Source organism: Petromyzon marinus, chromosome 2 (assembly GCF_048934315.1).
Source record: "Petromyzon marinus isolate PM22_M1 ecotype Great Lakes invasive population chromosome 2, UKy_Petmar_22M1.pri1.0, whole genome shotgun sequence".
NCBI classification, from domain to species: Eukaryota; Metazoa; Chordata; class Hyperoartia; order Petromyzontiformes; family Petromyzontidae; genus Petromyzon; species Petromyzon marinus.
In genome coordinates, this window is record NC_133668.1 from 18,653,594 (window position 1) to 18,714,541 (window position 60,948).

General features: G+C 48.9%; 1 protein-coding gene and 1 long non-coding RNA gene across 4 annotated transcripts; one reads left to right on the plus strand and one right to left on the minus strand.

The window, feature by feature from the left end:
• Positions 1-18,357: 18,357 nt before the first annotated feature.
• On the plus strand, positions 18,358-53,584 carry LOC116945633 (homeobox protein engrailed-2-like). 2 transcript variants are annotated; one of them, XM_032960137.2, is made up of 2 exons: positions 18,358-29,897; positions 53,005-53,584. In XM_032960137.2, exons 1-2 carry the CDS (start codon positions 29,369-29,371, stop codon positions 53,334-53,336), a joined length of 861 nt encoding a protein of 286 aa, XP_032816028.1. In that variant the 5' UTR covers positions 18,358-29,368; the 3' UTR covers positions 53,337-53,584. The 2 variants fall into 2 exon arrangements, with proteins under 2 accessions (XP_032816028.1, XP_032816037.1); XM_032960146.2 differs by having other exon boundaries at positions 18,359-29,891.
• Positions 34,688-40,983, minus strand: LOC142929578 (uncharacterized). 2 transcript variants are annotated; one of them, XR_012945729.1, is made up of 3 exons: positions 40,135-40,983; positions 38,336-39,007; positions 34,688-35,615 (listed from the first exon to the last, which is right to left on the minus strand). It is a non-coding gene; the product is annotated as an uncharacterized LOC142929578 (long non-coding RNA). The 2 variants fall into 2 exon arrangements; XR_012945730.1 differs by having other exon boundaries at positions 38,700-39,007; positions 40,135-40,978.
• Positions 53,585-60,948: the final 7,364 nt, after the last annotated feature.

Here is a 60,948-nt window from a genome sequence, read left to right on the forward strand (position 1 = left end):
CGCAGAGGGGTCGCGTGAGTTCGGAGACGCGTCGACTCTGGCTGAAGAGGGCTCTATCAGGGTGAGCGCTTCTCGCTTTGTTGCACGAGATTGTAGTTATGATATCGCAGCTTCATTCTAATTAGTATAATTACCACGGCGCAAGGCAGTTCGCCACTCAATTTACTCCGCATCTCCGCAAATTATCATCCCGGGAGTGAGGCTCAGATTGTGATTTAATTGGAAAAGGCGCTCCTTGGATGGCGCGTTGAACACACGCAGAGAAAGCCGCTCCTACGATATTGGATGCTACGTGCCGTTGCGTAACGTTCCTTTGCGAGCATCTATCTGGCAAGGCAACTACCGTACGCAACCGCCTTTGTATCCCCGGTGTTTACATTCACGGAGCATTTTCCACTCGCTTTGTATCCAACCATAATTGTAATGTACAGGCCAGTAACGACAGATAATTTGGTCAAATTCGATTAAATAAAATGTATTAACAAATGTGACGCGAAATAATAGATTATTTTATTTACTGAATCGTCACAATTAATCGGGCCACTGTGGGGGGTGGGGGGGGGGGGTGTAATCCTGTAACGCCGATACTAATACTGTACAGGCAAACGGAATTGTGTACACGAGTTGTACCGAGACTGTAGCGGGGTCAACGCCAGCGCTTCCAATCCTCTAGTACAACGCCACAGTCGGGAGACGACTCGGCCCATCACCACGCAGAGGTCGATAAAATAAATACCACTCTGTGATACGTCAACATCGGCGTCCTGTGGGTAGAATGTCCTCTGCCATGAGCATGTGGAATTTCCACCATGCTTAGACAAACTCTTTCAATTGACCTAATGTTTATCCCCCGAGCTGAATATCATAACGCTGTCTGTCTGGGTCGACATGTATGTACTGTATGTTGAACTTCCATAATAGAGTTTTTTTTGGGCTTTCCTTTGTCTCCTGTGATAGCGAATTTGCACATGTAAGATTTTGAAACAAAAGCAATAGCTTCAAGCACACTAAAACCATCTGCTTGGTTTACATATGTGGATGACACATTGGTGGTCTGGCCACACGGCAAAGATACAATTAATGCATTTATAAATAATCTCAACTCGCAAAACCCATATATCCAGTTCACCATGGAAGTGGAAGCTGACATAACTCTACAATTTTTGGATATTCTGCTCGTAAGGGGTCGAAACGGTAAAATAGCGTACAGTGTTTACCAAGAGAAAACGCATACTGACGCCTATCTGAATGCAGAGTCACACCATCATCCTGCACAGAAATCTGCTCTTATCAAGACGCTCATTCATCGAGCTAAGAAAGTGTCAGATGGTGACAGTCTGAGAACTGAAATTAAACATGTTAAAGAAGCGCTGCAAATGAACGGTTACAATGATGCACAAATCAACAGGGCATTGAATGCCAAAACCAAATCAAATAACATGAGCATTGAAACTGCCCAAGTAATTAAAACGATCAAAATACCGTACATTGTGGGAGTAACTGATAAACTAGCCAGATGTTTCGAAACACAAAACATCCGAGTCAGATTTAGCACGGTATTAATAATACATGAATTAATATCTGGTACAAAAGATGTATTACCGAAGCTATCAACAGAAGGTGTGTACAGGATTAACTGCACGTGTGGCAAATGTTATGTTGGGAACACAAGACAAATGATCAGCACGAGACTAAAAGAATATCAGAGAAATATTAAATAATCCCAAATACAACTGTCAGCAGTAGCAGAACACGCGTGCCAACAAGGACACTATAAATTATTTTGATAATGTTGAAGTTCTGTGCAAAACTAGCTACTGCTGGCCAAGACTAATTAGAGAATATATCGAGATTGAAAGAAATACACTTTTTTTAACCGTTCGGATAGCTACCGCCTTAGTGCTGCGTGGTAGCGAATTATCAAATAATATATTGTTTAAATGCATGCCTATACAAGCCACCATACTTCAATAGGGATTACCGTTGGTAGGGCTATTTTAATACACACAACGATCAGGAAGGACAAGATCAAAGGGCTCACATAATGCACGTACATAATGTACGTTGCCTCAGTAATCCCCCCCCCCCACTTTGTGCAAGAGCGCAGCTGCGTGATCACCGCATCTACGCCAATATGAGGAACGAAACAGTAAGACTTCTCCACAAATCTGGCTGTCGCCTGATGAAGCTAGTTGTAATTCCTGGCGAAACGTCGTACTCAGATTGGAAATGTTGTGGCTTGGCTCTTCAACACACCGGTGTGCTGTACAAGTGACGAATTGGCCACGTTTTGTTAACGTGACAACCCTTACTAATCTAGATTTGAGACCAAGGTACTCTGCAAACCTTCGGGCTACTATCAAAGGTTTGTTCATGAAGCCATCCAGATTTATAAACATAACTTCAACCGAGAAGATGGATACAGATTGAGCAATCATTGGAAGGATGTTATTAACCAGGTCAACCCTTAACTGCTTTATGGTGTTGCCTTCATATCCGCATCTCCAGTTTCTTCAGCCTCCCACTCCCAGCCCCGCCCACTCCCCCCCCCCCACCCGGCATTGTGCCTGTTCGTCCTCCAAACGCTCTCGCAGCGCTCCACTTCCCCTACCCCACACCCCCCTCCCCTCTCTATCTCTCCTCCCTTGCTCCTCCCCCTCTCTTACCTATAAAGCCTCTTGTCACGGCAATCCCTTTTGCCCACTTCAGCAATTGTATCTTGCTGTGGTTGTCCCACCTGACGACGGACGCTTGTGTTGCGCCCGAAACGTCGTGATTTAATTTAATTTATTTTATACCTACGTGACACTTTACCGAAAGGACCACAGAGTATGGAACCCTTACAAGTTGGCTGTGTGGGATGGTGGCGGGTTTTAACGACACATTTAAACATGTACGCGATCTAACCCCCAAAAAACCTCTCATGGATGATATTGGTCGCGAAAGCCTACGTGTTAAACTAAGTTGAACTTCTCTTGCACCGTACGGAGGTGCAGGGGAAGGAAAACAACAAACTAAACACAAAGCAGTTCAACAAATGTTCCCACGTACGTCACACCACACCGAGTATGGCTGCGCCGACTCGCCATGTGCCGGTCTACCGGCGACTGGGGAAATGCACCGCGGGGAGCTCTAATCCCCGGTTTGGATCCCGGCAGCCTACGACTGGTGGCTGTGGCTGGGCCACGCGCGTAACGCTCCACAGCAAAGACCGGAGCGGTGTCAATGCATCCCCCCGGTCGAGCAATGAACCAACGCGCGCGCGGCGCCAAGAGGAAACTCTGTTACCGATTACGACTACCGAGTGAAAATAAATGTTCCGTGGATGTAGCTAGCGGGTCACCGAAATAAGCCATTAACGACGCTGACGGCGTCTTTCGGAGAGCTGGCCGGCATGCTTCTACTACTACTACTACACACGTGCGCAAATAGCCGGCGTGCTCCGTGCAGAAATAACACTTGTACATGTCAGCGTTTGAATCGGACGCTAATTGCTACAGCTTTCACTGCGACATACTACACACGCGCACACGTGTGTATGTGTAGTGCTACGTGTGTGTGTGTGCAGTGCTGTGTGAGTGTATTCTATGAGGGTTGCCACGCTACAATACTCGGCGACCAGAGTTCAATTCCCGCTCATGGCCAACGCTAGTGACGATTATCTGAACTGGTTCCTGGACCTTCCCGACGCCGACTCGGCCTCATTAGTACCTCGTGCGACGTGTAATCATCGCCACTAGGGAGAGAAAGGTGGCTGGGCGTGGTGCTACTGGTCACCCATTCCCTCGTGTCCCGTACCGGCCTTCATAGGTGCTCGCGAACAGCACTTGCCCCGAATGTCTTAAGGCTATCAGGGGGAACTCTTTGACGTTTGTGAGGAGTGGTGGCCGTAGTAATTAGGGCCTGCGTTTACGAACGCGGCGACCAGAATTGCATTCCCGCGGCAACGGATAACATCACAGTGGGCGAGCGGTAATGAGAACAGGCTCCGGGCCTCCACCGAAGTCGACTTGTCCATACGCGATTACCTCGTGTGTTGTTTAAATAGCAGGACTGAGGAGACAAAGACGGCCGGGCGATGTGCTTTCCAGCACGTGAGTCTGAAGGCTATATGGAATGGTGACCGTAGTGGTTTGCGCATTGTGCTACAATCCCATGGACCTGAGTTCAAAGCCCGGCCATGCACAACATCAATGACACATGTAGTTTGTCGATCTGAACCCATTTTGGTAGGTTCGGATTTTGTATTTACAATTGAAAAGTCGAATAGCACATTTTTTTATTTATCGTTAAACGAGCGCTCCGTTTTTATATTTTGTTTTCGGAATGTGCTTGCAAACCCAAAAATTACTTCTGTTATATATTTTAGGAACGTTTTATTGAACTCACATTACGCTTTTATAGGACTTCATTCAAGCAAATGTCATGAATGGCATACACGTGTCAAATGGCAGATGCCCTACCTTTGACGACACCAAACAAGGTGGGACCGCGCGCGCACAAAGAGAACACCCGAGATCATTGCGTGGCGATGCAGGTGGACGACGGTGCTTCCCTGGCCACGGTGGAGCCCAGATCTGGCACCACTGGCGGAGCCAGTGGGGGGGGGGGGGGTGGCACGTGCCCCCCCAATGGTCCGATCGAAATCCCCAATTTCGATCGGATCATTGGGGTTTATTAGTAATAAATCGGTATTTTGCGACCCCCACTGCCACTGTGTGGCATATTATTACGTGCCAGGGACTCTATGCGATGATAGGACAATAGTCTGAGTCCATAATTGGCAATAAGTAACGGCAAAAGCAGTTACAAGTGACTCAGAATTGTGCGCAGTTGCGTATACAGCAGGACACGACTTCCCTGAAGACATTCACCTTCAGCGAGCGCGATGCCGATCACACAACGCGGTTCGAATTCGACCCTCGATCGATGGCTGCGCCATCGCCGCACACAAGTCGAATAAAAAGCAAGGGACAAGTCCTTACTTACTAACAACTCCTTACTTACTAACAACTCCTTACTTACTAACAACTCCTTACTTACTAACAACTCCTTACTTACTAACAACTCCTTACTTACAAACAACGCCTATCATTTTTCATTGCTGGAGGGGTTGCCCCCCCTACCTGAAAATCCTGGCTCCGCCATTGTCTGGCACTCTTTGTTCAGCTCATTGAATGATGCCCTACCTGGGTAATATTTTACGAAATTACACCCGTTGTACAAAATTATTGTTTTTGTTTGTAAATTGTTACATTACGATGATGCATCCTCTTGCCATTTAAGTCGTGCTTTCCCAGATTACACGTTGTCGCATATGCATTGGAGAGGATAAGAGACTTCACGTGGTGACTATGAGCCAAATCCATTTTGAATGACATTCTCAACAATGAACATGTAAATCGCTGTATCGGTAGCATGAAACAAATTATTGTTAACTAAAAATTGGAGGCAAGACTTTTGGGATAACCTTCGTATACTGCATGTATATATATACACATTGAAAAAATATTTGAACGCGAAAACTAATTTAAATAACTTGAAAAGAGCAAATGTCGCCATTTATTTGGCATCGAATATCTATTTTAAATAATGCTATTTTATAAAATAAATAATGGTGCTTATCAATAACAACGTCTAATTGATCACCGATGGATATGCATCGTAATGAATAATAAGGCAAAGGACCACCAGTGGGAGCATAATCATTTATTTGTTTAAAAAAATTACACGTTTTTAAAACTATGATAACGTTTTTTTTGTAATCCTACTAACCGAATTCATTACAACCCCACCGTAACCACGCCACAGTTTTAAACTTTTGGCAGCTTTCAACAGGGGGAGCGAATGAACTAATCTTGAAGAAAAATCTGAAACGGACAATTCTGACAAATCATGCTCGAAGTGCAAATAAACAAACCTCGCTGCACGGTCCCAAAGTAAATGAACACACGTGGCTGGAATGTGTCCGGCACGATGCGTCTGTTTACATGGAGCTGCTTTTGGGGGTTTAGTTCTACTCCCCCCCCCACTTCCGGTTAGCACGATTGGATTTGTACGGTGCGAAATAAGTTCTACATACAGTACGTGCAAATGGTATTGCAGCTTCACTTCTTGCATTGTAAAATGCAGTTTCTCAGATTGAAATTCTGCTTGGTAAATATCATTTGTACGTGTTCCCCTGTATTGCTACGGTATAACTTTTGTTATTGTATAACATCTGTACTGTGAAATGTGAGCATTTTTTTTGTTTGTTCTGATGCTTTAGTTCTCGCAAGTTTTTTTTCTCTCAGCTCTTAACTAGAAACCAACCATCCATCAGGTCTCCCTTGCAAAATCTACATTTACACCTCACCAGGCTTTCCCTTGAGCGCAGATTAGGTTTGCCATATTTTTTTCCATTGACCAAACCCAAGCGTACATCTCAGTCAGCATAGGTCTAAAAAAAAATCCACTGTATTATAATAATAACAATAACAGTTCCACGTGCGCACATTGTCACCAGATTTCGGTACAAGCCAATTCCTGCCGTAAGAACACACGTATGCCAATTCCCCCGACTATCCTGTGTTAGGGTTGCCACCTGTCCTGGGATTGACCCGAGTTTGACCCGGAAAGGTGGCAACCACAACACAAATGCGCAACCATCAATTTCGACTGTGGGAAAAGGCGATGAATACGATCGTCAATGTAGGTAGGCAAAGAGTGCAATGCGCTGCCAGGTCGGCATTCTCAGAAGGACGTTGCGATGACTCTTGCGTGACCACGTAAGGGCGGTCTGAGAAGAGCACATGATGATGGATCGATCCCTCGGCACCAAACTTGCTCGCCATCAGCTTAGAAACTTCTGGCCGCCTTCAGTGTTGATCCAGAAAATGGTAACATCCAATTTAGCGTCTGGAGATGAAACCAAGATCCACCACAGGGACACGGAGAACAAACTGGGGTCTACTCCGTGGAGAATGCAAGCCCCTCCTCACCTGTTGCCCAAATACAATTCTAACCAGCTGTTAGGAAGTGCAATCGTGACCACTGTGTTAGGCTTTAATAAAGCATCCGCTTCTTTGGTTCTTTCCGTAAAGTCACGTAGATAGAAAATAAAATAAAAATAAAATAAAAATAAGATAAAAATAAAATAAAAATAAAATAAAAATATTTTAAAAAAACTTACGACGTTTCCACCATCAGGCGGAGAGAAACGAGCATCAAAAGGCTGCAAGCTGCATCCAAACGATATCCAGGCTCAAAGTCAAAAATGAAAGCCTCCGCTGTTGGAATTCATGCCCGACAAAGTCACTGTCATTGGCGAGTTTTGTGTGGCGTTTGACCCGCACCTGGAGTCGGGTTGAGGGACAAATGTGGCGAGGGGAACGCGGCTGCTTCCTGTGGTTGATGTTGCAGAGGAATGGTTTTGTTCACTTGCCGAGGCGTGTTTTTGCATGATGCGTGCACGCCCCCCCCTCCCTCCCCTCACCTCCCCTCTGGGTGAAATCCGCTGCCGGATGAGGGCCTCGCCACGACGTGCCGGGGGAGATCGTGGAGGGTTTTGTTTCTTCCTTCCTCGCCACGCTCGTCAGTGCGTGAAGAGGGGGGGGGGGGGGGCATGGGTTTTTTCCCATACTGCCCTCTGCCGACAACGTAGCCTTGCGGCTGCAGCCTTTTGATGCTCGTTCTACGCATGGTGGTCGCTCATCCAAACGCTATCCGGGCTCAAAAAAACCTGCTTAGCTTCGGAGTTGGGGCGCATTCTGCGTTGTTTGGTCATGGCGTTGGGTCGCTCTTCACACATTATGTATACACTTGATTGGATTGTGTGTGCGTGTGTGTGTAACGAGGGGAGCGGTAGTGTAGTGGTTGGCGCAGTGCGCTACGAACCCAGCGAGCCGACCTAAAATTCCCTCCTCGCGGCCAACATGACCGTATTTTCCCCGCATATAACGGGAATGATTGCACCGGTCCTGGGCATCCCTTAGGTCGACTCGGCCTTAAATTCGTACTGTACCTGGTGTGGGGTACAACATATCGGCATTGGTGAGACAAAGGCGGCCGGGGGTGGCGCTGGCCATCCACTCCTTCGTGTGTCGTGCCGGCCTTCACAGGTGCTCTCTAACAGCACTTACTCCCGACGTTTTGTCAAAGGCTATACGGGGGCGCCTTTGTGTTCCTTTTGTGTAACGAGATAGGAGTTTCCTACACTGAACCAGGCATTGCACACAGTGCTGCTGGTGCACAAAATGCCCTGGGGTTCACAGACTGATGGGCGTTGTCTCCTTTTGTAAAAGAAGCGGCGAATTGCAAAGCGTCAGACCGAAACGTGACCGACCACGGATATTGTAACGAGCTGCGAGCCCATTGAGACTCGGGGCCTCCATCGCGAGGGGAGACCTGGGGCTGGTGGCTACGGACGGTGCGAAATAAGTTCTACGTAGGTTTACAAGATAATTATAATTGTACGCAGGAAAGAAAGAAACACGTGAGTTTTCTCCAGGAATGCATTAGAGTTGTCAACGCTGTGGCCTTAAAATGAGGTAACAAATAATAATAGGCCAGAGAGAATGCGTGGATGAGGAATTTTCGCAAGAACAGAACCTTTCCACGAGCGTGGTTGATGCGTGCCAGTGATCCGGGCGAGGGTTGGTGGGTCACGTACAGATTTGTGAACCTTCTAAAAACACCCACCGGGTTGTAAAGTGTCCAGGACATGAGAGGACCGCAAGTATAATATAGGTTTTTGTGGGTTAGATCGCGTAAATTTAAATGTGTCGTTAAACCCGCCACCGCCAGACACAGCCAATTAGTAAGGTTTGTCACGTAAACAAAACATGCAAATTCGTTACCGGTGTGCTGTACTAGTGTGAAAAGCAAATCCACAACATTTACAATCTTAGTACGACCTTTCGCCAGTAGCTACAACTAGCTTCATCAGGCGACAGACAGATTTGTGGATAAATCCTCCTAAAAGTAGTTCCCTGAGCCAGTCTGTGCGGACCTTTTTTTTTTGCGTGTGCGTGTTTTTTGCTAGGTTTCTTCCTGACACTCCAGGTTTCCTTGAACTCGAAAGAAAACCACTCCTCTCTCGAAAGGCGACTGTCTGAACATCACAGTGCATGAGGGCAATCCTGAATCTTGAGACTCGGTCATAAACAAAACTATTATTGAGAATAGGTTTTCCCCATTTTTTTCTGGCAACAAAACAGGTGTTAAGATGTTAAGACACCAAACTGAAACCTTTTACAAGGAATCGTGTCTGCATTAACCACAATACTTGTAGTCAGAATGCAAATGTAAAAAAACATACTCTGATAATATATGCATTGTCTTTGAAACTAATTGGTCCACACCAGAGACAGCTTTCTTTGAGCCTAGTCTCAAAACGGTGTTAGACCAGAGGACGCTAAAAGGCGTACAGCACAAAGACAATGCCACTGTCAGAGTAATGAGAGCTCGGGGTGAGCAGCTACATCATGGGACCTTCTTTGCCAGTACCAAAATATAAGAATAGGTTTTCCCCTTTTTTTCTGGCAACAAAACAAGTGTTAAGATGTTAAAACACCAAACTGAAACCTTTTACAAGGAATCGTGTCTGCATTAACCACAATACTTGTAGTCAGAATGCAAATTAAAAAAAACTCTGATAATATATGCATTGTCTTTGAAACTGATTATTATTGTTTTCTTTAGACCTTAAGCTATTTACCCTGATGGCTATCGAGTGAACATTGCGTGTGTTTAGGTTGGATAAATTGTTCTCATGGCTCTGCGCCTGTGCTGAAGGTGGCGCAATTGGCACCACTTCTGTCCTGCAGCTGCACGAAGATTACCCGCGTGGCCTGATAGGACACTGCGGGAGCAAGTTCTGTTAGCGAGCACCTCTTAAGGCAGGTGGACAGGTAGGCCAGGCGGTGTGGTGTGTCTAGCACCACGCTCCCCCCCCCACCTCCCCCACTGATAATATTCACAGCACAGCACCGAGCAATTCCTGGAAATTCCACATTACTGATCACGGGGAACCAGTCCGTCCAGACCGACAATTATGGTCGACGTCCCACAAACGTGGTGCTCATTGTATCTATCCTAACGAGGTATGATAGGGGGGTGGGGGGGGGAGCAGAGTCGTAGCCCGAGCAGAAATTCACCGGTAGCGTTTGCGATAGTGGGCGTGGGGACACATCGCAACCACAGTTCCGCCCGACCTCACTGCGGGATTACGACGATGACGCTCTGAGATGTAATCGTTGCGTTGCAACTCCTTTGTGTCAATCCACTGCTGGATGGACGCCCCCGCACGCCAACCGTCGCTCACGGAGATTGTTTGATCGAACTTCGCCCACGGCGGTCGGTGCAATGCGAGACGCAAGATCTGCTGGAGAACCCGGGAACGGTTCGGATCTCGCTCGCCACTGATGATGTTATCCGCTAGCCAGGCGCTGAGCACTCTTGTCACGGGGTTTCAAAGCGCAGTGCGCGAACCACTGACGCCACCGCTCCTGGACCAACTTACGAGATTGCTATTCATCGTGAGCTCTTCATTGTTGATCCCTCTGGGTACGATCGCGGAAGAAAAATGCGTGTCGTAAACCCTCCTCCACCCGACGCAGCCAATGAATAAAGTTGTCGGTGATTTTAAACGCGCGTTTAAAATGTTACCATTACAGCTTCGTCAGCACCGCCGGTGTTGCGTTGGAGAGAAAATTGTGAAATGTTGGAATGCGCTCGATTTATCACTCGTGTTATTGGTGGCGAAAGCGCTGTGTTTTTTTTTTATGTTTCTTAATTCGCTATAAACGCGGATCTGCCAGACACCGTTTTGAAGTTGGAACAACCCGGGATGCCTGCGCGCTTTGTCCGTTTTGCGTAGAAGCGATATGACCAATACTGTGTGAGGTGTAATGCAATCGCGCACCATATACCTGTGGCGGCGTGGTTCGCGTGTAATTTATAGGGATGAAGAAACTTGAAACCCACCTACACGGGAATCGAACCCATTGACCTTTTTGGTTCGTGAGTCACTGGTACGCGTCTGTGTCCAGTAACTGACATATAGTTCACACTACTCTTTGCACACCAGGCACACACACATGCACAAACACGCGCACATACATCCAGCAAGTAACACACACAAATGTACAAACACGCGCACATACATCCAGCAAGTAACACACACACATGTACAAACACGCGCACATACATCCAGCAAGTAACACACACACACATGTACAAACACGCGCACATACATCCAGCAAGTAATACACACATGTACAAACACGCGCACATACATCCAGCAAGTAACACACACACACACATGTACAAACACGCGCACATACATCCAGCAAGTAACACACACACACACATGTACAAACACGCGCACATACATACAGCAAGTAACACACACACACACACATGTACAAACACGCGCACATACATACAGCAAGTAATACACACACATACACTTACGTACAGACATGTACATACACACAATCATATATACAAAGACAGCCCCCCCCGCGCCCCCCGTATAGCCTATAAGAGACTTGGGACAAGTGCTGTTAGCGAGCGCCTAATTGAGGTTGGAACCGCACACGAGGGAGTGGGTGGCCAGCACCACGCCCGGCCGCCTTTGTCTCCCTAGTGGCCATGTGTACACACCGCACCAGGTGAGCGAGACACGAACTTTGATTGCCAGTTTCGCAGCGCAGCACATTAACCGCTGCACCACCACTCCGCACATGTACACATATACAGTACACGCATTTTGTAATCGTACATTGATACATAGCGCTAAGAGGGGTTTTACAAAACGCTATACATTAAACGTACAACTACAATCACAGAGCCATTAATTCACGTTTTAGCGAGGTGATCTTTTGTTAGGATTGTTGCAGACATGTAATACCCGATAATGTGGGCGTTCCTTTATCATAACCACAATTCATATCAATAGTTTCCCTACATACAGATTTCGTGTAATAAGTAATCATTGGCTTGTAGACCAGTGTCCATACATACAACCCTTGGATCTTTAACAGGAGTAAAAAGACCAAGATCCACTGTATAGCATTTAGTGGATTGTTAGGGCACGTGCTGTGAGCGAGAGCCTAATAAAAGCCGGCTTGGCATACGAGGTGGGTCGCCAGCAACACGACTGGCCATCCGTGATGATAGTTGCACACAGCACCGGGTACCCATTTAATGACGAATCTACCTAGGGGAAGCCCAGTTCAGGTTCGATTGTTCGCCAGAGTTGGCCGTGAGCGGGAAGTCGAAATGGAGTTGCTGGCTTCGTAGCGCCGCGTGCTAACCATTGCGCTATCGCTCCCCGCAAGTACCTCGCGCACACAAATATACATACAGCCATATAAACACCAAAACCGGCCCTGTAATTCCAGTAGAAATTGAGAGGACTGCTAATTTGTATTAGTACAATATTTACCACTGCGTCCGAAATGCATTTGTTCGCAAGACGCAATGACATGGATATATAAACTGTCCCGGTCTTTATTGTGATTGAATAATGTACAAAAATGCTTTTCTTTATTTTATTAAATAGTCATAATGAATGTTTGAACATTTGTACTCTAAAAACACAACACGGTTTTCAACAACAAAAAAACAGGAACTGCAAATCCACTTTTGCATATCCATACCAATTGCAATTAAATGAGTAGCGTTTCGATTATAAGCCTTCAATTTGTGGTGTGGTGACACGCACCCCTGCCATAGGAATGTGGAATTTCTACCAGGACTGTATATCAAGGAGATGAGTAATTACCCATCTTATGCGAATGGCACTATGGTCAATTGGAAGGAATGACCTCAATAAATGGGCGCTACGGTAGCGAGATATTAACTACCTCGCTTGGTATACAGGAGGTCGTGGGTTCGATCCCGACCCTGACGCCTATTAATTTGAGTTTCTTCTCCCCGTTGTAGCGTGTATTTTTCTCCGGGTCTTCTGGTTTTTCCCTCCATTGAGCAAAAATTGCGCTTCGAGTATTCGGCTGCTATGTATGTGTATATCTTACGTATAAATTCGCACTTGATAAGCCACTTCGTTGAGCTATCATTTTGTGGTCGGGTCGCTTCTGACAAAAAAAATAGCTATGTAGCTCAGTGGGCCTTACCTGATGAATACAAAAAGTGTTATTGTTTTAATAATAAATGTATAAGCATTCGCAAACCCGCAGGTGTAGGCGTACAGACTGAGCTACAAACCCTGCCCACCTTGCGTTGGATTCCACTGTGTAACAAAAAAATAATTTAAAAAAATGTTCCTGGGTAGTAAGTGTTATTTCCTAACTGCTTATGCCTCAAAAGTAACAGAAAATGGCTATCATTCCCCATGAACTTTGCTTTTGTGACCAGGACAGTGATATTTCGAAATGTACCTATTTTCAATGATAAAACGTGGTGCGCATGTGTGTCTTTCCTTCACATAAAGTCCTGGTCACAAAAGCCAAGTTTGTGGGGAATAATAGACATTTTGTATACTTTCGAGGCATAAGCAATTCAATAATAACACTTACTACCCAGGAACAAAAATCGTGTTCCACAGTGAAGTCTCGGCCACCTCCTAAAAATCGATACCAAGCTGCGCCGTCACCGCCGCATCGCCCCGAGTCGACGTCGTCGCCTCGTTGTCACGAGTGCCCGGCGCGGTGCGTGAACATCCAACACACGGAGGCAGGCACATTAGTGGCAGATGCAGTGCCCGATTATCTTAGTCGCAAAAGTAGCTACTACTACATGTAGTAGCTACTACATGCAGTAGCTACTACATGCAGTAGTAGCTACGGGCCCCGCACTTTCAAGGGGCCACCGCGCCAAATGCTTCCAAGCTATCAATTCTGCACTTGCTCTATTACTATAGTACTATAGCGCCTTCACCTTTTATTGAACGACTGGGTGTATAAGGTCATCGATTTGTCGCATTATCTGTCTGTATAGCAAATGAAGAAATACAATTATTTTACTATGGAAGTAACAAAAATTGTGTTTTAATATATATTTTTTTAAAATGTAGGGCCCCTTTTATAACATATGCTACAGGCCCCGCACCAGCTTCATCCGGCACTGGGCAGGAGGTGCTGGCCACAGCCACCAACCTCGTGCGCCGCTTCCGGGCCCGAACAACGAGATTCTGGCAGACGTCACTCGCCCCAGCACGTGATGGATTGCACACCACGCATAACTGGACAAACGTTGTCCAGCGGTTACGAGTCGATAGATATATGTATTCATTACATATTCATATTACGCCGGGGCGCACACACACACACAGGCTGTTACCAGTGTACGAGATGGTCTTAGTCGCTGCAGGCAACATTAATCGTTGATACTTTGCATGGTCACGACACAATGGTCTTTTATCGCGAATGACATCACGGAAACTTTAACGTGCAACAAATGATAGACCTGGAATGTTATAATAACGCCATTCGTCGTTTTCCACGAAACCTAATTCAGTCCCAAGACGTTTTTTTTCAGAAGGGTGATGCCCTGACATGTGTGACCAGTGCACATATATATAGTATAGAATGTTCCGCTACGTGTGGGTGGAAATCCGGAGATTCCCCGTCATTAAACCCGGGCGTACGAGGGCGTGGTTGTCCATCTCGGCCACCGCGTAGCCACGTTATTTGTGAATTATCAAACTGCTAGCCATGTATTACATCTGGTTACCTGATAACTACACCTGTGTATCTAGATATGTAATAGATCGTCACGCGTGTTTATTGCAAAGAACCAGCACGAACAAAAATGTAGTCGCCCGCGTGAACTTTTTTTTTAACGATATTTAATTAACATGAGCGACTGATGCTGATACTGATTAATAGATTGGCTTACGCGTGGTACAGAAACCGTTCGCTTGATTCGCGTTTCTGCGTTGCGCCCGTTTGACGAGCTCTCGCTTGCTCGGCCGATTTTTTCGTGTTGTTTTTAGTTTTAAGGGAGTTTCATCGGAACCGCGTGAACTGGATCCTCGGAAGCGTCGACTCATATTTCGCCCCCTTCTTGAGCGTCAACGCGACCTGGCCTCTGAGTCACGACTTTGGCGAAAGAGGGAGACTTTTTCGTGGCTGTGGGGGTTTCTCGGTGCCTCGGAAGTTACCCCCAAAGTGTAAGTCTGTCCTGGAGTAAATAGCAGCCGTCGTCATCAGCAGTAGGCATGTCACCAATCGGTCGCCATACATAGTTCACGGCCCAGCGAAGTAACAACTCATCGCGCTCCTGCAAACGATCTTATTCCACCGCTCCGTCTCCGCGGTAATTCCCACTTGGGTGTCTCCGCTCTTTGGCTTCCACTCTGACGTTAGTCTTGACCACGGGTCCTCGTTATATCTCGCTACGTGTCCCGTCCATGCCCACTTATATACAGTATATATGTTGTCTCTCACCTGCGTATGCCCCCTTCTCCGTGTGTGACTCTTCCGCCGCTGATTGTAATTCCCAACACGAATCTCGGAATATCCCCATACTTATTCGCCTGCTATGGCATAATGATCACAAGCATGAAACATTGACTCAAACCATGAAACAACAAACACTAACGAGTGAGCAAAAGATGCATCAGCCTCCTTAAATCGAGCGTGCATTGCAAGCGCACAACTCCGTGTACGGCCCAGAAATAGCGGTGAAAATTCCGTATTCCTCGGTCCTCCCGAACGTAATTAAACATGGGAAATGTGGTTATGCATCATCACGTAAGCTATTGTAACGCCGATAGGCTGTCTATGGGACGACGGTGTTATGAATGGTCATCTTACCACGGCAGATGTGACCTGCGTTTACGAGGACAATGCTCTCTCTTGATGAGAATTCAGAGTCGAAAGAGGGACAGACTTTGCCCGTTCGACCAAATGCTGCTGAAACAAGAATACTGCTTCCGAAGGCCGATAAGTCAATGCTATTTTATTGAACTCTTACGCGCGGAGACTGACACGTGTCTATTAATCATACGTGGCACATGCAAATGTTGCTCGGACGATTCAATTTATATACTTATATTTTATTAATTTATCCATAGAGACTTGCTTACTTATTTTCTTGCTCTTGAATCGTGGTTTTTGTATTGTTTTATTGTTTGTAACTCACTGATTCCCCCCCTCTCTCCCCCCGCCCCTCCTGGACATCTGTGAAAAATAACTTTACAACGGTTATGATTTTGAACTTGACAGCATGATGATGATTCAGCCAGCATCCACATCAATGCTTTATCCACTGCTGAATGAAGGCGACCCCACGCCGCGGTGGGGCGATGCCATGACAATCCGTATCGCTCTCTCTCTCTGCACACGTGCTGATCTCGTCGCTCCGTCTCCGCGGTGGTTGGCACCACTCCCCCTCTCCTTTGGATGTTTCTCCGTCATCAGTCTCGACTATCGGCCACGATCCTTTTTTTTGCGACGGTGTTTTTTTTGTTGTTGCCGTCGAAGCCCAACGTTCTAGAGAGCAAAACGCCACCCTGGAGACGCCAAACGAGCGTAACTCGGCGTGCGAACGTGCCCTTGCGTGCGAACGATTCGGCTGTGTGCGTGCGCACCGAGAAATTGCAAGTCGAGTCGACGACTCTTCCCGCGTCGTTCATCTTCACCAGCGACCTTGAGCCGGCCGTGGAGAAAATCGATATCCCTATGGCGGGGATAAGTCCCTCTAACGAGAGGACCATTGTTTGATTGACTCTCCACGAAGAGTTGCATAGAGGTATTCCTTCGACTACCAGGGAGCGATGATAGGGCCGGGATTTGATCTCGTAACCTTCCGATTGCGATCTTACCTCATTGTCACAAGGCCCACACGACACCCTAGTGCAATAATGTATTGTATAGCGTAAACATACCGGCGTCACGTGTGTGTGAGACAAGCGGATGTATTTCTACTTGTCTAGAAGGCATCACGTGTGTGTGAGACAAGCGGATGTATTTCTACTTGTCTAGAAGGCGTCACGTGTGTGTGAGACAAGCGGATGTATTTCTACTTGTCTAGAAGGCGTCACGTGTGTGTGAGACAAGCGGATGTATTTCTACTCATCTAGAAGGCATCACGTGTGTGTGAGACAAGCGGATGTATTTCTACTTGTCTAGAAGGCATCACGTGTGTGTGAGACAAGCGGATGTATTTCTACTTGTCTAGAAGGCGTCACGTGTGTGTGAGACTAGCGGATGTATTTCTATTTGTCTAGAAGGCGTCACGTGTGTGTGAGACTAGCGGATGTATTTCTACTTGTCTAGAAGGCGTCACGTGTGTGTGAGACAAGCGGATGTGTTTCTACTTGTCTAGAAGGCGTCACGTGTGTGTGAGACAAGCGGATGTGTTTCTACTTGTCTAGAAGGCGTCACGTGTGTGTGAGACTAGCGAGATGTGTTTCTACTTGTCTAGAAGGCGTCACGTGTGTGTGTGAGACTAGCGGATGTGTTTCTACTTGTCTAGAAGGCGTCACGTGTGTGTGAGACTAGCGGATGTATTTCTACTTGTCTAGAAGGCGTCACGTGTGTGTGTGAGACTAGCGGATGTGTTTCTACTTGTCTAGAAGGCGTCACGTGTGTGTGAGACTAGCGGATGTATTTCTACTTGTCTAGAAGGCGTCACGTGTGTGTGAGACAAGCGGATGTATTTCTACTTGTCTAGAAGGCGTCACGTGTGTGTGAGACAAGCGGATGTATTTCTACTCGTCTAGAAGGCGTCACGTGTGTGTGAGACTAGCGGATGTGTTTCTACTTGTCTAGAAGGCGTCACGTGTGTGTGAGACTAGCGGATGTATTTCTACTCGTCTAGAAGGCGTCACGTGTGTGTGAGACTAGCGGATGTATTTCTACTTGTCTAGAAGGCGTCACGTGTGTGTGAGACAAGCGGATGTATTTCTACTCGTCTAGAAGGCGTCACGTGTGTGTGAGACTAGTGGATGTGTTTCTACTTGTCTAGAAGGCGTCACGTGTGTGTGAGACTAGTGGATGTATTTCTACTTGTCTAGAAGGCGTCACGTGTGTGTGAGAGTAGCGGATGTATTTCTACTTGTCTTGAAGGCGTCACGTGTGTGTGAGACTAGCGGATGTATTTCTACTTGTCTAGAAGGCGTCACGTGTGTGTGAGACTAGCGGATGTGTTTCTACTTGTCTAGAAGGCGTCACGTGTGTGTGAGACTAGCGGATGTATTTCTACTTGTCTAGAAGGCGTCACGTGTGTGTGAGACTAGCGGATGTATTTCTACTTGTCTAGAAGGCGTCACGTGTGTGTGAGACAAGCGGATGTATTTCTACTTGTCTAGAAGGCGTCACGTGTGTGTGAGACTAGCGGATGTATTTCTACTTGTCTAGAAGGCGTCACGTGTGTGTGAGACTAGCGGATGTATTTCTACTTGTCTAGAAGGCGTCACGTGTGTGTGAGACTAGCGGATGTGTTTCTACTTGTCTAGAAGGCGTCACGTGTGTGTGAGACAAGCGGATGTATTTCTACTTGTCTAGAAGGCGTCACGTGTGTGTGAGACTAGCGGATGTGTTTCTAATTGTCTAGAATGCATGGCGCCGGTGACACAGTGGTTCGCGCACCGCTCTCGTAACCCGACGAATATAGTTCGATTCCCGGTCACGGCTAACATCAGTGGCACGTGCTACATGTGTGTGTGTCTCTCTGAACCTGTCGTGAACGATTCCCTCTTCTTTCATGCACCCGCATTGACCAGCGCGGCCAACGATGGGCAAACGACTTCCATGGGTCGCAAGGCGTGGGAAAAGCCGCCCTCATCCAGCAGTAGATCAACAAAGGAAGCATGCGTTATTAGTTTATAATCTAGCCACGTAATCGATAACCTATAATATCGGCGACAGTTGGGTTGAGTTGACTGGGGAATGTAATACGCTCTGGGTCAGTTAACTGCACTATTTATATAGCCTCGTGCACTGCCATATGAGGTGTGTTCAATATATATTCAATTACCGCAGTGTGGCCCAGGTCTTCCACTGCGCTTATACGAACAGCCTCTCCGTCTGTCCACTGCTGGATGAGTGGCCTCCTAAACGGCGTACGTGGTTCGATGGAGTCGTTTGGCCAAACTTCACCACGTTGGCCAGTGCGAGTTGTTCAACAGGGTTGTGGGGGTGGCGGGGGGTAGACCCAGGACCGGTTCCGAGATCACTCGCCACTGATGTTAGCCGTGGCCGGGAATCAAACTTGGGTAGCCAGATTCGGAGCGCGAGATGTTGACCTGACGAAGGCCCGTATCTTGTCCCGTTATGTTTCTGAGAGTGTTGTTCAGTAACTGTGAATAAGACATTATGGAACGTAGCTGCTGCCTCGCCCGTGTGATTATAGCACGCACCCCGTATCGTCATGTAAGCCACAGCCGTACCCGAGCGTGGAGAGGCCTTCATCCAGCAGTGGATTAGCAATAGGGATGTATACGTTTATGTAGGGACCAGCTGTCCTGTATGAGTTGAGGGTTGTTGCGTTGCCCGATGTTGTGTACTGTACTGCATGATGAACTTCTTTCGCACCGTACTAGCCAACGTGAAAGACTGGGTAAATGTGTCGTCTTAACGAATCGGTGTTTGACAACGGTCGGAGTGTGCGTAGAGCATCTGTGTATATATGGGGCGGGCTATAGTTGTAGTTAATATCGATGTATTATCTAAAATTATATTGTAGCTAATACCGATGTGTTGTCTAAACATTATTATATCGTAAATCAACAATCATGTGCCCACATAATCGGTGTGTGACCGTCTTACATTCAAACACGAGATTCCGAAACACCACCTGCATGCATATCCTTCACTGACGTCAGTTAGCTTAATGACGATGACATTGTTGGTCCTTTTCGGAGCTATGGACAGATATGGTTGTGTATATATGCTTAAATCGAAGGGCTACGACTCGCGTATCGGGTATAGACATATGACCGAGTGTAAGCGCGTTCTGGCTAACATATAGCGCCACCAATATTGATGAACATCCTGCCCACGATTCTCTCTAGACTACGTTGCGACTTTTATTTGAAATTGGAACTCTTCTGTGTGCAGAGTCTGCCTCGTCTATGCTACTAATAGCAGCACTGCGGTGACGTTACGAGCACTCCTACTGCGATTAAGGAAATACCGTAGTACACACAAATGGTCTCGTTTATGGCAGAATATGAATAAAATTAATTGTGTGCCTAACTTTAGGAATGCCCATTGACGTTATCTTTGAATAGGCCGCATTCTACGGTAAAAGGCAATACTATATATTTGTTTATTATGTCTACTGGTATAAGCAAGTGATTTCGAGTCCATGTTCCCGATATATTCAAAGGCCTATGTGTTTGTTTAGTTACAAAGCGATGCCGATCACAACGGTTGTAAACCATTGTGATATTTTACCTCCGCGTTGAATTACTAAATTGGTTAATCATATCTTCCGCACACATGTAGTAAGTAGAACGCAAACACGTACGTAAGAAACTCACCACAATCATGAAGTAACAACTACCTTTCATAGCATCTACATTAGACTGGCGTTTCGAACAATTGTTCCATCCTCGGAGAAGAGAAGGGAAGATTCACTCATTTATCTTTGGACATCGTACTCTGTGACGTGCTCCGAAGGAGGTGGGGGGGGGGAGGACTATTGCCCGAAACATCAACCTGTCACGCTATTCATCGGTTACAAGGCGGTTTTGATGTAAACGCGCCAAGTCGTTTTTTTGTTTTTGTCGCCGTGCATGTGCACAGCTGTAGACGCGCAGTCGCTCTATTTGAGCGATCGTTACGTTCCGTCTATAATCAGCGATAGGATGAAGACGTATGGGTCAGTGATGTACACCCAGGACAGGCGAAGTTTTTTTTCACTGCGAAGGAAATGAATTGGGCTTGGCCAGGACGCGCCGCTACACGAGACGATGACCCCAATCAAGAGCCGAATGGCTCACAGGGTTATTACAAATACATGACACTGAAACTGACCGGTGGTCGAGGCTAAGGAACGCGTGGCAGCTGAAGGAGGGAAAGGCACCCGAGCGATGGAGGAAGGGGAATCCACCGAGGGGAGATGGATCGATGAAATCGGCCCGAGACCTGCAGGAGATAAGACGGGTGACGGCTTTGGGAGGGGGGGGGGGAGAGGCGTTCATTCAGCGGTAGATAGATCGTGTCTCCACGATCAATGTCGATACGAAATAGCTGTGACGACAGTCGCTCACAGCACTGCAGGCGCTCTGATTTGTAAAAACCGTGTCGCCAATGGACACACACCTAGCAACTTGGACACTCCGAAGAAGAGTGTGGCGGACCCATGCTTGCAGACGAGACTCGGTGTCGTCCGACTCGTCCTTACACGCGGATAATCGATTACATTTATTATCGGCCCACGGCCAACAGCAGGGGCGCGTGATATCCGAACCTGTTCTGCCCATCCCCGCCGCGTTCACCAACCCGCACAGATCACAGGCTTGGTGAAGTATGGTCAAACAAAACCGCACCACCGGTGTGGCGTACTAGGTGCGAGGATTTCCTCCAGCAATTCATTGAGATAACGGCTGCGAACAATAACAAGCAAAAAATGATCACCATTCTGCACGATTCGAGCTGGTGGCTAAACAAGCATGCGTACCATGCATTGTAAACCCGGCATACTGCTTGCAAATATGTGAAACAAATGGCAATCGCTCACGTACACGTGCAGCGTGCGTGTGTGTATATACGACGGCCCATTGCAATATCCTTTGCAACACAACGTGTAGCACATGTCACACACGTGTCGTGCATGCCGTCGCGGGTCGTATGTCCTGTTGTTTATTTTTAAGCCAGTGGCAGCCGATCGCGTGTAGAACAGACACGAGCTTAATGGTTTAATGACTTAATGAGTTCTCAGCGGCTCGTAAAGAGAGAGGGGGTTATTCATACATTGATCCGTTCTGGGCACGTATCGTAAACTACCTTCCTTTTTAATAGCCGTGTGGATCATTGAGTTGCATATGCCCGCCGATGCGTGCGCTGTAATTGCAGAGGCCGTAGCCTCGCGTGTATGTCACTGCCCGATAAGACTAATGGGTTCAGAAACATTGGGGAGTGGTCGTGTAGCGGTTAGCGCTACGCTGCGCTACGAACCCAGCGACCCGGGTTCGATTCCCGCTCACGACCAACGCCGCCAGTGACGATTATCTGAACCCGTCGTGGGCCTCGCCTAGGTCGACTCGGCCTCAAATGAGTATCTGCTGCGGTGTGTAAAAAAACATCGCCACTGGGGAGACAAAGGCGGTCGGGCGTGGTGGCGGCCACCCACCCCCCTCGTGTGCCCGTGCCGGCCTTCATAGGTGCTCGCTAACAGCACTTGCCCCAACAGTCTGCGTAGGCTATACGGGGGGGGGGGGGACATTTGCCTTTGGTTGTTTTTGTACACGTATATGTATAACAGTCGTGCGTGTGTGTACATATATACGTGCGTGCGTTTATGAGCGTGTTCGTATGGATTCGTGTGCGCACACGCACTCGAATCGTGTGGGTGCATGCACAGCAACTGCACGTCCGCACCCACCGTGTGCTCGCACTCGGTGGGTGCGGACGTGGAGACTCGCTTTGCCCCTCGTGTCAACGCATTCGTACTCGCGCGCGTCTAGACAACTTGTGCGTGCGCGTGTGCAGGAGCGCGTGCGTGCGATCGACACTTCGCGTGGCCTCAAGGCGCACATAGCCTGGCACGTGCGTCGTGGTGACGTCACCGCCGCTTCGTGGCGAATGGCGGTTGTTGTTGTTGTACCATTTTGTGTATTCTTGTGTGTGTGTGTGTGTCAGAACAGTATATGTGTGGTGAGCGGTAGTGTGGTGGGTTACGCAATGTGTTATGATCCCGGCGACGTGAGTTCCATTAATAAAATACATGTATACATTTGTGGCATTTAATATTTATTATAATCTGCACTGGGCATATACTTATGAAGGTTAAATATACGAATGATTTTCTATTGGGTGTGGTCATGACCACGCCCGGCCGCCTTTGTGTCTCGTATTCATTGTTGGCATACGAGACCAGATATGCTTATTTATTTTAGGCTGAGTCGACCTAGGGGGGATAACCCAAGCTGCTGGTGTTGTGCACAGCCTGGTGCTGAACCTGGCCGCTGCGAGAGGCGTGCGTGATCCGCTCTGCCGCCGCTGTCCGCATTTACGCAGCAAATGATTCCCCGAATGCCGTAACAGACTGTTTGTGAAATTGCTGTTAGCGAGCACCTATTAAGTCTGGCACAGCGCACAGCGACCCCTGTTCGATTCCCATTCACGGCCAAAACCAGTGACGATTGTCTCAACCGCTCCTGGGCCTCTCCTCGGCCTCAAATGCGTACCTGGTGCGATGTGTAAACATCGCCACGAGGGAGACAAAGGCGGCCGGGCGTGGTTCCGGCCACCCACCGCACTTGCCCTTGAAAGTTAACGCTATTCCGGGGGGGGGGGGTCTTTGTCTGTGGTCCTGTGGTCAGAACTACGTCCGGTGGCCCCTCGGCGCCCTAATGGTGCACCACAACACCAGGGAGCGTACAGCTTTTGGCCCGCTTCGCATTATTGCTACTTGATCTTAGCCGGAAATCGAACTCGGGTCGCCGGCTACGTAGCGCAGTTCCCTGACCACGACATCACCGCACCTCGCTGCCCACCAAGGTTGTCAATCCATTGTGCAGCGTTTGCAGCGAAGGTGCACACGGACGTCGAGAGAGCAGTGGATCTTAACCTGGGGCGCGCGTAACCCATGGGGGGTGCCACATGCCCTTTCTGGGGGTGCGAGACTTGGCCAGATCCTTTTAGAAGGTAAAGCATCGAAAACTAAAATTAATCACGGGCACGTAGGTACAACTTGATGTTGTTTCATCAATCGTATGTATTTATTAACACATATAAAAACATACGATTGGGAACCAAAGGGGTGCGAGTCTGCAGTAAAGGTTAAGAACCACTGGTCTAGAGGTACGTGACGAACCGGAGGTTGTATAGATGATGAGGGGGGAGGGGGGGGTTTCAGAATATGAACGCGTTCAACAAATGTTAAAGTTCGAACGAGTTCGCAACTGGAGATGCCTGTCGGCGAGACACGCAGCCGAGACGGTGTACAAAGACAGCGATTGAAGACGGACTGGAATCAACGCTTACTTAAAGAGCGAGGTTTGAGTGCTTTTGATCATGTGAAGCAGACCATGTTTCACGCGGTATATATAATACCTGCGCGGAGTGCCCGCTCTGGCACATGGATTAGAAGCGAACATTAATAGAGAAAACCAAACAAAAACCGGGAAGGATGCAACGGAGCATGGCGAGATGAACGCTCGGAAGCACATTGAGGAACAGAAAGATGAACGCATGGATCGGAGAACACAGAGCAGCCTCATGGCACAATTCAAACTCTGAAATGAAAGCCAGCGGGCTCTGCACCGATGATGATGATGACCGGTGGTCGAGAGTAATGACGGCACGACAGCCAAAGGAGTGAACGCACGTCGAGTTCTTCCACCGACGAGATGGTAGTCGTGAAGTAATCGACTCGTGTGCGGGTGAGTTGTTACCATCGCAGGGTCTCGCGAAGGAGGGCGACGGCTTCTCGCGGAGGCCTATATCCATCGGTGGAATTCAACCTCGCTGTTGATGATGGTGATTTTGAGATGTCTAACGATGCAAATGAATGCACAGCACCCCTGTGGATGTCGACAACTTGCGGCTCTTTAAGGGGCTGCTTCAGGACGTTATTTATTAAGGACCACCGTCTCGTATCCACCACGTGCATTGGCGGTTCTTGAAATATTGAGGCTTTTAAAAAAAAATCGAATTCGAAAAAATGTCTCATCTTGTTTATTGTCGTTGGCAACCCTGTTTGAGAACGTACCATGCTGTGACTGAGCGCGCCGTGCGGGTTGCACGTTCGCACGTGCCAATCGATTGGGTGCCTTGGTTCATACGAACATTTCCAATGGATTCGATAAAAAAAATTGTTTTAATCGGTTTTATGAGTTTGTAACCGATAATGGGTTCCGAAAGCGATGACCGGTTTATCTATAAACACACGCATACACGACACGCGCATTCACACCGGCAGTCTCGCATATACACGTTTCACACGTAACCGTATGAATAAAATATATATGAACTACGGCCGAGTTTAGATATGCACATAAACAAACACGTACAAAGATCCCCCGTATAGTCTTAACAGACTGTTGGGGCAAGTGCTGTTAGCGAGCAAATGAAGGCCGGCACGGTACACGAGGGGGTGGGTGGCCAGCACCACGCCCGGCCGCCTTTGACTCCTTAGTATAGATGTTTACAGGCTGCACCAGGTACTTATTTAAGGCTGAGTCGAACCAGGAGAGGCCCAGGACCGGGTTGGATAATCGTCGCCAGGTTCGTCGCGAAATGCGCTACACTACCGCTCCCCACATTCACATTCATACATACACCTTCACATTCACGTGCGCAAACTCACCCGTGTACGTACACACACACACGTACAGGCTCATAGACGCAGATACACACACTGGCACGTGTGGATGCGTCCGTGCATGCATGTATCTACACGCACGTATGTGTGCATAATACACTGCGTGACTGTAGCAGATCGTACAGCCGTATGTCGTATCTTCATTTGCGTGATTTAAACTGAGGGTCCCTCCTTGTTGTGTAGATGGGACGCGCTCCAGATGGACATCTGTGAAATACTGGACATTTTGTGGAAATGGCTAGTGCAAAAACACGATAGGATTGCAAAGTATAGGAAAGGTAAATAAAGTACGTTCGTATATATGATACACAGGGTATATAAACCAGCGTGCGCCCCTGTGCCACGACACCGCTGGCTGAAGGCCTCATGGCAGTTGCTTGATCACGCTTAACTCGCTACGCCGGCCAGTGCGGTTGTCTGCAGAGCAGCACCCAGGCCACCGGTTCAGATGAGACTCGCCACTGATGTTAGCCGAAGCCGGGAATCGAACTTAAAGTAGCCGGGTCAATGTCGCAGGGCCGGATCCACGGCGTCACAGCTCCACACGGAGGTCTATTTTATTGTAGAGCCATATTTAATAAATGCAACTGTACGCTCGATATTAGGGGCAGATGGCTGCAAATGCAACAGCGAGGTAGCGCAGGCAAGAGACGTGTAGCGATCGTCCTGAACGTTCTCGCCTTTATGCGAGACCCGATCGTCTTCAGTCCTCGGTAAGAACGTGAGTTGCGCGTGCGCCTCTTGTTTAAGGTTGTGCGCATTTCCATATAGGCGGGTTCAGATATCACTCGCCACTGATGATAGCCATAGCCGGGAATCGAACTCGGGGAGTGGGGGGGGGTCGTTCATAGCTAATCGCGAACCATTGCCGAGATCAACGCAGCCCTATAGGCCATCGTTGTCGTAGCGACAAGTCTCAGCGATGTGGAATCTTTATCAGTGGTTTGGCTACCGCCAAATGAACGTGAGCACCATCACCAAAAAATGTCAGGTTTGAGTCCAGGAGGAAGTTACTTTCCAGAGGGTTTGTGTGGCCGTGCGTGTATAGAGCCCTTCATAGGTGCTCACTAACAGCACTTGCCCCAGACAGTCTATTAAAGTCGAAACGGAGGGGGTCTCTGTTTTTTGTTTAGAGCCCTCACCATGGCTAACAGCAGCAGTGAGCGAGTTATATCTGAAACCGGTCCATGGGCTCCGACTGTCTTCAACCCAACAAGAAGCGCTGCTCAGTGTGAAGTGTGGTCAAGCAACCCGCATGACGGACAGAAATGACAATTGTCTGAAACGTTATTTTCAGCCATCATCCCGGGGCTGTGGACGTTCCACGGTGCGAATGTAACACGCGAGGCGACGCTGCACGAGATCACGCAGTGGTACGGCCTGCTCGAGCAATGTAATCCGCTATATAATTGGCTTGCCCTACATTTGCTGAACTCGTGTTCACTTCTACAGTATGAATGCATGATACAAAAAAATGAGTCCTTTCTCAATCCACCGCTGGATGAAAGCCTATATCTGCGCTTCTTGATCACGTAGGTTGGTTGTTGACCATGCTGAGCCGCGTTGACCAATGGGGTTCGGTGAACTCGCGGAGCCCGTGGAGTTGTCCGTTCAAATGTCACTCGACAACAATGTTAGTCGTGACCGGACGTTTACGTAAAAAAATGTAATACGAAGTGCTTATGCAACTGTGCCCTCTGTTTTTTTTTATCGTAGAAAGCATGCGTGTGTGTGCATCTATATTGAATAGGTTGATTGGGTGTGCGTGTGTGTGTATAAATGTCACCACTGGGGAGACAAAGACGGCTGGGCGTGTTGGTGTCCTCCAAGGCCGTAGCCATGGAGTCAACATTGGGGGGGACCAAATCTTCCAGAGGGTCTGGGGATCCCCCCCCCCCCAGATAAAATGTAAATTTTAAAATAATTTCCTGCCATTTACTGCCTAAAATATTAAAAATGTCACTAACACATAGGATGTATTTTTTTACAATAATATCTAATAGTGTTATTGTATTACATTCCTCCGTTTGTTTCTTTTTGTTACCTTTGCTTGCTTGTTTCATTGTATGTAATGGCAGAGATCAGGGATTAATAAAATACAACCATAATCACAATCATATAAACAGAAATCTATTTTATAGCAATATATTGGGGGGGGACATTTTGAGCATATTTGAATATTATAATTATATTATAATTACGGCGTTGGTATCCCTCCACCCCTCCGTGTGCGGTGCCGGCCTTGAGGTGTTCGCTTACAGCACTTGCCCCAATAGTCTGTTAAAAGCAATAGGGCAGACCTTCGTCTGTGTGTGTTTCTGCGTGTTTGTGTGTGGTCTGGGTTTATACGTGGTGTTGGTGTGTGTGTGTCTGTTTTTTTTATTTATTGTTGCGCTTGCGGGTTGGTACAGGGGGACGCGTGTAACACGTGATACATGTCACACACGTGTGTAACATGTGATGCATGTCACACACATGTGTGCTTGTGTATGTGCACGTGTGCGCGCGCTTTTGTGGCGATTTTAGTTTCCGATTAGCACTGCTGGCTACTGCGTAGGGTGCGAAAGCAGTTCTCCATGTGAGTAATCGGCGTGCATATGGGGAGCTGTGGATCCGTGGCTAGCGCACTGCGCTCCGGACACAGGGTCACGAGTGCAACGCTCATTTAAGGCCAACACCATTTGCCCATTATCCGGACCTGTCCTGGGTCTCCCCTAGGTCGACTCGGTGTTAACTAAGACACGGTGCGGTGTGTAAACAACAGCACTAGGGAGACAAAGGCGTGGTATTGGGCACCCACCGCCTCACGTGCCGGCCTTATTTAGCTGCTCGCAATTAACAATCCTTTAACGGCGGGCTATATAGGATATTCGTCTTTTGCATGGAGCTGTCTACGTGTGTGAGTTTGTAGTAAGCGTGAGTCTGATCTACATTTGCAGCACTCGCGATATCGATCATCGTATAAGTCGTAGGCGCAGTCGTTTGGGGTTTTGTGGTGGGAGGGCAGTGGATGGTAGCTCCTCCAAGCACGACGCGGGGAGTGGCGATGGTGATGACGATTATGAGAAGGTGGCGGTGCCTCGGGAAGGGGGCGGGAAGGAGCGGGTGCCTGGGCAGGGACGCGTTTTGTCGGCGTCTTAGCCAATAGCTCTCCCTTTTAGCATCACAACCCCCTCCTCCCCCGTCCCCACAGCCACCTACCTCCATCATCACCCTACCCCGAACACGCTCATCGAATGAGAAGATTGACGTCCAACCTGCCCTGAAAAAAATGGAGGGCGGGAGAGGTGGGGCCTTATTTCACCCAGGCACCGAGCCGCGGGGGTGTCACAGGAGGAGCGTAGAGGCGCGCGTGCGGGTAGTCGTAGGGAGCGCGGGTAGTCGTAGGCAGCGGGTGTCTGCGCTCTGCTTCCGCGGGCTGCACACGGGCACAGCACGCGCGGGCTGCTGTAGCCACGAATAGCCGGGTTGGGGAGCCGGTGGCCGCGTGCACGCGCGCGCAATTGGCCTCGCGTAAGTTTTTTTGCGCGCGGCGTTGCGAGCCAATTTCACGGCGACCTCGCATGGCAAACGGTGAGGATACGACCGGACGGTCAGACGTGACTGTGGAGGGATAACATTACGCATCATTCACGCACGCACACGCCTCGAGTGAAGGCTATCTATCGTGCGCGCGGTTTAGGTAGGGACGACAGACGCATGCGAATTGGATGGATTGACAGAACCATCCGTCACACGCGCGCAGTCGAGAGACACGGAGGGAGAGCGAGAGAAAGCGATAGACACCCAGGGGACACGCAGATCGCTTTTACGGTGACCCCAGCGGCGAGCCGTGAACTGTGGAGCGTTGCCCCCGAGGCCGGGCGAAAGTTGGCAAACCGCTCAAGTTTCACCGCGCCGGCCGCGACGATCTCCGCGAGCCATGGCTGAGTCGCCAGCGGCGCCGGGAGACGGCGGTGAAGCCAATGGATCCTCGTGCGGAGACGGAATCACCCCCCGCGACCCACAGCAGCAGCCGCCGCCGCCAGCGCCGCACAGGCCCACAGACTTCTTCATCGAGACCATCCTCAGCCCCGAGTTCGGGCGACGGCGGAGCGCCGATGTCGCCGGCGCTCCTGGTGCTGATGCTGGAGGTGGCAGCGGCGGCGGCGGCGGTGGTGGTGGTGGCGGTAGCAGTGGTGGGACGTTTTCCGGTCAGCGTGATGCCTTGCGGGGGGTCTTGGCAGCCGGCTCGCTGGAAGCCGTGGGCGCGGAGGTTCGAGTTCCGTCCGTGGGGCTCGGCGAGAGAGACGGAGGCGCGGCGCCCGTGGGCTCTCCGGCCGGGGCTTGTGGAGTGGGCGCCGGAGCCGCTGCGGGCGCGGACGGGCAGCCTCCGAGCGGGGTCAAACCGCTCATGTGGCCGGCTTGGGTGTACTGCACGCGGTATTCTGACAGGCCTTCGTCCGGTAAGTGTGCGTATTCCAACCATGCAAACGCACGCACACACACGCACACACACACACGCGCGCGCGCACAACAAAGCTCACCCGTATAGCCTTAACAGACTGTAGAAGCAAGTGTTGTTAGCGAGCACCTATGAAGGCTGGCACGCTGAGTGGTCAGCACCGCGCCAAGCCGCCTTTGTCTCACCACTGGCGATGTTTACACACCGCACCAGGTACTCATTTGAGGCTCATTAGACCTAGTTGAGGCCGGGGACCAGTTCAGATAATCATCACTGGTGTTGGCTGTGAGTGGGAATCTAACTAGGGTCGCCGGGTTCGTAGCGCAGCGTAGCGCTAACCACTGCACTACCGCTCCCCATACACGTGCGCACGCACACCTACACACCGACAAGCACCCACGCGCGTAAGAAGAGCTCCCATGCCGCGCTGCAGCGAGTGGAGTTTCTGCAGTTGGGGCTGCGTGCATGAGACCGCGTGATAGGGTTCGTGCCGCTTTGCAACGGCAGCCCGTGTGCCTGTGTGCACACACACGCGTGTGCCTGTGTACACACACACGCGTGTGTGTGCACGTGTGCGGCTGGAGAAACACACCGCCGCAGCGCAGCGGTTAGCGCGTTGAATTACGAACCCGGCGACCAGAGTTCGATTCCCACTTGAGGCCAACGTCTGGGCCGATTATTTGAACCGGCGCCGGGCGTCCCCTAGGTAGACTCGGCCTCAAATGAGTACCTGGTGCGATCTGTAAACATCGCCACTGAGGAGACAAAGGTGGCCGGGCGTGATGCTCGCCGTGCCGCCCATCAAAGGCGCTCACTAACAACACTTGCCCCAATAGTCTATTAAGGTTATAGGGCCGATCTTTGTCTTTGTATACACACGCGTGTGACTATGCCTATCACCAGCAGCAGCCAACGATCAATCCACTGCTGGATGAAGGCCTCGCCAAGCCTATGTGTGCATGTATATTTAGCCTCGTATATGTCGTACTACAAAGGCGTAAGTGGATATGGTTTGATAGACTTTCATATATATACATGCCATTCTTGAACGTATGTGCACGCTACATGCACGCGTGATTCCATACGCCTAAGTGGACATGTATAGTTACACTGCAGGCATTATATAAATGTGGCGATATAGACGCATATGTTGCTATGTATACGTAATATCGTATATCGGTGCAAGCACACGAATCTGTGTAAGATATCTTATCGATGACTGTCTCTCCGCATGTAATCCTCAGCTTGCAACGTGTATACTAATATTGTTTATATATAGCGTCGATTTGTGCACGAATCACAAGACCTAGGAATTAGGTTCACCAATTATCTCATTGTACATACTATGTCATATTTTAGTAATACATTTCCGATTATTATAATTTTTAAAATCCTTTAAATGGTCAAATAATACTTTCCATAAACCAAAAATATATCTAACGAATTATTTATACAATTTTAACAAATATATATGATCGGATCACGTAAACAATTACTACAACTTGGCTCATTTGCTTTAGTCATATTTTAGCCGGAGAAAACAATCAATTAATTTACAGCCAAAGTATCAATCCACTGCTGAATGATAGCCTATCATGATGATAATTTTTAATGAACATTTAATTACGGTCGAACATACCGCGATTCTATCGAAACCTATCCGAGTTTGTTGTCACAACACAACGTCAATTGAATATTATAGGGCATGGCTAAAACCACGAACACGATTTGAGCATCGTTTTTAAATTGAAACAAATTATATTTCGAAGGATAAAGAGTTTATTTCTTTTTTTCTCGAGAACACATCTCGACGATTTAACAACCTGAATTCACCCATGAGCGTTGACGATTTGGTCTGTTGCGCGGAACACGGCCCGTATAGCCTCGCGTTTTTCATTGCAACATTCAACTCTTAACACTTAAGTACTCACTTTTTTTTACCAGGTAAGGCCCACTAAGCTATATAGCTTTTTAAGAAGCAACCTGGTCACAAATGATAGCTCAACAGAAGTGGCTTATCTTGTGGAAATTGATAGCAGCCAAATACTCTAAAAGGCGTGTTGATTCTAAATATGGAGGGAAACACCAGAGGACACGGAAAAAAAATCCACGCGACCACGGAGAGAGAGAGAGACCGCAAACTCCAAATATACAGCAGGCGGGTGGACAGCACCACGCCCGACCGCCTTTGTCTCCCCAGTAGCGATGTTTGCACACAGCACCATGTACTCATTTGAGGCTGAGTAGAACTAGAGGAGGCCCAGGACCGGTTCAAATAATCGTCACCGGTGTTGGCCGTGAGCGGCAATCGAGCCCGTGTCGCCGGGTTCATAGCGCAGCGTAGCGCTAACCGCTACACCACCGCTCCCCACCTTTATACAATCACACACACACAGTACATGTCACGTCTCTGCCTTCGTACCGACGTGAGGTGTGCACAAGGCCTGATGGGAAGGGAAGCTTCAGTGATCGCCCGCTGTCGTCGTAAAATCGGTTGCGCGCGTTGGGGAAAGTTGTCGGGCGTCTATCCGCGCTCCTCGTGGCGTCAAAGACGCCCTGTGGGAACCGCACAATGCCACTCGCGGCGCTCATAGCCACGTAACGTTTACCGTAAGCAATAAGCTTACGGTAAATAATAATAATACACATCATCATCATGGCAACATCGCCGTTGACTGGGACAACAATAATACGTGTTAAAACACTTCATTGACAGTATTCCAAGTATGTAGGAGCATCGCAGAGGTTTTAAAGACTTAATGAGGTCCGTTGCGTTCGAGTTCACACTTCTATAAGCCTTCCTGTGCCTCTGCGTGGTGCAATGATTGGGTTTTTGCGGTCACGTAAACGCCCTCTTAATGTTTTGTCATTACGGAGAAGAAACGCTAAGCGAGCGCTTGCCCGTATTTTTTTGGATCGGCTTTTGGGTCGCAATACATTCTTATAAAGTCAAAAAACAACAACTCACGGCTACATTTGCGTTGATAGAGACCACGGAAGGCGCATTACTTGGGTACAATTCAAAACTCTGGGTTCACCCTGCCCCTATACGGGCGCCCGAATTTGAACTTTTTTTTGACGAATGTTATAAACACAAGCAGATACACGTGACTATATTTGTGTCCAAATGTAAAGACGTTAGCCCTTCACGAAACCATCATTCGAATGAATGTACACGAGCCGAGCGCGTGCTCGGTATGTGTTTGTGTCCGTGTGGATACTCTAACCAGATGCGCGCTAGTTACGACGATACTCTCGATAACAACTGCCCGTTACTATTTTTCGCCCGTTACCATCTCACGCGATAACATACTATGTATGTCGTACTGTCAGTGTCTCTTGGTGGAGCGGTGGCGCAGCGGTCCGCACACTACGCTGGCAGACTCGTTATCACGAGTTCCATTTTCCGGCCACGGCTAACATCAGTGGCAAAGTGATAGCCGAACTGGTCCTGGATTCCACCCCGTTCACCGAGCCGTACAATGATCAGCGCGTGGTGAAATATGGTCCAACAACCCCCGAGAGGAGGAGGCATTAAATCCAGCAGTGGAATAATAAACATTTTGCTGTGAAGAGAGAAAAAAAAACGAGTGCTGCCCAGGACGTTACACAAAGTCTTAATAGGCGCACCAATTCAACGTATGAGCCGCGTTGGCAGCGTTACATTTGCGAAGTCCAACCTGAAATCACACGGCTACTGCAAACACGTGCGTGGCAAGAGACTTCACCGAATGTGGCTGGGGGAGACGGTAGTGTAGTGGCTAGCGCATCGCGCTACGAACCCGGCGACCCGAATTCGCTCGCAGCTCACCGCTAACATCGGTGGCGAATATCTGAACCGGCCTTGGGCTCTTCCCTTAGGTCGACTTGGCCTCAAATGAGTAACTCGTGCGGTGGTTAAACCATCGGCAATGGGGAGACACAGGGGGCGGTCCGATGTGGTTGCTGGCCACCCCCTCGCGTGCCGTGCTGGCCTTCATAGGTGCTCGCGAACAGCACTCGCTCCAACAGTCTGTTAAGGCTATGTAAGGGATCTTTGTTGTCAAGTTTTATAGATGGTCTTATGCGTCTGTGTAGGCGCTACGTGTCTATGTATGTGTTACTTATTTACGCACGTGTTCATGCGTATTATTTCATTATGTGTGTGTAGCGGTTAGCGCGCTGCGCTACGAACCCGATTTCGATTCCCGCTCACGACCAAAATTAGTGACGATTGTCTGGGCCGGTCCTGGGCCTCCCCTAGGTCGACTAAGCCTTAAATGAGTACCGGGTGTGGCGTGTAAATATCGCCACTGGGGAGGCAAAGACGGCCGGGGGTGGTGCTGGCCACCCACCCCCTCGTGTGCCGTTCTGCCCTTCATAGGTGCCCGCTAACAGCACTTTTTTACATACATATACTGCCGTAATATACCGAGCTCGCTATGGGCATGCATGCACACATAAAGCACATACGCTGTATGTGTGTGCGCAACGCCGGGTCACGTTTTAAAGAAATGTTTCTTTCATCTGATCTTTGGGAAATGGGGTCATTGCTCGAAACGTTAGCCCACAATGAACGTGTCTGCTCTATGGGGCAGCAATAACACCTCCCGTGAACCCCGCAATTACGCGCGTAATTGCGGGGTTCACGGGAGGTGTTTAAGCGAGTCACGTGCAGTCACTCGCACACGATGCTCACTTCGCTGCTTGCGCACGTCCGTAAACATAACAACAAAAGTTCGCTCGTTGGACCAGCGATTGATTTCCTCGGCGTGGGATACGATGAGTTTGTCGTTTAAAACGAGAACAATGTTAATACACAGATTCACTATTTTTACTTTGTTCAATACAAAAAATATACGTGCATAATCAGCCACGTTTCGGGCAATTACCCTTGTGCTCTTAGGAATGAAGATTTACAAAAACATCCGGGGATTATGATTTGTTTATTTTAAGGCCACAGTGTTATTGACGAATGCGAGTTTTGTTGTTTTCACACCTCGCGTAATTGTTTTGAATGGTTCCTGGTTCCCTGCCCACACAAGGTCATCATTAGCAGCCATGATCAATCCACTGCTGGATAGATACCCACCCCCCCCCCCCCCCCAAGCCGTCGTCAGCTCTCGCGATCCCACGATGCAACATTCCACGGAGCGCCTGAACACCACAAGCTGATGTGATCGCTCCATCTCCTCGGTGGATGTTTCTCTCTCGGATGCGTTCCATCCCTTGGTCGTCACTCCGTCACTCTTCTTGACCATCGGCCATGCATCCCTTCTAGTGACGCGTCCCGCCGAAGCTCCACTCAATTGTATTCATTTAGCCGCCGATATCAACCAGCGTGTGTTCTCGACTCCGCGTGTTTCCCTTCTGGCCTCTCAATGTTGTCGGAGAGTCTATAGAATCACGCGAGAAATGGGGGCAGCGCTCGTCAACTCCACGTTCCCACGGCGAGGTCAGAACTGACCTATACCCATAAAACGTCACCAACTCTTGGATTTCCATTACGTGCTACTTGTGTTTAATGGCCCCGTGCCGATGATTGGCTGGGGGTCGACGCCGCCGCGATGGCGCTTTGAACTGCCGGCCTTCCTCTTGCGAGTCGAGATGCTTTCAGCACGGCAACGCTCGGGCTTGATGGCGACGATGCTCGTCCGCACGACTGTCGACCGCTAGCCAGGCCCGTACGCTTTACACGGCCTCTCGCGTCACACTCCACGGCAAGCTGACACTGCCCTACGATGAGCTTTGGGGGAGGGGGGGGGAGGGCAAATTCGAAGGAGTTAGATATTTGGCTGTGCATTGCTACAAGCATAGACTCGACTATATTTCTAGCTATTCGAGAACATCCTCAGAATTGGCATCGGTCACGATAGTCTGCATGCATTCAATGCTGCTTAGTTTATCCCGTAGATCTCCGTTTGAAATGCACTCATCTCCTGTACATGCATCCGTGTCGGTATGGATGCACGCCACCGTCCACCGCTATCTCCAGCAGAGATCGTCCGACACGAGCACTTGAGCGTCTTCTCAAGGGCGCTTGGATTTAACCGAATATTTTCTTCCGTACGGCTGTGAACAAATGAGACGTAGCGGGCCATGGGCACGCCACGCACTTCACAATGTGCTCCGTGGACGAATCTATTGTCCGGTTTCGAGATGACGAGTCGCAGTCCGGTCATGAAACAGCTTGTCTCATAGAAACAACTTCCCACTTAACCCTGCAAGTTGTTGTTGCATCATGGTTTAATTTTAGCAGAAGACGACGTGATAATTGACTGCGTATACATCGCACCTTTAATAAATTATCAAGACGCTTCACGTCATGATGATGATGGGGGGAGGGGGGTGAGGTTGGGAGAGAAGTTGCTCTGAGTTAAATTTGAAAATGCATTCTGAAAGGGAAATGTTTTTTTTTGTTTTAGGCAGATGAACTTTGAAGATCTCACCCGAACCGGACTCCGTGACGATAGCCTTGGGCAGGGAGTTCCAAAGTCCGGCTGCTGCCACAGAAGCGAATCCCCAGAGATCGCCCATGGACTTGGGCTTTCCTTCTGGGGATGCGGACGAGATTCCAAGTCCCGTCCGACATCAGAGTTCCCGTTTTTAAACTTTAGGGGTGCGCAGCAACGTAAACCCCATTGAGACGCGTGGAACTAAATCGCTTCTTTTTGCAAGGGCGACCTGTGCGTCTACGTGAGTGCAGCGAGAGTCCTGTAGATGGTGTGGCGACGGCCCTGCCACCGACGTACTCAATGCGATGCTATTGAGTACTGCACTCGATGTGTATACGCGCGCAGTATGGACGGTTATTTGAATGGCACATTTTAAAATATTATATGTTGAAGCCATTCTCAATCCGCCAATGGATGAAGGTTCTCCCACGTCACGTTAGTTATTGTGATTTTTGAACGTATTCTAGATTTGAAGCTTTCGTGACTACAAGGATCCATACTCTTTGGTTATATTCGGTAAAGTCACGTAGGTAAAAAATAAAACAACAAAAAATCACGACGTTTCGGCCATGATTTTTTGTTGTTTTATTTTTTACCTACGTGACTTTACCGAATAGAACCAAAGAGTATGATTTGTTTTAACATACTTCACCACGCTGGTCACTGGAGTTGATAAAGAACGGGGGAAATGAGTGCGGGATCGGATCTGGTATCACGTGCTACTAATATGAGCCGTGGCCTGGAGTCGAACTCAGGTAGCCGACTTCGTAGCTTAGTGCGCCAACCGCGGATGCACTGGTCGTAGACATGACGTGTGTGTGTGTAAACAGAAGAAATGCGGTGTGTAGAGGTTGCTGTACTTTTACGCAAGATGCGTGTTGTTGCGTTCACACAACAACGCCACACAACTCGCCGCCAAACACGCATGGATGCGGTGTGCGTACAAACGGACCGTTTCACGCATTTTGTGTGTTTTAATTAGACGCGCATTGTGCGCGCGTGGCTTGGTGTGGGGAGTGGTAGAGCAGTGGTTAGCGCACTGGTCTACGAGCCCGGCTACCCGAGTTCGATTCCCACTCGCGACCAACATCGGTGACGATTATCCGAACCGGTTCTCGGCGCTCCCCTATATCGACTCAGCCTAAAATGGGTTTCTGGTGCGGTGTGTTAACATCAGCATCGCCGTGTCGGCCTTAATTGCTTTCGTTTTAAATCGGTGTTCAGGGATATATACGGGGGATCTTTGTGGGTGTATATACAATTACGTATACATTACAATTGTCTGTGTATCGAGCATATGTATTTCTGCATTGCAACGGTACGAATGTACGTAACTGTTTTATATATTTCTGTTATTAAGTATATCGGTCCTATGTGTAAGTGGGCGTTGATGTATGTATTACATATATACCGATGTGCGTACTGTTTGTGCGCGCTTACAAGCACGCGCGTATGTATATATATACGTATGCGTATATAGAGGTCTAGAACATGTATGTGAGATGTATATATATGTGCGTCATTGTGTGTACGTTTACATCTGCGTATGTGTATTAATTTACTCATGTATGTGCATTGTACATGTCTAATGTGTGTGTGGAGTGCTAAGTGTCTCGGTATGTTTGTATATACACGCAGTACCTTGTGTACAATTGCCGATAATTGTTTGAGGCATCAGTGGCGATATTGTCAATTATCGCAATATCCTCCTCTTCAACATTAGCCCATCTTTCGGGTCCTTAATGCAACACGACGGTACAGCTCAACGTGGTCACGTTTCATATTGAAAACTGAACGATATTTTGTGGACACGACTCCTTGTGTACAACTCTGTGCTCGGATCTCCTGTAAGTGGTCCGTGCGTGTATTCACCACGTGCTGAAGTCCGGTGCTGTACACTGTGTGTACACTGTGTGTACACTGTGTGTACACTGTGTGTACACTGTGTGTACACTGTGTGTACACTGTGTATTCACCACGTCCTGAGGTCCGATGCTGTACACGTGCTCACCAACTGTGTGTACACGGTGTATTCACCACGTGCTGAAGTCCGGTGCTGTACACGTGCTCACCAACTGTGTGTACACGGTGTATTCACCACGTGCTGAGGTCCGGCGCTGTACACGTGCTCACCAACTGTGTGTACACGGTGTATTCATCACGTGCTGAAGTCCGGTGCTCTACGCGTCCTCACCAACTGTGTACACGGTGTATTCACCACGTGCTGAGGTCCGGTGCTGTACACGTGCTCACCAACTGTGTGTACACGGTGTATTCACCACGTGCTGAAGTCCGGTGCTGTACACGTGCTCACCAACTGTGTGTACACGGTGTATTCATCACGTGCTGACGTCCGGTGCTGTACACGTACTCACCAACTGTGTGTACACGGTGTATTCACCACGTCCTGAGGTCCGGTGCTGTACACGTACTCACCAACTGTGTGTACACGGTGTATTCACCACGTGCTGAGGTCCGGTGCTGTACACGTGCTCACCAACTGTGTGTACACGGTGTATTCATCACGTGCTGACGTCCGGTGCTGTACACGTACTCACCAACTGTGTGTACACGGTGTATTCACCACGTCCTGAGGTCCGGTGCTGTACACGTACTCACCAACTGTGTGTACACGGTGTATTCACCACGTGCTGAGGTCCGGTGCTGTACACGTGCTCACCAACTGTGTGTACACGGTGTATTCACCACGTCCTGAGGTCCGATATGTGTCCTGATGTCTGTATTTTTTGTACGATGCGTGCAGGGTCATAGGCGTGTACGCTGTTTGTGTCGGGTATGTGTGTACTCACGTTTGTGTCTATGGTGTGTGCGTGTACTCACGCGTGTGTGTGTGTGAAGTGAGTAGGGTGTGTGTGGGGGGCGTGAGTGAGGGTGCGTAGGGGTGTGTGTGTGTGTGAAGTGAGTGGGGTGTGTGTGGGGGGCGTGAGTGTAGGTGCGTAGGTGTGTGTGTGTGAAGTGAGTGGGGTGTGTGTGGGGGGCGTGAGTGTAGGTGCGTAGGGGTGTGTGTGTGTGTGTGTAAAATGTGTGAGTGGGGGGCGGTGGTGTAGCGGTTAGCGCTACGCTGCGCTACGAATCCGGCCACCCGGGTTAGATTCTCGCTCAAGGCCTTCACCAGGTGACCATAATCTGAACTGCTCCTGGGCCTCCTCCCCTAGGTCGAATGAGCCTCAAATGAGTACCCGGTGCGGTGTAGTAAACATCGCCACTAGAGAGACAAAGGCGGCCGGGCGTGGTGTTGGCCACCCACCCCCTGGTGTACCGTGCCGGCCTTCGTAGGTGCTCGCTAACAGCACTTGCCCCTACAGTCTGTTAAGGCTATATGGGGGATATTTGTCTTTGCGTGGGGTTTGTGGGGTGTGAGTAGGATGTGTGTGCGCGTGTGTTTTTTGTGTGATGTGGGTGGTATATAGGGGGTGTACTGGGTGTGTTGTGAGTTTGTGTCGTGGGGTGTGAGTTTGTATGGTGGGGTGTGAGTTTGTGTCGTGGGGTGTGAGTTTGTATGGTGGGGTGTGAGTTTGTGTCGTGGGGTGTGAGTTTGTGTCGTGGGGTGTGAGTTTGTGTCGTGGGGTGTGAGTTTGTGTCGTGGGGTGTGAGTTTGTGTCGTGGGGTGTGAGTTTGTATGGTGGGGTGTGAGTTTGTGTCGTGGGGTGTGAGTTTGTGTCGTGGGGTGTGAGTTTGTGTCGAGGGGTGTGAGTTTGTGTCGTGGGGTGTGAGTTTGTGTCGTGGGGTGTGAGTTTGTGTCGTGGGGTGTGAGTTTGTATGGTGGGGTGTGAGTTTGTGTCGTCGTACCCAATGTCGCCTTGGCGCGGGTTGTTTTACGCTAACGGCGAATCACGTTCTGCATTGCACGAGGGTGGCGGTGTCCTCGTCGTCATCATCATCATCACTGTCGCTGCATCTCGTATTGTCGAGGCAGTTTCAGGCCGCCCCACGTTCCCCTTCGCGACACATTTTACATTACCATCGACTCAAGAGAGTGAGTGTTGTGGAGTGTTGGGGGGAGCGTTGGAGCGCCCTCCCTGCGCCACGAACGAACCCCGGCTACCGCCACAGTTTGGTTCCCAATCACGGCCAACATCGGCGACGAACGTCTGACCCGAGATCCTGCGACTCCCCTAGAGTCGACTCGTCCTCCACGAGTACCTGGCGCGGTGTGTAATCATTGCAACTAAGGGAGACAAAGGCGACCGAACGTGGCGCTGGCCACCCCCACCCCCTCGTGTGCCGCGCGGGCCTTCGTCGGTGGTGCTCGTTCACAGCACTCGCGTGGAGCGGTGGCACAGTGGTTAGCGCACTCTCGGCGACTTAAATTCAATTCCTAGCCACGGGTATTATATCGTACAGTATGCGGGCCCGTTCTGGGCCCTCCTCGAGGTCCACGCCGTCACGTGGAATCCGTGCACACACGAACGCTGACATCGCAATCTTCATGCGAATCGGCTCTATTAACGCAGACAGCGTAAATTGATCATCAGCACGTCATCGTTGGGCGTGTTTCTAACAATCATCGGGTGCGTGCAGCGTGGAACGAGTTAAATTGTATTTTGTAGAAAGCTGGGTTTCCCGAACTCTAGTCCACGCGACTCCCCAGCACACGTGACGTCTCCTACATACAATTAACTCGTTCCACGCCGCACGCGCCCGATGATTGGTAAACCCTCATTTAGGCTTTCCCAGTGACGGAACGTCGTGCCCGGAGCGCTGGACTCGCTCCCGGAAATTCGCGAGCTCAAATTTACGGTGGGTCGGGGGACCTGTTCACTATATTATCCCTCCGCGGTCGATAAAGTAAGCAGCACTATTTTGTGTTAAGTCCAATAGTGATCGGCTTATTGATATCCTCTGGCTGTGCCTCCTAATTCTATCCCGATTGTGCGAAAGACGCCCGTGCCACGAGATGCAATGAAATACATTTGGAGCTGGCGCAGTGAGCAGTCCAACTACAGTACTTTGTGGGGATGTCGATTATTCAACCACTGACTGAGGGCCGTAGGAACTCACCATGACCTGACTTCGTTTCCATATTTAGCTTTCTCAATTAAACAAAACGCGCTATAATCTTTCGTCTCTTACAATTTTGAGAGTCCTGTTCGTTGGTGGCCTTTGAGTTTTTTTTCTTTCTTAAACCTGTCGGGGCCCCGTGCTCGGCAACCTCGTAAACAACAAAGGATTCCGTTTTGAAATGTCTTACGTTCAGGCCCACAAGTTAACAATTTCAGATCCATATGTATATTTCAGTCGACAAGCGTAAAAACAACGAGCGCACAATTGTCTCTCCAATAATAAGGCTGGCTTAGCAAGCCATGCGCGGCTTGCAGAGCGCCAAGGAAGACCCAGGGTTGTTAAAATATTGGAGAGGCTCTCTAACGTGACAGTGTAACGTACATAATTTGCAGGCCTCGTGCGTTACACATCCTCGACGCTGTTAAAAGGGAGAGTGGATGACACGCGTGGTTTTGTAGAGAGAAAGAGGCGGTCGGTCTTAGGCAGAGGAGCAGAGGGTAGGGAGGTCTTGAACCTGGACTTGAAGAGTGAGTGGCAGGGAGTCAACGGACTCGAGCTGCAGATTACGGGGCAGCAGAGGAGCACAATCGATCTTCTACTGGGGGGGAAAGACTGACTGACAAACATAGTATACATATTTATCGGGGTCAACGGAAGAAAAAAAAACACAAATATTTTTTTTTAAACACTGGTTTCTACGCTTTAACAATATAGTTATTAATATTGTTACGATACCCATCGGTTATTTTTTTCTTCTAATTGTTGGCCTATCGGCGTTCGTCGTGAGATGCGCACAAACAACAGCGCACACCTGTGTCACGTGACAATGTTGTTTGTTGTGAAGAGGTCGCGGCCCCATCGTGGCTTCCGGTGAACGCGCGGGGCCCAGGCCACGAGGTCAACTCGGTGCTTGGGTGCAGCACGAACGTGATCACCGCTCACGGCGCTAGCTGAGAGCAAGACGTACAAAGACCCCCCCCCCCCCGTATAGCCTTACCAAACTGTTGGTTCAAGTGCTGCTGGCGAGCACCTAAATGAAGGCCGGCATGGCACACGTGGAGGTGGCTGGCCAGTACCACTCAGTTCGTTCGTAGCGTAGCGATAACCACCGCCCCACCACTTCCCGCAAGAGTAAACGCACACACACACAAACGCACGCACACACAAACGCACGCACAAACGCACGCACGCACAAACGCACGCACGCACAAACGCACGCACGCACAAACGCACGCACACACACGCACGCACGCACAAACGCACGCACGCACAAACGCACGCACGCACAAACGCACGCACGCACAAACGCACGCACGCACAAACGCACGCACGCACAAACGCACGCACACACAAACGCACGCACGCACAAACGCACGCACACACAAACGCACGCACACACAAACGCACGCACACACAAACGCACACACACACACACGAACTCATTAAACACAAAAAAGCAGGCGTGGTAATGACCGAACTTGTGCCGTATTGCATCCAGTTACTGTTCCCGAAATAATATATGCATTTAGAGTTTTACTTAGATCATCATTGGCAATTCACGTGAAATTCGGGTACATTTATAAATAGTGGGAAATTGCAAATCATATAATTTGCATTTATGAAAGCCACCACTCATTTCATTCGGAGACTGTTTCGTGGCACTGGGATGGGGGGGGGGGCGAGTTAGGGGGAGAGATTGGAGCGGTGGCGCAGTGGTTAGCACTCAACCGGGCTACTGTAATGAAGTCGATTCCTCCATTCGACGGCTCGCATCAGCGGCGAGTGACATCCAAACCGGTATAGCTTGGGCATCTCCCCTTTCTCACCAACCCGAACTTAGAAGAGCGTGGCGGAGCATAGAGGAGGAAAAAAAAAACATCACCCACTACCGATGGACACTGCGTAGGGGGTTGAAGCCTTCATCCAGCAATGGATCGACAAATGACTGTCCGTTGTGCTAATGCGGACTGGCGGAACATAGGCCACGTGCAGGAGGCGCGGTGGAAAAGTTACTCGAGGGGTGCCAGAGTGGTGCAATGTTAACTATCTCGCCTGGTACGCAGGAGCTCGTGGGTTCGAACTTCGACCTTGACGCCTGCTGTATATTTGGAGTTTGCGTGTCACTCTCTCTCTCTCCCCGTGGTCGCGTGGATTTTTCCCCGGGTCCTCCGGGTTTCCCCTCCATTTAGAAATATGCGTTTAGCGTATTTGGCTGCTATAAATGCTCACACGATAAAGTCACTTCGTTGAGCTGTCATTTATGGCCTGGTCACTTGTGAAAAAGAGCTACATAGTTCAGTGGCCCTCATCTGGTAAAATATAAAAAATTGTAAAATAATAGTTCAAAAAATGAACTGCTGGGAAACAGGTAATTCTAATATGGTAAACTTTAGCGGTGTTAATGCACCCGTCTAAATATAAACTCTGTACACATGGAAACATGCATTTTATTGACATGAACGCAAAGTTGGTAATAATGTTATATTACGCATATGCATTGTATTCGGTTGCTATACAGTCGCACGCGTGAAGGTATGACATAGATATATACCTATGACATATATGTTCATAATATATACATATACCCATTGCATCATAAATATCCCCGGAAACAGTTTGTTGGTATAAGAAATCGCGTGAAACTCGGTGCCCGCGCGATTTCGCTGCAAATCCTCTCTGCTCGGGTGATTTTTTATTTATTTCGGATACGCGACCGTTGGTGCAGAGACGATGGCGCAGGAGGTTTCTCCGGTTTCATAACGCGCGCGCGTGCACGCACGCGCACGCACGCGCACGCGTCAACCCACCCGTTATAGAAACCTGCCAAACACCTCGAGGCGACCCTCCTGCAAGATTCATCTTGAGACTCGGCGAGGATGCCTCCTCTCTTTGCGTGGAAAAAAAAGGTAAAACCTCGACTATTAAACGGCACACTGCTGTTTCGTTTTAAAGACCCACCACGCGAATCGTTATTTCGGGGTTTGAATGAACCAACACGGTAACGGGATTAGAAAGTAGTTTGATGGAATATTGGTGAACTACTCTGATCACAATTAGCAGTCGCTTAAGCAACTCCAATTGGAATCTGATTACAGAACGTAACTTCGGTAATGCAGGTGACCGATTACAATTCAACTTGGAGTCCTCCGACGCGATCTTAGTTCCGATGTTGCTTCTTCCTCCGTACGGATCGCGGTGATGTCGCTGTTCTGATTCTGTTGCTGATACACCACGGGTCTCCCCTGCAAACCTCGCTGGGTAACTGGCTGAAGGAGTTTTTCATCTACAACTCCTTTTTTGTGTTCAATTCGTCGTCCTTCACCGGCACCTCCCGAATTACCACGGTTGGCTACGTACGGTGCGAAAGAAGTTCGGCACACATACAAATACACATTGAATTGATTTTGGTCTCAATAAGCATATTGTCCCACCACGCTCAATGATGGTGCATGCGTGTCCAATAAACAGGTCCGTGAGTGAGTGAGGAGTGCTGACGTCAATATCGCGAGACGGGGCGTCTCGCCGTGTCGCGGTGTAATTAGTCTCAGTTCGAAGCGCGGTGGGCAGACGGGCTTGCGGGCTACAGCTGCTTCTGGAGCAGATGGAATTCGTTCATTACGCTCGATCACCGGTGCCGCCGCCGCCGTTACAGCCCCATGCCTCGCGCTGAAAAGCCTGCGAGTTCAACTCCCGGTCACGTCGCCGTGGAAGGACGGGATGGGGGTGTACGTAAATTCGGTCCGTCGTCTCTCCCATGATCGATAACACAGGCGGACCTCCACCAACATCTGGTAGAAAGTCAACACCGCGTTCGTCCACCTGTCCTGTGCGGAAATACGCCCGTCTCTCACCACCACCACCACGAGAATTTTCCACCGTTGGCTCAATGCCACCGTAGGGCAGTTCCAGAAGATCGTCACCCCCCCCCACCCCCCCATGTGCACTGCGTGCTCGAGTGCTCTGAGCAGCGTCAGCTGTAGCCGCTCCGTGCGAGCGTCGACTTCCCTTGTCGGCGCTGGCTCACACACACACACGTGTAATGGCGTCTCTCTGCTGCCCCATGGTAAAGTGACACATGGAACATAATTTCATCGGGATGCCTACACGAAAGAAGGGCAAAACTTCGATTATTTTCACTCCACTCTACGAAAAATGTCACTTTGATCCGTTTCATCTTCGTCACCACTTGCGCAAGCACGGGCTTGCTATACAGGCAATGGCTACTTGTGTAGAAAGAGATGTGAGGAATGCATTGACATGCATGCGAGAATTTGATCCCACGTGGTTTTTCATACGACCGGTCAAAGTGAGCAGTTAAGAGCGTTCACGTAAGAATATTTTTTTTTTCCCACAAACAACGCGTATTAATAATACACGCTTGCCACTGGGATATACACCAAAAGCGGCTTGAGTAATGGTTGCAGGTCACATCACCACCCGCTCGTGGGACGTGTCGGCCTTAATAGGCGCTTGCTAACTGCAATTGTCTCTACGGTTGATGGTGGAGGTGGGGGGGGCATCTTTGTGTGTACACGATGATGATGATGATGGTGACAAAAATACTCCCGTTTGCTCAACTGATGACAGCGGCCTACATAATTAGCTGCTTGAGTTACCATTGACTCTGGCCTGTGAGTGAAACACGCGCGCACACGCATGCACACGTGGGGAGCGGTAGTGTAGCGGTTAGCGCGCGCGACGAACCCGGCGACCCGAGTTCGATTCCCGCTCACGACCAACACCAGTGACCGGTGTTGGCCGGTTTATGGGCCTCCCCTTGGTCAACTCGGTCTCAATGAGTACCTGGTGTGGTGTGTAAACATTGCCACTGGGGATGACGAAAGCGGCTCAGGCGTGGTGCTGGCCACCCACTCGTATGCCGTGCCGGCCTTCATAGGTGCACGCCAACAGCACTTGCTCCAACAGTCTGTTAAATACTATACGGGGGAGCTTTGTCTTTGCTTTGGCACCAATCGACGTTTTTAGTGCTGCGGTTAGCGACGCCGAGTTCGAACAGCAGTGAGAGCGGGTTATCTGAACCCGGTCACTGGTCTTCCTCCCCCTAGGTCAACTCGGCCTCCAAATGAGCACCACCTGGTGTTTAAATCGTCGCCGCTGAAGGAGACGGAGGCGGCTCGCGCGAAGTGCTCGCTGCTACCCCCCCCCCCCTTTCGCGTGCTGTGCCGGCTTTATTAGGTGCTACTCGATAACAAACGGCACTTGCCCCAACAGTCTGTTTAAAGGCTATGCGGGGGGCGGCGGTGGTGGTGGTGGGGGGGTGTCTTTACACATCGCGACGTGTCCGTCCGTGCGTAAAAGCCCACGGGCAAAGCGAGACGTCGGTCTTCGCAGTCGTTATTAACGAATTAATAATTTACGACGCTTTGTCATTCCGCTGCGGCGTAATTGCCTTCGCCACGTGCCGTGCGGGCGGTCGTCGTGGTGGGTTGGCTATACTTCACCACGCTGGTCAATGCGGGGTGGCTGAAGAGGGGGACGGATAGCAGGACGTGTTCAGACATCACTCGCCCCCTCGTGATGTTCGTACTCGGCCAGGAAATCGAACTTTGGTGGCCTGCTTCGGAGCGAAATGCGCTAACCGCTGCGCCACCGCTCCTCCGTAAATAAAAAAAAACCGGAGCACATGGTCCTTCATCAGAACAGAGGTAGAGTGCATACAGAGCAATGACAGTTGTCCGAGACGTATTCTTAATACAAGCATCATTATCAATAGTAGTATTTATTTACTTCACACGCTTAGATCAATGTCAATAGCGAGAGTCTGTCTCGGTCTTGTGCTGTAGCACCACAGGGAACGCGCGGGTCACTTCTGCGTTCAATGCGCGCGCGCGCATTGAACGCGGCATTTCGTCGCGTGCTCTCACTCATTCGTGTATTGCGATGCTGCTATACCACCTATCGTACCTCCAAAACCGACGTCTCCTTTAGCGAGAGAGACCCGAGGGATTATCACTGGGACAACACAGCAGGTGCGTGGAGCAAGACCGACGATGGTGGTTGGTCTCGTGGGTCGTCTAGCCCCGGCATAGAAATGTTGGCATTTCCATCACCAATACTGAGTGCAAATATAGCACAATTTTGCACGTGTATACACTCAGAATTCGGTCCCAGAATGGAAAAAAGTCCTTCGCCTTGGATATGAAGCAATGGTCACAGGAATATATGGTAATCTCTCGACTTTCTAAGTTTGATAACGCCATGCATTTTAATTCAACAATTCTATTCCCTCGTGTCTCGTCAGTTCAACCAACCAGCTGCATTGCCATGTAACCTGCCGCCGGTCATTGTGGTTCCATTGAGACTGTTTATTCATAATGAGCTCATATAATACTCGCAGCCTACACACATGCATATATTTAGACAAAAAAACAACGCTCCCCCGTATAGCCTTAAAATACTGTTGGGGAAAGTGTTTGTTAGCGAGCACCTAATGAAGACTGGTACAGCACACGAAGGAGTGGGTGGCCAGCACCATGTCCGACCGGCTTTGTCTCCCTAGCGACGATGTTTACACATCGCACCGGTTACTCATTTAAGGCTGAGGAAACCTAGGGGATGCCCAGGACCGGTTCAGATATTCGATACTAATGCTGAACATGAGCGGGAAGCGAACTCGAGTTTCCAAGTTTGTGTCGTAGTGTGCTAAGAGAATACACTACCACTCTCCACATTTAGACAAACACGTGTATACATGCATACACGTACAGCAATTGACGTATAACTGCTTCTGTAATTGTATCATTAATTTTATTTAATTGTCTCATTGACAAACATTTTGTGAAACGTGTTGCCTGTACGTGTGTTTATTTGAGTTATGCGTTTGTACTTTTTGTTTTGTTATTTTGGCGTTACAATCATTGTTTTGATTTCCAAATGTGTAATTATCCTCCCGTATTTTGTAATACACTTCATCTCGCAGGTGTATTTTGCAATGAAGGAGGCGTGCATCTCACTCGAATGCTACCTGCAGCCTATCTCGAGCGATCTCCCACTCAGAATCATAATCTTTATTTAGACTGGAGGAATCCGATGAGCTATGAAGCTCTTTTTCACAGACGTCACAATCCACGGCAGGTTGGGTGCTGCAGAAGTCTCTCGCACTTGGAAGGCCGTGACTTCAATTCTGGGTTTGGTGGCCAGCACAGCCCATCAATTACTCCGTGGTTGATAAGCGAGTTCCATGTTGCAGGAGGTCAACCGTAGTCGTCTTGTATAGAGACTAGCCTCAACCGCAGGAATGTTGAATTTCTACCACCGATGGCTGAGAGTCCCAAACGGAAAGGAGGCTTCACCACAATTTTGTTTTCGAAGCAGGGAGACACTTGGCACGTGACACTGTGATGATTTATTTCACAAAATCCTGTTTCATCACTCGCACTGTATGAAGCGATGAGGGAGTGAGTGGTGGCGTAGTGGTTGGCGCACCACTCCTTGGCCACGGCTAACATCAGTGGCGAGTGATATCTGAACCGGGTTCTGGTCCACTCCGCGTTCATCAACGTGCCGTAACCAGCAGAGTGGTGAAATATAGTCTACCTCTTTCCCACCCCCCCATAGCCGTTATGGCGTGGGAGGTCTGCATACAGCAGTGGATAGGTACAGGCCTGTAAACTCCGACCACATTCATAAATTGCAAACTTTAGTCAAACTTGAACGGGCAATGCTTGTACAATTAATAATAACACGATTTCTCAGCGTACGTATGATTGAAATCAATCACTCTTATCTCAGTTAGGGTTCTAATGCGCAGGGGTATATAACACGACCCAAGTCGATACGAAGATACATACACTCACTGACATTTTAAAATCGTAGTGCTTCTATCTATGCACACGTACGTAAGTAGGCACGCGTGTACTTGGCATGGGCAGGTAAAGTATATACAGTATACGTAAAGAACCATGTCGGACGTTTGTTTACAATATGAACACGCTCCTGTATTTCCTGACCTCCCACTTAGCATGACAAAACACCGTGTTCCAGTACAGTGAGCGAACGCCGCCGTAAATAGAAGGGCAGTGCACAGCGAGCGGCCTGACGTTTCGGGTAATGCGGCCTGTTATACAGCATCGTACTCCGTCGCAGAAATGAAACAAGCGAGGACGTGGTTTACGAAAGTGGCGTTGCTCTCAAGTGTGAAGGGCGGTGCAACTGCGAGGTGGGGGGGGGGCACCCACGGGCTGGAGAGACCCAGCCGCAGGGGTCTACTTCGAGGAGGAAGGTGGACATTGGGTCTCAGTTAATGCGTTGCACCGTCAGGGCCACCCCAAGTAGCTGCACAGTGCGGTACCACTGTGGCTCCGAGGTTGTCAGCACAACGGACTGTGCAAATCTTGACTTAAAGCTTTCGTGACTGCAGGAATTCATATTCTTGGGTCTTTCGGTAAAGTCACGTAAATAGGTTCAACGAAAATTTTAAAAAAAGACTACGAGATTTCGATCGCAACACAAGCGGTCGTCTTCAGGAACAGGGGGGTTAGCTTCCAAGGCAAATTGTTTATAAGGGTTCTAAATGGGCGTAGCCCAAATGTCAGCAGCCAATGATAAGGTAATTGGTGGACAGCCAACCCGACGGTGGTTGGTTTTCCCTCATCAAAACTCTACACCATAGAGCTCGATGTATTTACGACAGTTATCACCTAGCCAGTGAACTAGAACACGTACACCAAGCGCTGAAGATGAATGGATATTCAGACTACACAATCCGTAAAGCTATCACCCCAACCGTTGGGAAAGAACCATCTGAGGACCCAATCAAAACCATCACCTTGCCATACATAGCAGGGGTCACTAAAAATATTTTTAAAATCATGAGCAAACACAAGATCCAAATTCGATTTAACACAGTACATAAAATTCGTGATCTGATCCCATCTGTGAAGGACAAGATCCCTGACAGGCAATACCCCGTCGTCTACAAACTAAGCTGTGTCTGCGGCAGTAGTTACATTGGGGGAACTAAGCGACACGTCTTTGACCGTGTTCATGAACTTAAGGCAGATCTGAAACACGGTAGGGCTAACACCTCTGCCGTGGCTGATCATTGTTTTAATGCGGTGGGTTCACACGAAATGGATTTCTCTAAGACGAAGGTACTTTGCAAGGCTATCAACAAAGATTAGCTCATGAAGCCATCCATATATATAGACACAATTTAAACCGAGAAGATGGGTACAAACTGAGCAATCATTGGAAGGACGTTATCAACCAGTTTAAGTCATAACTGGCTATGATGTTCCCATCCTACCACCTTCCGATGTTCGTTGTGCTTTATGTCCATTTAAAACTTGCGCGTTCACAGGGTTCACACTTGCACAGCTACTTCACGTGCCGACCTCTTGGTTGCGGCACTGCATTCTGCTATCAATATGCTAATCTCTCATTAACATGCTAATTTTCACCTGGCAGCCCTTTGATTGGTGGAAAACCAGCCACCGTTGTCTGCCCACCACTTACATTATCATTGGCTGCTGACATTTGGGCTACGCCCATTTCAAACCCTTATAAATATCATTAGACCTCCTTTGCCAGTACCAAAATTAAATAATAGGGTTTTTCCCCTTTTTTTTCTGGCAACAAAACTGAAACCTTTTTACGAGGATTCATGTCTGCATTAACCACAATACCTGCAGTCAAAATGCAAACAAAAAACATACTATGATAATATATGATGCATTGTCCTTGAAACTGATTGGTCCACACCAAGGGATGGCTTGGTGTGGACCAATCACACCTGATGATGATTGCTTGTGTTGCAGTCGAAACGTCGTGAGAATTTTATTGTTTTATATTTTTATTATTTTATTGTTTCCCTTCTACGTGACTTTACCGAAAGAACCAAGAATAGGCAAGAGTCTGTTTTGACTATCAGATCTATAATCGCAATATACGTTCAGACCTGTCCCTCCTCTGTATGGCCCTTTTGGGCCAATGGTTTTCAGCAGAATTAACATCTCGCCGCTGTGGCGAGATGTTAACTACCTCGCCTGGTATGCAGGAGGTCGTGTTTTCGATCCCAACCCTGACGCCTGTATATTTGGAGTTTGCGCGTTCTCTCTCTCAGTGGTCGTGCGGATTTTTCTCCGGGTCTTTCGGTTTTTCCTTCCATTTAAAATCAACACGCATTTAGAGTATTTGGCTGCTATAAATTTCCAAGTTATGAAAAGCCACTTCATTGAGCTATTATTTGTGACCAGGTCGCTTCTGAAAAAAGCTATGTAGCTCAGTGGGCCTTATCTTGTGAAATAAAGAAAAATAGTTAATATTTTAGTTTTTAACAGGCCACGTGCTGCTGCTGAGCCTCTGAAAGTGGAAACAGCACGATCCAAACGCGTTCAGCGAGTAAACACGTCCAGCGAGTAAACACGTCCAGCGAGTAAACACGTTCAGCGAGTAAACACGTTCAGCGAGTAAACACGTTCAGCGAGTAAACACGTTCAGCGAGTAAACACGTTCAGCTTGAGAACATTGTTCCGACAGGCCTATTTAAAAGCCATGGATTAAAATGTTACTTAAATTGTTGTAGTTGATTTCTCCCATGTTTATTCTTTATATTATTTACCATGTGTATGTCTTTATTATGTATCACCCATAATCCACCAGGACCGCGAATTATTATCATATTTGCATGAAAACGAATAATACGGTTACAATACTGCGATTAAAATTAAGAACAACAATGTTTTTAACTTATCCATGATAGTCTGACCGATTGTTGCGACTTTTCTTTTTACACAAACGCCACTGCAATTGCGAATCTTGGCCACTTCCGCAGCGATATTTTCCTGCGTGACTTTAATCCTCCCACCCTCCACCCTCATTTAACGGCGGAGCTTCCAATTCGTCTCCTTAAAGCGCGGGGCGCACACAAAGCCCATCCGCGATTCTCCAGTCTCTGAGCCGCGGGAGTTTCGTATTCCCCCCCTATCTATGACAAGCATGGGGGAGGCGCGGTGGTTAGCGCGCACTGGGCTATGAACTCGGCTACCCGAGTTCGGTTCCAGCCGATGTTGATGCAGAAGATCTGAACTACTCCTGGGTCTTTCATCCCATCCCCTAGCCATCACCATCCCCGCACTGACACAACGTGGTGGCGTCTGCTTCCGCTGCATACGGCTGATGTAGAGCAACAGCTATAATTTTACATCGAGGTGGTTGAGCCCAGATGGTTGCGTCAGGAGTAGCGGAGCCGTGCAATCGCTGTTGTGATTATTCTGCCTCCTCCGTATTTGTAAATCTGACGTTGAGTCCTGTGTTTTCTATGGTTCTAGTCTGGGTAGTGAACACAGTGGCGGCGGCGGCTCACTGGCGATGTTGTTTAAAAATTTTTATCCGCCACGCTTTGTGCGAATGCGCTTCGGGAGTTGTGGCCCGTGAGCCTATAACAACCAAACAAATCCCCACCGCCAGAGCGGCTGGTGCCGCATTATCATCCAGCAGCGAATTCGCCGCGTGCATTCCGCACCTGCGATCATCGCGGTTGGCTACGCACGGTGCGAAAGAAGTGCAGCACACGTATACATGCACAGTAGACCGTTGCGTGTGTGTGTGTGTAAGCGAATGTGACCCGGCTCCTACCTCACACCCCCCCCCACACACACCCACCCACCACCCCTTTGTGTTCCCATCCCGCAGGCCCGCGGATCCGCAAGGCGAAGAAGCGCGCCGAGGGCGGCTGCGAACCCAAGCGGCCGCGCACCGCCTTCACACCGGAGCAGCTGTCGCGCCTCAAGGCCGAATTCCAGGCATCGCGCTACCTCAGCGAAGCCCGGCGCCAGGCGCTGGCGAGGGACCTGCAGCTGAGCGAGGCGCAGGTGAAGATCTGGTTCCAGAACAAGCGCGCCAAGCTCAAGAAGGCGAACGGCGTGCGCAACGAACTGGCTCTGCAGTTGCTCGCGCAGGGCCTCTACAATCACTCCACCACGTCGCACGCGGGAGAAGGAGACCGTGACGAGATGAGCGACTGAGCTGGCGAGCGAGATGGCGAGATGGCGAGAGAGATGGCGAGAGAGATGGCGAGAGAGAGAGGACGGAGACCTTGAAACGATCTCGCCACGGGACCCGCCGCGGGAACGCGGAGTGAGTGAGGTTGAGTGGTGAGAGCCAGCCCGGTCACCAATGAATGGAGGAGGACGGCGGCCGCGCTTGGCAGCAGCATGACACGACGGACATTACGAGAGCCATTAGGGGGCTGCAAGACGCGGCGATGTAGAACGTGGGGGGGGGGGGTGGAGTGGGGGGGGGTTAACGAGGGTTGGGGGAGGTGAAGAGGGGTGGGGGCCTTTGTCTCAGGCCGGTGGGGGGGGGGGGGGCAGCGTGTGTTAAGCGAGAGTGGGAAGCCTTGTTTCTGGAAGCGCTAATTTAATTGGTACAAGGAGCGGTAATCGACTCCGAGGCGCCGAGCTATTCCGCAGCAGAAGAATAAGATGCCACCGACGGGCCCTGTCTTGGCATTGACGGTGATGGTTATGATGCCAACGGGGGTGATGACGACGATTAATCGCCTGCTGGATCCTTGGCGCATTTGCAAGACTCGCCGCGTGTACTTTTAAAATGAACTTATATTATTCAACGACACCAACCAACAGCAAGAATTAATGTAGTCTTGCGAATTTCGAGAGCGATTGTACCGGTTGTATATAAGAATAATAACGACGATGATAATTATGATGGTGATGAATCGAAGTTGAATACCTTCGCACAAGAGAATTTGTCCGGCATCTCAATATAGATTGGTATATATATAAGTGTTGATTGGCCGTGCTTGTATGAACGTGTCCACTCCGCGTGTGTGCGTGTGTGTTTGTAAAGTTGTCCGTGTATCGTATGGTGCTGTTGTGACGCGGCGTGCTGGAGGTCGGATGTGTTGTGGCGTTGTCATCTCGTGAGCATCAAGACCAGCAGTGGCAATGCCCCTTGTATTACTTCACTGTGTCTGTATTCCGTGCTACTGCGGACCAAAGATTTTTAGAGAAAAATCGCGTTATATAAACACACAGAACGTTCGTGAATAAATGGCACATTTTGAATGAAATTATTCCTCTTGGTTTTCTGAATGTGATCGGACACATGGGACGGCTTTGTGTGTGTCTGTGGGGAAGCGGTAGTGTAGTGGGTAGCTTGATGCGCTACGAACACCGTTCACGACCCACATCGGTGACAAATATCTGAACCGGTCCTGGGCCTCCCCGAGGTCGACTTTACACGAGTACCTGGTGTTTATGTGTACACATCACTACTAGGGAGACAAAGGCGGGCTGGCGTGGTGCTGAACACCTACCCCCTCGCTAACACCACTTGCCAAAAGTATTCTAAGGCTATAGGGGGACCTGTGTCTTTGGCTATAGCGTATTTGTAATGTGTAACCTACAGTACGCCTAATTAATTTCGCAGATATATCCTAAGACAACCAGTTCTTCATTTTCAGCTATTTTTTTAAATCATGGATGATTGTTTGGCCATATTTGACCATACTTCTCCACTCTGGTCAGTCGGCGTTGGTGAAGAAGGGGGATGGCCCCCGGAACTGGTTCAGATATCAACTTACCAACTGATGTCATCCGTGTCCCGGCATCGAACTCTGGAAGCTATAGTGAGTCAACCAAAGCGCCACCGCTCACTTGAATGACCATGGTAATATATATGAAAAAAAATCATGACTTAGCAACAGTTGCAATTTTGATCAATATTTATTTTCGTGCTAGAGCACGTGATAGTTGTAATGCTTGTCATGAATCACTATGACGTGGCCTTACCCAAAAACAAATATGGATCATTATATTGACTACGACAACCTTGCGCTTGCAGCTAGTTGCTGCTATATGGTTTAGTCTGTGATAGAGTATCGCATAATATAAATACCCTTGGTAGACACGTGCTCATATTCTTTGGGTCTTTCGGTAAAGTCACGTAGATAGATTCCAAGAAAATAAAAATTGTAGTCTTATGTTATTTTCTTTGAACCTATCTACGTGACTTTACGGAAAGACTCAAAACATGAATTCCTGCAGTCACGAAAGCTTTAAGTCAAGATTTAAACACGTGGTCATTACACCAATTATTTAGTTTCAAGAAATATTAACAAACTGCAGGGTACATATAACAAATACATATCTGAGTTTACAATAGTCAAATATGTGATACATTACAGCACATTGCAAACTCCTCGGGGATAGAAACGACCCACGGTGGGATTGAGCGTGCGCGTGAACCACGGGGTCCAGCCCACAGTGAACACGGGGCTAAACGTCGGATCAAGCCCACAGTGAACAAGGGAGAACAGTGGGATCAAGCCCACAGTACACACGGGGGAAGAAGTATCTTCTGATCAGTGTACATAAAGTCAAGGGCCCACGCACCTCAGGGTCAGAAACAAGAACGCCACTCCGGTTACGCTTTGGGTTACCATCGTCCGACGGGCCATAGGAGCAATGCAAGCCCTCTGACCCTCGTTTACCGCCACACGTGTTGCCGTAGCTGCACGGGTCAATATTTGAGAAATTTTGCCGCGTTGTTTCCACTGTCGAGCCGGAGGACGGACTCGAACTGGCTGGCGACCCTCTGGATTGCAGAATCAGAGGGGCCATACATTGAGTAGGTACGCAAAAATCTGCCAAAACTTGACCCCTCCCCCCTCCCTGTACGCACGCGGACTTTTTTCACCCCCCCGCCCCCCACCTGCGTACGTACGCCTGACGCACCCCCCCCCCCCCGAATCATATAGAACGCAAGATATTTAATCCACGCAGAAACGATCAAGGATGAATAATTTTAACGTGTTTAAGCAAACAGATAGTCCACCGCCGGACTATCTAACTCATTTGAAGGCCAATGTAGACAAATTATTATCGAGGCTTCACCCCCCTTCCGTTTCCTATGTGTACGTACATTGTCAGTAGACCCCCCCATACGCAAGCGTACGCATTGGGGTTAACCACCCTCCCCCCTCCGTGCGTGCGTACTCAATGTATGGCCCCAGAATTTCTATTTAGATTGGAGGAGGAATCCGATGAGCTTAGAAGCTCTTTGTAGCAGATGCCCAGTAGGGGCACAGGTTCAACAAGAGAGGAGGTGCAAAATAATCGCTATGAATAAGTATAACTCCTCTTTTCCGAACATAGATGGACTCGTCCATCTGAACAAACTGTCAAATCTCTCTCCGTGGTGCTAACGTTAAAAAAAACCCGCCACTTTTTTCAAATTTTCTTGCTGTGTTTTTCACACCTGATGATGATTGCTTGTGTTGCAGTCAAAACGTCGTGAGAATTTTATTGTTTTATATTTTAATTCTTTTATTGTTTCCCTTCTACGTGACTTTACCGAAAGAACCAAGAATATGAATCCCTGCAGTCACGAAAGCTTTAAATCAAAGTATAACTACAGTATAGAAGTATAAATTGGGCAAGGCAGCAAAACAACAACAAAAATAGTTCCCAGACCACACCAAGACAACACACAGTTCCTCAATTAAATTGCACATTAAAATTGAACTATCGATACATGGGTAAGAACCAACGTTACAAATCGCATTGGCAAATGTGGCTGGATCCAGCGCGAGCGCAGATTGCAAGTCCAACTTGCGAACCATTGCACAGGCCAACATTGAGAAGGTCGAAACAAATGATGTGAAATAAACTGATTCTGTGACGTAGCAGCCACCGTCACATTTAATTTCACAGACTCATTCACTTTACATTGTGACATTAGCAGTCAAAATGTGAACGTTTTGAAAGCTGGTGGTGCAGATATATATGTGGGGGGCGGTTATATTAGTATATACAGTACTACGTTGAATATATATGAAACTTAACATCATCATCATGGCCATTGATGTGCTCATGCACTAAGACGGCAGCTATCCGAACGGTTAAAGTTATTTTGATTTCTTTCAATTTCGATAGATTCTCTAATTAGTCTTGGCCACTAGCAGCTAGTTTTGCACGAAACTTCAACATTATCAAAATCAATTGAGTGTCCTTGTTGGCACGCGTGTTCTGCTACTGTTGACAGTTGTATTTGGGATCATTTTATATTTCTCTGATGTTCTTTTAGTCTCATGCTGATCATTCGTCCTGTTTGCCCAACATAATATTTACTACACGTACACACCGTCTGTTGATAGCTTCGGTAGTACATATTTTGTACCAGTTATTAATTTCTCTATTATTTGTACTATGCCAAATCTGACTCGGATGTTTTGTTCTTCCAAACATCTGGCTAGTTTATCAGTTACTCCAACAATGTACGGGTTTTTTTTCGTTTTAAGTAAATAAAAATAACTTTAACCGTTTGGATAACTACCGCCTTAGTGCTGAGTGGAAGCGAATAATAAAATAATACATTATTTAAATGCATGCTTACAAATGGCAGAGTACTACCGTTGGTAGGGCTATTTTAATCAACACAATAGACAGGAAGGACAAGTTCAATGGGCTCGCATAATGCACATGCATAATGTACGTTGCCTTAGTAACCCCCCCCCCCCACACACATTGTGCAAGAGCGCAGAAGCGTGGTCAACACATCTCCACCTCTATATAAGAGACGAAACAGGTGGACTTCTCCACAAATCTGGCTGTCGCCTGATGAAGCTAGTTGTGATTATTGGCGAAACGTCGTGCTCAGATTGGAAATGTTGTGGCTTGACTCTCCAACACACCGGTGTTGCTGTGCTAGTAACGAATTGGCCACGTCCTGTTTACGTGACAACCCTTACTAGTTGGCTGTGTCAGGTGGTGGCGGGTTTTAACGACACATTTATATATTTACGCGATCTAACCCAAAACCTCTATTATGGATGATATTGGTCAAGAAAGCCTACGTGTTAAACAGACAACAGATATTGAGTTTGGAATAACAAAGACCTATCAACTGTATAACAAATTAACTGTCACTGTCACTTTGAATTATTTGACGCACGTGGGGGGGGGGGGGTTCCCCTATGCTTTGCGTGATCGTAAATTTAAGCGTTCCACTTAGACTTCGAGCAAATTGATTTGTCTTGTTGACACACTTTGTAATTCACGCTCTTCTGTATTTCATCTCTTAATCAGAATCAGAAAATGTATTAATACTGGAGTAATCCGATGAGCTAGCTATAAAGCTCGCGTTTCACAGACGTCCGGTCGGGGCATATCAGAACGTTACGAATCAGACCTCCCATCGCAACGGTGAGGGACTAGTGAGTTCAAAGGGGGCCCTTTTGGCGTTAACGTTGTGGTGGGATGTCTATCCCTGTCCAATAGATGGGGAAGTTCTATCAACGGCAGATCAGTCGCACCATCGCCGCGTGCTATGCAACTATTGACTTATCTGGATAACATCTACTTGCTTCGGGATGATGCGTTCAATTGTTCATAGAAAGCAATTAATTAACAGCTGCATTGTGTCCTTCATTCAGCCGCGTAAACCCTCATTGCAAATTAACCAGCACGCACGTGTATGTGAAGTCGTGAATGGATGGCGTAGTAAATTGTTTATTCGGCACGGGGATTTGTTATATGTAATTAAGTGATTATATTATTTGGTTCTTTCGGTAAAGTCACGTAGATAGAAGAAAAATAATAATAAAAAAAGTTAATAAAAATACATTTTTTTGTAAAATACAATTTTATTCACTTTTGTATTATTATTCACCAACGAATATTAATTTTTGCAGTCACGAAAGTTTTAAGTCGAAATTTAATTAAAGGATTACCTCTATAAACGTGTGCATAAAATGAGCAGCCCTCACGTCCGTTGATCGTTCGTCCGTCCGTCCCTCCAGCTAGCCAGCAATTTTTTAAAGCTATATAGTCCTTACACCTCTCGGTCATGGGGGTGTGTTTGCTTAACCGCGCTAATCAATGCTGCTTGATGCGGGTTGTTGAAGGAGGAGGGGGGCACGTGTTTAGATATCACTCGCTACTGCTATCGAGAATGTTCGCCGTGGTGCTAACCACTGTCCCACCGCTCCATCACCTATGAGGTACGTGTTGAGTTGTACATGTGTAGTGACATCCGGGATGTCACTGTATGGTGCCGACCTGTCATCGCATACACCCCGTGGGCGGGTGTAGTACCAGCCCTAGCGGGGCTTGGTGTGAGCTGGGATAGCGCGGCCACCACGCATAGCGTGTGGTGTGGGCCCCCACAATGGGGAGTGAGAGAGTGTCAGCCCAGGGGCAGGGTTGCCCGGGCCATGACACTCTGGTTGACCCCGCAGACACGTGATCTGGAGTGTCCACAGAGAGGCCCCCAGGTCGGGGGACTATGGGGTGATCACGTGTTCGGAAAGAGCTCTCGAGAGGGATCGAGAGGGAGCTGGAAGGGTCTAGAAGGGGGCGGGGTCAAGGGCGGAGCGGCCCCGACCCGTGGGGGGATATAAGGCGGGTCCCTGAGAGGGACCGGGGTCGCTGCATTCTACAAGCGGGAAGCTCTACGTCTCAAGCTGGAAGCTCTACGTCCTACGAGGCAAACACGTGGTCGCACACCTGAGTGATAGGGTCCGACCCTTCATAGCTGTAACGCCTCCGTATAGTGTAGTTAGCTGGGTGGTCACCACCCTAGGCTGTATCTGGTAAAGGGGCAGTTATCCCTTTGTGTTCCGGTGTTACAAATAAATGTGTTGCCTCTAAAAGGAACAACGTCTGCGACTCAGTTGGACTCACTACACATGTATAAGGGACACTGTATTGCATTTGTAGTGTGGTAAAATACGCAGTGCGCACTGCTGCCCGAGGGCAACGGAGGGCAGGCAGGTGCGCGTGTGCAACGTGAGGTTGCACGTGCAAACCGACACCTCTTTAACGGGAGATTCGGTTGCAGACGGGGTCGGTCCGGGGTCGTACGCTGGCACCGGAGGTGTCGCCTTGGAGACGTGCGATAAGGAGTGATTGATGGCCTGTCGGGCCCTAAAGAGACACAAGGGAGGAGCTGGATGATTGGGAGGAGGATATAAGGGGGTGTGTGAGAGCGGAGCGGGAGTTCGGGTTCTGGGACCAAGGTGAAGACATCTCGCCGCTCAAGCCAGGGACGGACCTCAACCCTCACGAGTCGACGGGCGGGTGATGGTTGATCCCCCCGCCCGGATCGGATGAGTGAGTGGGTCTGAGGGAACGTAGACGAAGGCAGCGGCACAGAGGGAGAGCGGCTGTGTGCAAGCTCTGTGTGAGCGCTGCTGTGTGCAAGCTCTGTGTGAGCACTGCTGTGTGCAAGCTCTGTGTGAGCGCTGCTGTGTGCAAGCTCTGTGTGAGCACTGCTGTGTGCAAGCTCTGTGTGAGCGAAGCCTCGGTGTGAGCGCTGCTGTGTGCAAGCTCTGTGTGAGCGCTGCTGTGTGCAAGCTCTGTGTGAGTGCTGCTGTGTGCAAGCTCTGTGTGAGCGCTGCTGTGTGCAAGCTCTGTGTGAGCACTGCTGTGTGCAAGCTCTGTGTGAGCGAAGCCTCGGTGTGAGCGCTGCTGTGTGCAAGCTCTGTGTGAGCGCTGCTGTGTGCAAGCTCTGTGTGAGCGCTGCTGTGTGCAAGCTCTGTGTGAGTGCTGCTGTGTGCAAGCTCTGTGCGAGCGCTGCTGTGTGCAAGCTCTGTGTGAGCGCTGCTGTGTGCAA

Coding starts and splice junctions, on each gene's coding strand:
- LOC116945633 (XM_032960137.2), top strand. CDS start 29,369: ATGGCTGAGTCGCCAGCGGCGCCGGGAGACGGCGGTGAAGCCAATGGA. Junction 29,898..53,004: donor CAGGCCTTCGTCCGGTAAGT/GTGCGTATTCCA, acceptor CCCATCCCGCAG/GCCCGCGGATCCGCAAGGCG.